This window comes from Nicotiana sylvestris, chromosome 11 (genome assembly GCF_000393655.2).
Source record: "Nicotiana sylvestris chromosome 11, ASM39365v2, whole genome shotgun sequence".
Lineage (NCBI taxonomy): Eukaryota > Viridiplantae > Streptophyta > Magnoliopsida > Solanales > Solanaceae > Nicotiana > Nicotiana sylvestris.
The window spans coordinates 110,213,768-110,285,856 of record NC_091067.1 but is presented as its reverse complement, the minus strand read 5'-3'; the positions used below and the strand labels follow the sequence as shown (position 1 = coordinate 110,285,856).

Genomic DNA, 72,089 nt, shown 5'->3' with positions numbered 1-72,089 from the left:
TGGTGACCATGCTGAATATGGGGATTTCGTGCCTCATATTTCTTCAAGACAAAAGGGTTAGGCCCTTACCCCCACCAGACTCGACTATTAAATCTCAGTAATTGGCATAAAACATTTAGTTCTCCAAATAAATGCACAAAACGTGGTAGTGTCCATTTGGGTTTTAGGGAAACACAGTGGACTTTGGACAAGGCTATCTTAAAGAGTTATTATACGGACAATATAACTGACTCGGCTAGGTTTGACCATGATGCATGCACAATTAAACAGAGTAAGATTTCTATAGGGTTTTAGACAGTACCCTTGAGCAGACAACTCAAGAGGGAAAGGCGCGGAACCATCGACTACACCCTTGATCGACTAGTTTTACCGCAAATATGCCTTTGCTGGATTTAGGGGGTGATAACATCGGAAGAGTGCAACCACTCATTATAAGCGTTGCTATGGTATTTTGTTTGGCATGAGTGGATTATGATGTTGAAAACATGTTTATGCAATAACTAAAGTAGGTTGTCATGTATTTGCACGTTGAGAAAGCAGTAAATACAATATTTCTTCATAATTTAAAGCAGTAATAAAGAAAAGCAGTAATAAAGAAAAGCAGTAAAAGAAATAAAGTAAAGAAACAAAAGACAAGTCAGTTTTGTAGTTAAAAAGGGGAATTGAATGCTTAAAGGTATTAAACAAATAAAGGCATATAAAGAAAATGCCAAGCCACAGTAATAGTCTGAAATAGTAAAAGCCTCAAAGATCCCCAGCAGAGTCACCATGTTGTCGCACCCTCTTTTTCTCGCGAACTCGGGTTTATGACATTTGGGAGGGAAACTCATTCCCTTTTGGGAATTTGGGTTTGAATTTAAGAGTCGCCACCTAATGATTAAGGTGCATTAGGACACCAAGAGGGTTTTGATTTGAGTAACCAGAGATGGGGTAAGGGCTTGAAATTATCCCAAGGGGAAGGTATTAGGCACCCCTCAAGATCCACTAGTGTGGTTCCCGACCAGACTATTGTTGTGACTTTAGGTGAAAATAATATGTAAGCAGATGAAACTTCAAATAAGAGGGGATTTTCACATAGTGGTTGGAAAATAAACAAAGTTGGAAAGAACTAAAAGAAAGCTGATTTTCCTTAAAGACATAGTTTGAAATCTTTAGAAGAAACAAAGGGAAAGAGGGTCCTAGGTTTATTAATAATATGGATCACCCCATATAATGCCCGGTAATCAATCCTCAATGAGGGGCTACACGTGACATTATCGCGTGGTCATCATATCCATATCTACCCTTCCCACTCCATTAAGGTATTAAAGCGCGGAATGGTCTCATTTTACTTATTGCATGCTATTACCCGTCCCAATCCTATCAGTCCCGGAGGCATTTAGGACTACTAATCCTAAAGGAGAGGGGTATTAGGCTTATTTGTAGTTTCAAAGGAAAACTTCTAAGGCGACACCCAAAACATGTATAGCAAATTGGGGGAAAGCACATAACAAGCAAAAAGGGCTCAGATACACCTCTTTTAAACAAAGAAGCACGTAATTAGCATGACTTACACATACTATTTAGGGCCTGATTAAATACTAACATGAGAGGACTTAAAGGTTGAGGCAGACTGATTTATTACATAATTCAGATAAGAAGCCTGAATCAGGCCTACCTGCTGGTTGTAGTTAATAGAACACATTCAGTTTATAACTTTACTCTAAGGCTTTCCTAAGTGTTGGATAAGGATCCTATATGCATGGCATCTACTGAATTCAGAAAGCAATGAAATAACAAGGTCTAAAAAAATAAACTGAATACGGTAGTCAAAAAGAAAAGGCAAGTTTTAACGAAGGTTATAAGTTCTGCAACTAATGGTGCTTATTATTACTGGTTTAGCTCTATACGTGAATGAAGCGATTCAGATTAGATTAGGAATTCCTATAGACATGCTTTCTACGCATAGCTGATTTTAAGCCTTTTGTAGACATGGTAAAAGTGCAGAAGCCTTATAGATATGATATCTAAATGCATAAGACTGGTTTTAACCTACAAACATGGTATCTAACTGGCAGAAAAACCTATGAGCATGATATGTAGATGCAGCATTAGTTTAAAACCTATGAGCATAATATCTATGTGAATATAGTAATCATATGATCATGATTTCTATGTGAAAATGGACATTCAGAATCCCCTATAGGCATGATTTTTATATGCATTTGAATGTGCAGAATTCAAAACACCTATAGATATGGTATCTATGTGAGAATGCAGAATTCAGAAATACCTATAGGCATAGTATCTACGTGAGAATGCAAAATTCAGAATGACCTATAGGCATGGTACCTACCCTTTGCATACATAGTTACCCACCCTTTTCACGAGCCATCCCCAAAAGTGTTTATTACAATTTATTATAGCCCGAAATAAAGTAAAAAAAATACATTAGAAAATATAAAAGAACAACCAAAGGAGAGCCTGATTCAGACTTCATGTCTGAAATATGAGGTAAACCAACTCCAAGAGATCATGATCCAAAGTCTTTCTCCCATTTGAATGTGTCAAAGTTCCCTAAGAGCCTCATTGGGACTTTGGGCAATGCTCACACCCAAATGTATTATTAGATTAGGAAAAGTGCAGTGTGGAAGGGCCACCCCTCAAGTGTCCAAGTTCAGATGGAGCTCAAAGGGTCCCAAGGCAAGGCTCACAAGAGGGGGGGGCAAAACTTAAGGACTAAGAGAGGGTGCAAGTGCAGAAATAGAATTCTGAAAAGGGAAAGGGAAATGGAAACAGCTACAAATAAGTACACATAATGTAATAAGGAATAGGGAGATTGTAAAAAGCCTATTGCTTAGGCAAGGGCAGGCTTCAAGCATGCTCAGCAATGGAGGATGCTAGCATACTCTCAAACCTTCCAGAACACACTATTTAGAGGCTAGGATCCCAAGGGATCGAGTTTGATTCATGGACAATAACTTGCAGTATTGCCATGCCTCAAACCATAGTTTAAACACATAGGGGGCAGGGGTTTGGGATTCATAATAGAGCAGGCAGAAAGAAATCAATATGCTAGAGCAAGTGTTGAACTATACAGAAGCAGTAAGCAGACAGGGATACAAAAAAGTAATAAATAAACACATTGTTGTGAAGTTGAAATCTTAAATCAGGACATACCAATTTCAAAGAAGTAAATAGAGAAAAGCAGGCAGTAGGTCTTGTAAATAGGCCACAGTTCATGCAACAAGAGAGAATACTTTGAGTGTAAGTATAAGTTCAGAAAGACTACGATTAGTGGATTGATGTCTTTGTGTCAATGAAAGCGTCGATATTTATAGTGTGAAGAATTGGCAGAAACAAGGTAAGAAAACAATTAAGGAACTGAATACCAATTAAAATCAATCAATACAAGACTTCCTTTAATCAAGAAATTCAGACTTAAACGGTAAAAGCTATTTAGGGAAAGGAATCAAATAAACATCTTGTGCAAAGTAGGCAACTAGGGGTAAATACATAGGGGTTTTAATTAAGGGAAGAATTTTGAAATACACGGTTAAAACAAATAATGTAAGGATCCCCAATATGCAGTAAATCAAGGGGTTAGAGATTATGTAAGTATTGGTACATAAATGAACCAGGTCAGAAAAGCTAAGGAAAACCTTTAACTTAAATTGAGTCACAGGGAAATTAGCAAACAAGGAAATTAATCAATCAAACCTATACAGAAGGAAGTCTGAAACTAATCAAAATTTGAAAGCCCTTTAGAAGGGAAGTTGCACATATAAAGAGTACACAAGTATTAGACATGCGAGGCTAAATTTAGGACAAATAAAGGTGTCATGCAATTGCAAAATCAGTGAACTATAGGAGCATGGTAGTCACATAGTAACTCAGCAAGAGAGAGAGTATCAAATAACATGCAGAGGGTCCAGTAGAAAGACCTTAGAAGAGTTTAGCAGGGAACCAGAATCATATAAAGAAACAAAGGTCGAAACAAAGATTTCGAAGCTCAATCGAGCAGTAGATGAAACAACTTCAGAAACTCGACTAGGTCCAAAGAAGTTTAGGGTTTTGAAATCGAAAAAGTTCAGAGATGAAGAACAAGCAAATCACACAGCAAATGGTCTCAAAACTCAAATGAATCCCTAAATTTTAGGGTTTTACCATCAATCGAGCGTAGAGATGAAAGGACGAGTAAATCAGGCAGCAATACTATTGAAATAAGTTCAGAAATCCCAAAAAGGGAACTAAGACTCTTTGTATGCATATTCCAGTAGAAGAACATAAGAAACACATTAGGGAAGCAACATAAGAAACATGGTAGAAGAATCAACATAAAAAATACAGTATAAGAAACACTGAAGAACATAAGAAACATAGTATAAGAAACATAGTAGGGAAGCAACATAAGAAACATGGTAGAAGAATCAACATAAGAAACATAGGAGAACATGCTAAAGATCAGAGAAACTTCTAAACAACTCAACAAAACCCTAGATCGGAAAAGATAAAAGTTTTGAAAGCAGAGTTTTTAAAGAAACTTTGAGAAAACGTTTGAAAGCTTAGGGTAAGCACATATCTACAACAAATCTAAAAGAATAAGAAAAAACTCAAAGGTTAGGGTCTCAGAAGAAACCCAGAGGGTGAGAGAGGCTTGGAAATCATCGATCTAAGTAGGAGAGGTCGAGATCAAACTCAAATAACCATAGCTGGCTGGAACAAGTTCGAAAATGGCCGGAGATAACCATAGCACTGAAAGCATCCGAGGTCTGAACCAAGCTTCTTCATGGTCAGGCCTTGAAATTATTGTGACCAGGCGTGTAGGAGTTATAGGAGGCCGGTATAGGGCTTCAATGGCTCTGGAAGCCATGGATTCCAGTGATTTTAGAGTGGAAGCGTAAGGAGGCGGCTAGGGTTTGAGAGAGGAGTTGAGAGAGGAGAGAGGAGGGAGTTTGAAGGCGGCTACAGGTTCAAATGACTAGGGTTTGGGGGGTAGGTCGAGATTATTTTAGGAAAGGTTAAATGGTGGCCATTGATCATTTTGATCAACGGCCTGGATTGAATAGGGATTCGGGCGGGTTATTCGAATGAGTTGTGGGTCGGGTAGATTTAGGATTTGGGCTGGGTAATTGGGTTTGAGATTGGGTCCAATTAGGGGTTCAAATCTGGCCAAAATTAAAATAAAAATGGGCTATCATTTAAATAGCCATTTTCCCTTATTTATTTTATAAAAAATAGTAAAATAATTTCCAGAAATAAATTAAAAGCACTAAAATGATTAATAATACATAATTATTATATTAAAAATACTGAAGTTAATTTTATAAATATAAATACAATTAAATCTTAAAAGAGGCCAATATTGCAATTATATACAATTTAGATTTAAAGATGACAAATAAATTTGTAAAAAATATGCAAAAAATTATGTTAGCTATATTTTAGTATAAATATGAGAATCCAATAAATGAATCACCAAAATGATAATTTTGGAAATAATTATCGGGTTTCTCTTGCTAAAATAGGGCAATAAATTGATTTAAAAAATCCTTAAAAATTAAGAGAAAAATATTAAAACCTTGGGACATACTTACATATGCATATGCATGCTATTTTGAAAGGTATTTTGTACATAAAAATACAATGGAAAATTGGGTATCAACAATTATCCAGGTGGGCGCCTGATGCTGAAACTTGAAATGTATTCCCTTGTTATCCAGGTGGGTGCCTGATGCCGAAACTTGAAATGTATTCCCTTGTTATCCAGGTGGGCGTCTAATGCCAAAACTTGAAATGTATTCCCTTGTTATCTAGGTGGGCACCTGATGCTGAAACTTGCAATGCATTCCCTTGTTATCCAGGTGGGTGCCTGATGCCGAAACTTGAAATGTATTCCCTTGTTATCCAAGAGGGCGCCTGATGCTAAAACTTGAAATGTATTCCCTTGTTATCCAGGTGGGCGCCTGATGTCAAACTTGAAATGTATTCCCTTGTTTTCCAGGTGGGTGCCTGATGCCAAAACTTAAAATGTATTCCCTTGTAATCTAGGTGGGAGCCTGATGCAGAAACTTGAAATGTATTCCTTTGTTATCCAAGTGGGCGCCTGATGCTGAACTTGAAATGCATTCCCTTGTTATCCAGGTGGGCGCCTGATGCAAAAACTTGAAATGTATTCCCTTTTTTTCTAGGTGGGCGCCTGATGCCAAAACTTGAAATGTATTCCCTTATTTTCCAGGTGGGCGCCTGATGCAAAAACTTAAAATGTATTCCCTTGTTATCCAGGCAGGCGCCTGATGCCAAAACTTGAAATGTATTCCCTTGCTATCCCGGTGGGCGCCTGCCATTACAATAAAATAGACAAAACAAAAGAAACTTTCTTCCCCAGTTTGGTACTGGGAGCATCTGTGAGTGTTAATCAAATCATGTTATCCAAAAGAGCTCTAAGAATTTGACAGCTAAATCCCATTATCCAGGAGGGCCCTGAAAATTTAAAATTAAGTCTCATCTTAAGAATGAAACTTCCAAGCTAAATTCTATTTCGTAAAGGTAAAACTTATGCTAAATCCTATTATCTACGAAGGTCTAAAAAAACTTAAAACTACATCCCATTATCCAGGAGGGTCCTGAGAACTTTATATTAAATCAGATTATTCAGGAGGGTCCTGACAACTTAAAACTATATCTCATTATCCAGGAGGGTCCTGAACACATAAAACTAAATCCCATTATCCAGGAGGGTCCTGAACACTTAAAACTACATCACTATCCAGGAGGGTCCTGAACACTTAAAACTAAATCCCATTGTCTTGGAGGGTCCTGAAAAGCCAAGAGTGAACTTACCTGTTCCATGCTCTCTTCCTGGAGGATCTCTGCAGAACGAACAAAATTCCTTGCTCCTGAACCATGCTTTCCTCATGAAAGGTTCCTGCAGATCGAACAAATTTTCTTTCCCCTTCTCAAACTGCCTTTGCGCTAACAAAATTTGGGCACGACACTTGAAAAATTCAAGTTTCCAATTTTTGATTTGGACATATAGTCTTTGTCCCTGTTCCAAACAAAGAAAACTTGTGAGTTTAAACATGGTTGTTTGTTTGTGGCATTGACTTTGAGGGCGATTGCTCCTTTACTTCCCATGATAACTTTGATTTCAACTCGAAAGACCTTGCTTGTTTATTGACTAACCACTTTCTTTGTCACCCTTATCACAGAAAATACCTCCGATCCGTTCAAATCGATACCCTTTATCTGTTGCATTGTGCTCATGAATTGACATATACCGAACCTTTGTATTTTATATGAATCCTAAAGCACATTGATTATTACCAACGCAATGCACATATTGTTCTTTCCTAACGTATGCCACTTTGATGCGCTAGCCAGATTTCGTTTTGTTCAATTGGAATGCTGGTGGAAAATTTTGAAGTCATTTCTCACTTATTCTAACCAAGCAAACTCGAGAAGAGGAAGTAAAAAAGACAAAAGGAACAGAGTAAAGGACAATGGAAAGAGATGATTCCTAACAAGATATCTACAAAGTAGAAACTTATAAGATGTGGATACCAACTCTAATGACCATGACATGCACCTTTGGATTAAGTGGCCCAATCTGTCAAGCAAGTTTAATGTTCAACTCTTGTTGTACCTATGAGTCATGAAACTGGGCTACCATGCTCCGATTATCCTATCTGATTCACTGTCCTTATTCGACTTGTAGTGCCCGAAGGGTTTTCACCATCAAGCCTCTCTCATTTTGTTCTTTCTCTCAACTTACTGTCGCCTTATGGTGCCTGTGAAGGTTTTCACCGATAAGACTCTCTCATTTTTTCTTTTCTTTTCTTTTCTTTTCTCTGATTCTGCAGATGACAAGGCATTAACCACAATATAAATATCATATGCTCCTGGCATGTCTGACTCGGCACTCTCAAAGATTATCTGGGAGGTCTTTTGGACTGTAATATGGCTTTTGGACAGGGTTAGAAAGAAAGGATATCATAAAGACTCAAAATAACTAAGACAACGGGGGTTGATTTATTTACAACTTTTGGAATCCATTTTAAAAACTTTGCCCCAATTTCTAAAACAAGGTAATTTGAATCTTTTTTTCTTGTTCTTTTTCTTTTTGAGATGGAATTTCTAAGCAAGACTGCTCCACTCTCGACTTCGTGGGATTATGAAATATTTTATTTGGTATGACTGAACCGTAAGGCTACCTACGTATCTTGTGATGACAAGAATCAGGCCGAACGTAGTTCAAAAGACTACTTTTTGTTACTATTTTCCTTTCTTTTTTCTTCTTTTTTCTTCTTTTTTTCTTTTTTTTCTTTATCTCTATTTTCTCTTCTTCTTCTTTTTTAAATTTTCCTTTTGAAATGAACTTTTTTAAAATAAACCTATGGGGACATGAACGTTTTTTTTTGTATGACTCTTACTTGATTCCAAAAGAGGGGAGGTCAAAGAAATCAGTACAGGCTCAAAAGGGGTATCGAATGGTATAAGTGTTTGGGTAGCTGAAAGAGGGCCTCGCAATCCCTGAAAATGCCAAGTACAACACGTTCAACTTGAGAATGAAAAAAGGATCATGCACAGCATTTCTTTTGCAGCTTCGGCATTGATATCACTGATATACCTTCCACTTTTCTTTAGCGCCTTGTCAAGTACAGAACTCTCGTTGGGTAATTTCTTCTTCACAATGGATACCCTCCTCCGTTAGTTCAGAGCAAACTCCCTTGGCATTATCTTGTTACTTGAGGTGCACGCAAAATTGCTCGCTTCAACTGGTTTGGGATGCACTCTCCTTTAACGAAGTCTTGTCATCCTATTAACTTCCCAAATTATCTGCCCCAATTTCACATAGTTCGGGCTTTAAATGATCTCAAAATGTATAAATCTGTACTTATTTCCCTCAAATGTCCCTATCAACTTCAAAATTATTTCATTGCTTTGTGATTAAACTAACCTTTAAGACCAGGCCTAGAATTATACATACATGTCATGTCACTAGAGCCCGCATGAAAATAACTATAAAAGGAGAAGAGAACTAAACAAAAAAAATGACTAGAAATAAAAGAAAATAAAAAATTGCATCAGACAGACAGTGAAAGGGTTTGAACAACAAAACAAGCAAAATAGACTGGGGTTACAAACCTAGAACAAACCTAGACAACACTAAACGAGTTACTACGACTAAACAAACTAGGTAAAATAAAAGGATAGAAGGGTTTGAGCCACAATACAATATCTGAATTACAACCCTAAAATAATCCGAACAATAGAAATGACAACAAAATAAACCACCAAAACTCCCCCTCGACTAACCAAGAAAGGAGCGTTTTTTCAATTACCAAGCTCAACATCTTAGCCACTGAGTTCCAGATCAATATTATCAAGACCGTTACCAACTTCAATATTATTAACTTTAGCCAGCAAATTCCCATAGTTTCGCTAGAGGATCGAGGAAGAGTAGCTAGTAGAGGAGCTACAAAAACATGAGTGGTCGAAGGAAACGGGGTATGAGGTAATTTTGGCGGGTGGAGTGTGAAAAGGTTGTGGGGAGATATTAGCAACAGTGGAAATCTGGATTTGTGACAGTGGCGAAATGGTGACAAGGCTTTCAGGGTAGTTAGTAGGAAATAATGGTCGAGGACGCCCACTAATCCAGGCTTGGTATATTTCGGTCATCTGTCCTTTCAACCTTAAGACCTCTTCTTTCAACTCAGATTTTGACTCAACAATCTCCTTAGACGGATCAATAACACTCGTGTCCAAGTCTTTGCCAGCCATGGCTACCTTGTCCTTTGACCTTGTGTTGTATGGATGAGTTACTTAAGAACCATAAACCAACCACCCTTCTGCTCAATGAAGATAACAAAATGGAACAAAATAGGGTCATCCTATTAGCATTAGGGCATTTAACAGCTAAAATATCACATTACGTACAATGCACCTAGCAACAATTAACGGTTCTAGAATGACTTCGAGGGTCACAAGGTCACTTGGCATCATCCCAATTTTGTTCATTTTAATCTTCTCTTTCTTTATTTTCTAGCACTTCTTGGCTTGCTCATTTTCTTCCCTTTTTTTTTCTAATTATCACTCTTTTCTTTCCTCTATTTCTCGCATCCCATAATTTCATCTCTTTTGTCTGTTTCCTTCTTTTTTTTCCTTTTCTTTTAATAAAATAAAAAAATGATTCGATCAAACCCTATGCAGGTTGCCTACATATCATGACGCTGCATGAATCAGATCTTTGCATAGTTCGGGAAGATCGGGATTAACGGAAACAAACTAACGTTCTCTTTTTCTTTTCTTTTTTTTTCTTTTCTTTTTTTACCTTAATAAATACTCTAATGAGAAAAAGGAAGGAAATCTCTTTTTTTTTATACTTAATGTTCTATAATCTATTCTAAACTCAATCTTATATATATTCTATGAGAAATTATTAAGGAAAAACCCTTAGAAGAGAAAAAATATATTTTGATTCTCTTTTTTTTAGGATGGAATTTTAAAGAATGAACCAAAGAAAAATATTTTGAATTTTCACTTGATATCTTGAAGAAAGATTTCGAAACAAGCAATGAAAAAAAAATGTTTTTGGATTTCAGTTTTTGATTACTTAAGGGAGAAACTCTAAAGATAAACAAAAGATAAAGTATGTTTTTTTTCCTTCTATATACAGTGCCCTAAAGTTCTAGTGAAAATAAAAAGAATATATTTTTTTATATATATATATTTCCCAAAGAAGAACCTCAAAAGAAAGTCTTGCATGTGTCTCGTAGGGAGTGTTGTTGTCTCACATAGTGTTGGTTTCAGTTTTCTCATACAGGTGTGGATCTACTTATCAGAGTTTGAGCATGACAGACACCCCGAGACCATCCATTTTGAAAAAATAGCCTCAATCAGGTTCGTGTAACAACAACAACAACCTAGTAAAATCCCACAAGTGGGGTCTAGGGAAGGTAGTATGTACGCAGACCTTACCCCTACCCTGAAGGAGTAGAGAGATTGTTTCCGGAAGACCCTCGACTCAAGATAATAAGATAAACAAAAAAGGAGAGAATATTAGTTTCACCACAGAGATCATAGGAAAAATAGGAACATAAAATGCAGAAGGAAAAATGCAAAATAAAAATGATGGCTAGTAAATAGGTCCTGCATCGAAAAGAGAAAATAGTAAGACACGACAATGCCCCTATCTATTTTAGACAAAAACCCTACTAGACTAGGCTCACAACAGTACAAGGTAACGCAAGACTCAGCTACCTTCTATCTTACAACCGTAATACTCGACCTCCATAACTTCCTATCAAGTGTCATGTCCTCGGAAATCTGAAGCCTCGCCATATCCTGCCTGATCACTTCTCCCCAATACTTCTTAGACCGCCCTCTACCTCTTCTCGTTCCCTCCACAACCAGTCGTTCACACCTCCTTACTAGAGCATCTGGACTTCTCTCTTCTCTTCTGTACATGTCCGAACCATCTGAGCCTCGTTTCCCGCATCTTGTCATCAATGGGAGCCACGTGCACCTTCTCCCAAATATCATAATTTCTAATCTTGTCCATCCTAGAGTGCCTGCACATCCACCTCAACATCCTTATTTCTGCTACTTTCATCTTTTGGATATGTGAGTTCTTAACAGGCCAACACTCAGCCCCATACATCATGGTCGGTCTAACCATTGCTTTATAGAATTTACCTTTGAGTATCGTTGGCACTCTCTTGTCACACAAAACTCCGGATGCTAACCTCCACTTCATCTATCCTACCCCAATACGGTGTGCGACATCCTCATTGATCTCTCCTCTCCCGTGGATAACCGAACCAATGTACTTGAAGTTATCTCTACTTGGGATAACCTATGATTCAAGCCTCACATCCATGCCCACTTCCCCCAGCTCAGTGTTGAACTTACACTCCAGGTATTCCATCTTCGTTCTGCTTAGCTTGAAACCTTTAGACTCAAGAGTCTGTCTCCAAACTTTTAGTCTCTCGTTAACACCGACTCGTGACTCATCAATCAAAACTATATCATCGGCAAATAGCATGCACCATGGCACCTCTCCTTGAATATGGTTTGTTAATGCATCCATCACCAGGGCGAATAAGAATGGACCAAGCGTAGATCCTTAGTGTAACCCCATTTCAATCGGAAAATGCTCAGAGTCGCCTCCTACTGTCCTAACCCGAGTCTTAGCCCCATCATACATGTCCCTAATCGCTATAATATAGGGAACTGACACACTTTTTGTCTCCAAGCATCTCCAGAGAACTTCTCTAGGAACCTTGTCATATGTTTTCTCTAGGTCAATAAATACCATGTGCAGATCCTTCTTTCTCTCTCTCTACAGTTCCACCAACCTCCTAACAAGGTGTATAGCTTCTGTGGTAGAACGAACCGGCATGAACCCGAACTAGTTGTCAGATATAGACACTGTCATCCTCACCCTCGCTTCCATGACATTCTCCCATACTTTCATGGTATGACTCAGTAATTTAAATACCCCTATAATTGTTACAATTTTGGATATAACCTTTGTTCTTATAAAATGGAACCACCGTACTTCACCTCCACTTATCCGGCATCCTCTTCACCTTAAAAATAACATTAAACAACCCAATCAACCACTCCAAACCTGCTCTCCCTACACACTTTCAAAATTCCACCGGAATCTTGTCTGGCCTGGTTGCTCTGCCCCTACTCATCTTATGCATAGCCCCACAACCTCCTCAACCTCGATACGCCTGTAGTGCCCGAAGTCACGGTGACTCTCAGAATGCTCCAATTCGCCTAGCACAATATCCCAATCCCTTTTTTCATTCAGAAGTTCATGGAAGTAAGTCTGTCATCTCCTCTTAATCTGGGCATCTTCCATCAGTATCCTACCATCTTTGTCCTTGATGCATCTCACTTGGTCCAAATCCCGAGCCTTCCTCTCTCTCTCAACTTGGCCAGCTGGAATAACTTCTTCTCCTCGCCCAAAAATCAGGTTCGCGTAGTTCGGAAAGACTGGATATGGGCAAGAATAAAAAACAACTAATTTAGAGAAAATATATTTTTTGTCTTTTTCTTGAAAAATGATGAAACATGTAAAATCTTTTTGGATTTTCTTTTTCACTTTTTTTGATTTTTTGTTTTGAAAAAAATGATGGGAAAGTGCAAAATCTTTTTAGATTTTTTCATTTTCATTTTTTTGGTCTTTTCTTGAAAAAAAGTGAAAGAAAAATATAACTGGACCCTACTTGCTTTATTTTTTTTACGTCGCCTCTTTTTTTCTTCTTTTTTTTCATTTAAACTCAACTATCATTGGCCCACCAAATGGTCCTTTTACCCTTAAAGATTGCAACACGTAGCACATAGGATGCATCGAGATGGTCTTTTATTTTTGGATACACCTGTCCTAGACGGACCCAACCCCTGTGTTGAGTCCCCTAAGTCAAATGCACGTGATGCAAACAAACGTTCCTACTAGGGATCCGACATGAGGTTATGTTATTCCAGGTTTAAACCTGGGGTTTTGTTCTAGACCTGACTTACCCAAGCGGACAGCTCGTGCCGAGATAGGGGCAACGTACCGGGAGCACAAAATCTACCCGGCCTTGTTGCTGGCCCGGCCTCGCTCTATTTGGTGTAACTTCTAACAAAAGAGTGTTTCACGCGAACGTGTGCACTATTTTTTGGAAGACTTAGATGGGAAGCGTAAGAAGACTGTTTAATAGAATTCAAATAATATCAAAGCAGTAAATAAGCAGCAGTTAGCACATTAGGTCCATAAATACAATAATATGTACACTAAATAAATCCAAATGAAGATCACAAAATAAGCTCGAATTTTTGAACCCTGAACCAGAAGTTCTGGATTCTTGTCCCAAGCAGAGTCGCTAGAGCTGTCACACCTTCTTTTTTCTACCCCGGGAAGGGTATAAGGGAGTTTTTTTCCAATTTAAGTGACAATTAAAAAGGGATTATTTATATTAAATTTAGAGTCGCTACTTGGGATAGTTTATGGTGCCCCAAATAACTTGTTTAAAATCCCAAATCGAGGAAGTTGACTCTTATTTAGGGTCTGCAAACACAAAAATCCGGGTAAGGAATTCTGTTAACCTAGAAGAAGGTGTTAGGCATTCCCCGGTTCTGTGGTTTTAGCATGGTCGCTTTGATCATACTTGGCTTTACTAAATTGCTTACTTACTTATTTTAGAACCTATATGCTTTGGCCTCTTTTAATTAAGAAATTATCTTAAAACAGGTCACGCGTACGTGTACCTATTGTTGGGCGCGTCAAAAATTATGTCACGCGAACGTGTCCACAATTAATAACGCTTTGTTATTATTAATAAAGTTTGGTCGAAGTTACACAAACTCATACTCCGATTTTTTTTTTAGAATAGTAATTATGTCACGCGAACGTGTCCACAATCACGACGATAGATTAAAAGCACGCCTAAAGCAAGCTACGAGCGTTCAAAGTGTTTTCTACACTAATTATGAATATTAACGGCCTAAAACATGCTGCTAGCGAATATAGGTAAGTAACATAGCAATACACAATTAAGAGCTCGATTTCATAAACTTTAGCACCCGAGCCCCTTTAATCTAATTTGACGTAGCTCAGTCGACGAATAGCAACCAATCTCTATATTGTGACAAAATCATGTTCAACTATAATCAATTCGAGCAAACATAAGAGCAGATAACTAAATGAGCAAATTCAAAACTATGAAAAACAACTACACAAACAACGGGATCATACCGCTGAACGAACATTTAACATTAAGCTTGAATAAAACGGATAGAGGATGATAGAATTGGACCTCAATATAGCCGGAAAATTGGTTGTTTCAATGTTTAGCACTCAAAAATGTGACGAACCGCAGACGGAACCCGAATTAGCACCGAAAACTCAACCAAACACGGATTCAAACCCACACTTTAATCACTATTCACACTGGAATCGAGCAACCGAAATAGTCTTTCATCCTTCTCAGTTCTCACGTTTTGAAATTGGAGTTCATTTCAATCTCAAGTACCCCATCACATCTACGAAATCTTTTGAAAGAGCATCAATTGACAGTGTTTTCATCTGTTGATAAATAACAATAACTATAAATGACCAAAGTTTAAAAAACGAATAGAGCTATTTTGTTGCTTGAAAATGATTGGTTTGAGCTACTGTTTTCGTGTACTTGGAGCTGGTTTTATAGCTGGTTGCAACGGAGGTTGGAGGAGAATCTGGCACTATTTTGGTGCTTGAAAATGACGTAACTTTGTGGTGATGTTACAGTCGTCGGATCTCGACGTTCGACAGAGGCATCACCGGCCTGTTCCCGTCCAGACCTGGTTGTTTTTGGGTGCTGCTTGCCACCAGTGATGGTTAGAGAAGGGAGGTATGGTCGTTTGAGGAGGTCGTTGGTTGTTGTGGTTGGAGATTCTAGGGTTTCGGTTCCTAGTTGACGAAGAAGAAGAAGAAGAAGAAAGGGTCGTTGGTTTTTGGTTAAGGAGCAGCCATGGAAGTTGACTCTTCTCCTCTCAAGAAGTAGAAGATCGATAGGGGGGCATGGGGTCTATCCTATGTTCAGCGGCTGTCAGCTCCTAAGGGTCTAGGTTTTTTTGGTTTTCACGGCTCCCAAGTTTTAGGCGTTAGGTCTCTGCAGCTGATGCTTGAGGCTAGCTCCTCTAGGTTAGTTCAACATGTGTATTATGATCAGGGGGAATAGGAATCATTGGATTAGACAATATAGATGGCTAGGATGAAAAGATGATCATGTGCGGGTTAATGGGTTGAAACCAGGTCGGCGGGTTGGGCCAATGGAATTGGACTGTTGTTGGTACATCCAAAATTGGGCCAAATTGAGTGGTTTTGGGCTGTTCTTATGGGCATTCACAAGACATGATATCAATTAGTCCAAAAAAATGCATTTCCCTTCTTTTAAATAAAACACAAACTACAAGAATAATTAATCCAAGTAAAATATAATATATAAAAAAACTACTTAATTGAAGCAAAATATACTATTAAAATTACAATTAAAGTAAAAAAAATAAACTAGATTTCAAGAAAAATTAAAGTTACTCAAATAAATATTTAAAATATGCAAAAATACTAATATAGCTTGAAAACATGGACTTGTACACAGCCTCAAAGCTCTCAGAAATACAGCTACTAAGCTGAAATGATAGAATATCCTCCCGTAAGGCGACGACAATAGCCCAAACAAATATGCAGGGAGAAACGTCCCGCACCACATCTATAGTACTATTACAATTCCTCGGTTCCCAATCGATAGCAAGCGCTTCACGTCGCATAAGATTGAATAGGAAAGAAATAAAGGTATAAGCCTCAGAGAAATCAAACTGTACGATGAGGAATCAAGAAGGGAAGTGCTCCTATAACCCTGAAGCCTCTCGAAGATAAGTACAGATGTCTTTGTACCGATCCTCAAGACTCTACTAGACTTGCACATGACTCGTGAGACCTAAGAAAACCTAGTGCTCTAATACCATGTTGTCACGCCCCAAAATCTATTAAAGGTCGTGATGGCGCCGGACACCACTATCAAGCAAGCCAACATTAAATAGTTAATTAAATCCTCATTTTAATATTTTTGAAATCATAAATTCCCTTCAATTTAACTAGTAACAGATGAGCTTTACAGGATAATAAAAATGTTTTCCAATTTTAATATCGAATATTCCATAATCATCCCAGTACTCGGTGTCACAAGTGCATGAGAAATTATTAGGATTTAAAATACAATACAATAATCGTCTGGAACACAAATTTGGATAGAAAAGAAAATACAAGTACATTAAAGGAGACTCTGCTAACTGAAGATTGTCTCATAAGATGTAGCTCACCTAAGTCCCCGTATCTCCCAGTCCGTTGCGCCCACGAGGCCACTAAACATACATATGCCTGTACAACAAAATGTACAGCAAGTGTAGTATGAGTATGAAAATAATGCGTACTCAGTACGTATCCCGTCTAATCTCGAAGAAGTAGTGATGAGATGTCGACTCCGACACTTACTAGTGGTTAAATAATAAAATAATAGGAAATTATAATTAGGCATGATATACGACTCAGAACAAGAAATAACTGAACAAATCTTCCTCATAATTAAGAGCTTAAATCACTTTCTCTCTTTAAAACATGTGATCACACAAACCATGAACTTATATCAATTACAAAAAAGGGGACATCCAGTTCTATTATCACACGCAAATACCACCAAGGACGTTCGGCCCGATCCAACATAAATGTAAATTGTGCACTGCCGAGGGTCGAACAACACGAACCATAGATGCATCTATTTACCCCGCTTGCGAATCATACATGCGACACGGTTATACATAGATTTCTTAAGTTATTATAGTATTTTTCAATTCATTTCAAAATACGAAGTTCAAATGAAACCTTTTAACTTCCTAATATTTCCTCAATTTCAACTCCTTTCAAAACATTTAATAAGCTAACTCAATCTCGCTTCTTCTCAAGGCAAACAATAAACACAATCAACAACAATATCAACAAGGCATAATGTAAGCCTAAAACTATGCGGACATAGGCATAACTAGTAGCTACGTACGGTCTCTCGTCACCTCGTGCGTACGTAGCCCTGACAAATAGAAGCACATAATAATTTAGTTCACCTATGGGGTTAATTCCCTCTTACAAGGTTGGAAAGGAGACTTACCTCGCTCTGAAGTTCCATAACCGGCTTCAATGCCACTCTAACGCCTCAAACCGATGCCCAACACTCCAAAATAGCCAAACAATGCACAAACCAATAAAAATATACTCTAATACTCATAACAGTTCAATTTACAACAATTTCCAACTCCGTTCGGAAAGTCGATAAAAATCACCCTCAGGACCACATGCCCGGATTCCGAAAATTTTTTAAGATAAACTTTACCTATAACCCCACGAACTCAAATATATAATTTATTTCCAATTCCATACTCAAATTCGCGGTTAAAATCCAAAAAAAGCCAATTTCTAGGTTTTCTTCTGAATCCCACAATTTCTACCAATTTTCATGGTTGAATCCATAATAAAACCATGTATTTAACTTACAAGAGGTGGGATTAACTTACCTTGACATATATTATGAAAGACCCCCACTTGAAGCTCTCCAAAATCGTCCAAATAAGAGAGAATGGAAGAAAATGGGCCAAATCCCCATTTTAAAAAAACCTCACTACCCAATGATCCTCGCGCATGCGGTCACTTGACCGCTTCTGCGGTTTCGCAGGTGCATCCAAGAATACCGCTTCTACGGTCCTCCATCAGGCCACTAAACCCCGCATCTGCTACCCTTAATGGCGTTTTTGCGCCTTTGCTTCTGCAATCCCACGTGCGCAGGTGCGGTCCCGCTTATGCGAAAGCTGCTTCTATGACCCTCATGGCCACTTCTACAGCTCCGCACCTCCGGCCCAGACCTCGCAGGTGCAGTTACACCAGAAAGCAGCTGCTCCAACCTTTCTTCCAAGTCCAAACTCGATCCGTTTACCATCCGAATTCGACTTGAGGCCCTTAGGACCTCAACCAATTATACCAACACATCCCAAAACACATTACAAACTTACTCGAGTCTTCAAATCACATCAAATAACGCTAAAACCATGAATCGTACTCCAATTCAAGCTTAATAAACTTTTGAACTTCAAACTTCTACATTTGATGCCGAAACATATCAAATCACGTTCGATTGACCTCAAATTTTGCACATAAGTCACACTCGACATTATGGACTTACTCCAACCTCCAGAATCAGATTCCGACTCTAATATCAAAAGTCCACTTCCGGTCAAACTTCTCAAACCTTCAAATTTCTAACTTTAGCCAAATGACTCCAAAATGACCTACGGATCTCCGAATCCATTTCCGAACGCGCTCCCAATTCTAGAATCATGATACGGAGCTATTCCTACACTCGAAATCCCAAACGAAGATCGATAACATTGAGATGAACTTCAACCTAAATTTATGAATTTCCTCCAAAATGCCCACTTCCACAATAGACGCAGAAACGCTCCCGGGTCATCCAAAGCCCGATCTGAACATACACTCAAGTCCGAAATCATCATACAAACCTGCTGGAACCTTCAAATCCTGATTTCGAGGTCGTTTACTCAAAATCCAAACTTAGTCATTTCTTCCAACTTAAAGCTTCCAAAAAGAGAATTCTCTTTCCAAATCAACTCCAAACTTCCCGAATTTCAATTCTGACCACGCGTATGAGTCATAATACCTGAAGTAAAATTGCTCATGGCCTCAAATCGCTGAACAATACACTAGAGCTCAAAACGACCGATCGGATTGTTACACCTTTATTAACACTAGTCCAAATCGGTTTCCTGTAGATTCATTTCAAGAAGTTCCTAACCTACAGCAGACTCAGAAGAAGTTGTTTCCACTACTCCTGTTGTTGTTGATCAACTTGCTAATGTTGGTCATGATATACCTATGCTTCCTCAACAAGTTGATGAGCCTCTTGTAGAACATAGAATATCATCTAGACCAAGCAAGACACCTTTGTGGCTGCAAGACTATGTTACTGCCTCCAAAGGTTCATCTACACATAATAGCTCTTTCAGCATATTCAGCCCTTTCAAAACCAACTTCCTTCAAAGAAGCTACAATTGATCCTAGGTGGGCGGCAACCATGAAGTTGGAGATTGAAGCCTTAGAGGATAATCACAATTGGAGTGTTGTAGATCTTCCACCTAGGAAGACTCTTATTGGTTACAGATGGGTTTATAAGATTAAGTACCAAGATATAAGGACGTAGATAGGTTTAAAGTCAGGTTAGTGGCTAAGAGTTACAGCCAAAAATATGGAGAAAATTTCTCTCTTGTGGCCAAGATAGTCACTGGTAGGTCTGTTATTGCCTTAGTAGCCTCAAGACAGTGGTTGATTCTTCAAATGGATGTCCATAATGCTTTCCTCAATGGAGATATCACTGAAGAAGTCTACATGCATTTACCTGAGGAGTTTGCTAGACAGGGGGAGACTCACAAGAAGGTTTGCAAACTACACAAGTCTCTTTATGGGCTTAAGCAAGCACCTAGATAGTGGAATATGAAGCTGATAGAGGCTCTACTCCGCATCTTTAAACATGATCATTATGATTACTCACTATTTACAAAGAAGGTTGGGGATGATATAGTTGTTATATTGGTATATGTAAATGATATTTTGATCACTGGAATAACCAACAGTTACTACGTGATACTAGATTAAACCTCAAGAAAAGATTCAAAATGAAGGATTTAAGGGAGCTGAAGTTCTTCTTAAGGATTGAGTTTGCAAGGTCCAAGAAAGGGATCTTTATGTGTCAAAGAAAATATGCACTAGAGTTGATATCTGAGTCAGGTCTAAGTGGTGCAAAACTAGCTGGAACACTATTAGAGTTGAATTAAAAGTTAACCTCAGTAGGTTGAAAACTTCGAAAGAGGCGGCCAAGGAAAAAGTTAGTACATAAAAAAAATAAAAAAAGTCACCAGTCTGAACTACGATATGACTTGATCCTCTTCACCGAGGTACATAGGCAGCTTAGAATTTCATTCTAAGTTCAGCCGCATAAGCTCAAAAGATACATATTGCCCCAATTGTTGTTCGAAGGAAGTACGAAGGAATGTAAGATCAAGCTGAAATGCCATCCTCTTGTTGAACTTGGATCCCATTTGATCTAAAGGGGGCAAGCTACTATGGTAAAATAGTGTCTTCACTGAAATGATGACAATATTTGCATCTAAGTCTGGGGATTCACTATGGCTTCATGTTCATATAACCTTCAAGTTTGTTGGTATTCATATCCACTTATTGTCCTAAAAAAAGGGAAAGAGTAACAATTGCAATCTTGAAAGAGAGCATGGATAAGTGAGAAATTTTTTTTTGCCTCAGGCGTAAAAAAAGGGGGGATGTCCGTGTCGGACTTTTTCTAAAAGTTTTCGTTGCAAACTTTTAAAGGTGTTTGTCTCGAACCTTTAAAGGCATTTGAAGTTTTAAAGGTTTTCATTGCGAACTTTTAAAGGTGTTCGTCTCGAGCTTTTAAAGGCATTCAGATTTTTAAAGGTTTTCGTTGCGGACTATTAAAGGTGTTCGTCTCGAATTTTTAATGGCATTCGGATTTTTAAAGGTTTTCATTGCGAACTTTTAAAGGTGTTCATCTCGAACTTTTAAAGGCATTCGGATTTTTAAAGGTTTTCGTTGCGAACTTTTAAAGGTGTTCGTCTTGAACTTTTAATGGCATTCAGATTTTTAAAGGTTTTCGTTGCGAACCTTTAACTTTTAAAGATGTTTGTCTCGAACTTTTAAAGATCTTCGAATTTTTAAAGGTTTTCGTTGCGAACTTTTAAAGGTGTTCGTCTCGAACTTTTAAAGGCATTAAGATTTTTAAATGTTTTCGTTGCGAACTTTTAAAAGGTGTTCGTCTCGAACTTTTAAAGGCATTCGGATTTTTAAAGGTTTTCGTTCCGAACTTTTAAAAGGCGTATGTTTCGAACTTTTGAAGGTGCTCGTCTTGAACTTTTAAAGGTGCTCGTGGAAAACTTTAAAGGGTCCCTATTGCCGACTTTTAAGGATTTCTACCATGAGCTTTTAAGGGTCTTTGCCACGAATCTTTAAATGTCTTCGTCGCGAGCTTCTAAGAGTCTTCGCCACGAACTTTTAAAGGTATTCATCGCGTGTTTTTAAAGGTCTTCACCGTGAACTTTTAAAGGTCTTTGCCGTGAACTTTTAAAGATCTTGACCACGAGCTGTTAAGGATCCTCGCATAAACTTTTATGGGTCTTCCCCGCAAATTTTAAAGGTATTCGCCGCGAACTTTTAAGATCATGACCGCGAGCTTTTAAGGTTCTCTGTGCGAGCTTTTAAGGGTCTTCGCCACGAATTTTTAAAAGGTTTCATCGCGTACTTTTAAAAGTCTTCACTGCGAACTTTTAAAGGTCTTCATTGTGAACTTTCAAAGCTCATGACCGCGAGCTTTTAAGGATCTTCGCCACAAATTTTAAAGGTATTCGTCGCGAACTTTTACAGGTCTTCATTGTGAGTTTTTAAAGGTCTTCACTGTGAACTTTTAAAGATCTTGACCACGAGTTTTTAAGGATCTTTGCACGAACTTTAAAAGGTATCCACCGCGAACTTTTAAAGGTCTTGACCACGAGCTTTTAAGGATCTTCGCGCGAACTTTTGTGAGTCTTCCCCGCAAATTTTAAAGATCTTCATCACAAACTTTTAAAGGCCTTCGTCTCGAACTTTTAAAGTACTTCGTAATTTGACGAAATTACTTCTAAAAAAGAAAAAAGAAAAAAGAGACAACAGAGTAAAATAAAGAAGAAAGCACAAAAAAAAAATTACCTTCGTGTTAATGCCTACGAGTACAAAAAATAAACTCAAATGACTTGCAAATACGGTGAATTAATGCTCAACAAATACAAGCACAAGGTTTATATAGATTTAGGAGAGGAGGCAATAATAATTCATGTCCGTTGTGGGATCATGTTAAAGGAGGCGGCTCTTTCCGATATGGACTCGGTAGTTTGATCCTTCCGTGTTTGAATAGAAGTCGACCAAAGCAATTTGGTTTAGAGTGGAAATACAAAATGTTCGTCATTAAACTATGTGATAAAGGAGTATCTGTGCATGTTCATTAAAGATAGAGCTTACGTGTGACTCCAACTCCAAAGGATTAATAAGTAAGAATTCCAAATGCAAAAAAAAAAAAAAAAAAAAAAAAAAAAAAGTTGAAATCACTGGCAAAGTTGAAGTTCAAATGCCAAAAGTTTCAAGCTTATGTGGCTTTCTATTGTCATCTTAAAAGATGAATCTCTATTATAAGCAAATTTCAAGCAACCGACAAGATTTTCGTTACAAAAATTGCCTAGACTAGTAAATTGGGGCTCCAAAATCATCCCAGTTGATGTTTCCATAATACTTCAATCCTTGTCTTAAGTTGGACATGTCTACGATCGGCAAGTCTTGAAGTAGGGGATATTTGTAGGCATTTAAAATTTATCGGAATTAAGTGCGTGACATAATTTGGACTATATTTTAAATTCAAGATATATTAGTCCAAACAAATATTATGGGCTAATATAATTGAATTAATTGTATAAGTTCAATATATATGGATTAAATAAGTAAGTCTTAATCCACTGGGCTAGCCCATTTAGTTAGGCTAAAGTGATGAGCACACTTCATTAAGCCCAAGATGTCATCTTCCTAGAGGCCCAGTTTGGTGCCACGTGTCAAATGACATGGCGCGCCAAGTCAAACGGAAGAGCCAATAGGATCATGCCACGTGTCAAAATGACAAGGCATGCCAAGTCACACTAAAAGGCCAACGAAATCGCGTCACGTGTGCAAGTGACATGTTCTGGCCAATCAAATGTGGTCATGTCACACTTCAATTTGATTGGTCGGAAAGAGTTTGTTCTTATCACAACTCCTCCCTTCCACAACTATAAATAGGGGTCTTCATAACCCAGAAAAGGGACCAGAAGTTATAACAAGAAGCAAGAGAGAGCTCGTGGATCAAACGCCGCAAATTTCTCTACAAGTTTCAGACTTCAAGCAACCAAGTTCAAGTTCAAGAAATCAAGTTCAAGTTCAAGAATGAAGAACAAATCAAATATTCAAGCTCAAGAACGAAGAACAATTCAAGTATTCAAGATCAAGAATGAAGTCAAATCAAATACAAGGCGCTCAAGATCAAGGCTACTTGTTCATGATACGATTCGTGGCAACAATCAAAGTGTTCGCGACAGTTAAATCAAATTCAAATTCAAGATCAAGCTCGAAAGCCCTTGAATTTATACTAGAAAAATAGAATCAGAGGAATCATAGAGATTGTAACACTCAAATATTCGAAATAAAATACTATGATCGTTGCAATATTTTTCGGTGTTGATCATATTTTCTCGACGCAATTTATTATCTACAGCTAGGCGTACGCTTCTTGAGACTTTCGCCCAACACCATCGCCTCGAAGCGTTTTTGGTGCACCTTACCCGAGCTCGCCTCGAAACTCGCCCCGAAAACGCCTTTTAAAACGCCGTTGATGATTTGCACTTAAAGGGGAAAACGACTTGTCAACTTGGATAATTAAGCAGTGTATGCCTTCATTAAGACCAGCACTGCAGGTTGAAGATATGATGGATCTTTAATTCTTTATATTATTCACGACCATTGTAATGATAAGTTGTACTTTGACATCTCTATAACAACATCATATATAACAACACTTCACTATATAAGTCAAGCTTTTCCAGAATCAATTTTTATGTTATGTTATAATATAAAGGGGCGGCTCAATTACAATAGTGGCCTAAAGCCAAAATTATTTATGAGACCTTAAACTTTTGTTTTTCTTATTTTTTGGGATTCAAAGTTATTAATTAATATTTTATAATCAAATTCTTTCTAATAATCATTTTTTCTAAAAAATACTCCCTCATATTATTAATTTAGTTTTTATTATTTGTTAAAAAATCAGTAAAGGAGCACCTTTATGAGATTATATCAAAGTTTCAGTTTATCTTATTTGCTTTTTTGAGTTTTGATCAATTCATATTTTCTAGCTGATACTCTATAAATTCTAGCTAGTGTATAACAAAAAATTAATATACTATATAGAAGATACCATGTTGAAAGATAATAAAATTTTATAACAATAGAATCTTATTCTAGAAGTTATAACTTAATATTCCTCGTGTCTCGATTTATGTGACACTTTTTGTTGTCGAGATTCAGACTTCTTAATTTTGACTGTGCATTTAGATATAGAATCTTTAAATTTTTTAAAATAAAACTTACATACTTGAAAACTATATAAAAGTACTATAAGTCACAAAAATTAATTATTTAAAATATTTAAAAGACATATAAATAAATACGATCAAAGTATAATTCATTTAACTCTCAAAATTCGAACACTGTCACGTATATTGGGATGAAGGGAGTAATTAATACCAAGATGAATCAGCTTTTTTGTTTCCTTCAATACTTTAAAACTTTCAAAAGAATGAAATAAAATGCGAAATTTAGCTATAAAATTAATTACTACATAAAAATTTTGGGGGCCTCATGAGCTTGGGGCCTAAAGCAAATGCTTTATTTGATTGGCCCTTCAGACGCCCCTAATAATATATGTTTTCTATAACAGCACTTCGCTAAACATTCAAAAATATTCTGAACAAACGAAACTGTTATAGAGAGGTTTGACTGTAATACATGGTATTCTATAATCATAGCTTATGTCTAGTTTTACTGTTCGCGCAGTTTTTGAGTCATTGCAGTAGTTCAGTTTTTGACAGTTTTAACATCTTCCTACATATGTATATAAACTATAACATGCTATTTTGCTAGCTTTTATTATATTCATGATATAAGGGAAAAGTTTGGTTTTCCCACTCTAGGATTGCTAGGGTAAGGTTTGGTCTCTCTTGTACTAATTTTTGGAGGTACTAATCCAAAAAAGGGGAGAAAAGGTCCAATTTTTCCTCCATACTATTCAAAATTGTTCAATTTGGCCATCCATTAAACTTTTGGTCCATTCATACCTTGTCGTTAGTAAATAATCTTTTATTTGTCCATACTATAACAAAGCTCCAACGTGAAATGAGTGGACTCCGACATGCCGAGAAAAAAGATCCATAGTTACCCTTTAACTTTTGGCTAAGGTTTAAAATTACCCTTAGGTTAGAGCTCCTTAGAGGTCAAGTGCAAAAATGAGACATTTTCCTAATGACGGGGTAAGATAGGGCTAAAGTTTAACGGATGATAAATTTGCTCAATGTGTGGATAATAGAGGGGCTAATTTGACCTTTTTCCTTAATAAAATAACCACATAAAATCCGAGTTCGGGACCTGGGAATTCTCCTTCTTCCAACTTCTCTTTTTTCGAAGTTGTAGAGGTGACCGTATGTTGGCCACCTTGGGTGGTATCCTACATTTGTGTATGAAGTTTAATGTATTCAAAAGTTCTCTGCTTCAATGTTATGCTTGCATAATCCAGTTTAAAAAACTTCAAAAAAAACATATTGCACTTCTTTCAATAATCTTCACCACATTCAATGTTTGGACGAATGTTACTTCAAGTAAAAAAGTCTGATAAACAAATTAAAGAAACAATATGTTCATCAACAATGTAGTACGTACATTCAGACAATGCTATGACATAGTAAAAAGAAAGCTCCTCTGTACCGACATGCTCTGGTTGAAACTCAAGAAAGATCAGACTCGGATGAGATACACTTGTTAATAAATCATCGAAGGTATTTCATTTGTTAGGCATCATCTAATATGTAAGGACCTACTTTTACAATACTTGTCATATCGACCAAATGAACTAACTTTCTAATCAAAAAGTAATTGACAGAACACCATTTGAATCAGGATTGCCACCTCTCTAACAAAACAGCTGTGTGATGTCTTTGGAGCATCTCTCCATCTACAAACTTCTAAGTATCTCCAATCATCATTATAGAAAGCATGAATCAACTATCATAGGGCATCTCATGATGAATCAAGGAACAAGGATGGCTGTTAGTATGAACCATATCATTTTTTTCATACTTTGATGATGATGGTCAAACTTACATAATCAGAGTTTCTCATTATTTTTTCCTTTTTCTTGATATGGACAATGTTTTCCTGATCTATTTTCTTTTATATCTAAAATCACATCATTTGCAAAATGTCGTGTTTTAGGCCATTAAAACCAGCATATCTATTCAAACATTGGACAGAGCTACATGTTAGCAGGGCAAGGCACGGTTTAACTGTACTGAAGTAGCACTTCAGAACCTACTCCTTGGTTTAAACCAACAAATCGAACCAAAAAATTTACATCCTTCAGAGACCGAATCATTTAAGCTGCCAAATGCACATGGCCTATTTTACCAGAGTTCAACTTTGCACAGTGAACTGCCCTAATCTTCTGCCATAAACCAAAAAAAAAAAGGAACAAGAGATGATAAGTGGTACAGAAAATTGGAACCTACACGATTTACAGGCACACTTTTGCCCACTGAAGATTGACATTGCCACATATACAGACAAAAAAAAAGACAGTTCACGATCCTCTAGTCACAGGAGTCCAAAACATTTTGGAAGCCAACTTATCCAGTTAACTAAACATGTGACTTTAGGAAAGAAATATATTTATCCACGTTTACACACCAGAAAACTCGCTAATCTTACCTTTAATGGTAGTCACTCACCTCAGCGATCATCATCCTGAGACCAGCTTTATAACAATAAATAAGGTGTTAAGGAGTATGAGAAGAACTCTCAGATACTGTGCCGCATAAATAAGTCCAAGAATCTGCCCTTTGAAGGAATTTCTCTTGACCCCTGAATATTCCTCAAAGCTCCACCCTCTAGGAGTAAGAAACAGGTCTTCATTTAATATAGCAAGAGCGTTTGCAATAAGTAGGAAACCCTCGAGAAGTGTCCACAAACCCATATGCTGAATCATGTACCAATATCAGTATATCTTTTCATAAGATTCTAACCAATCAAAGTTCACTCCACTTTTCTTGTTTCCTACTTATTAGCAAAATTATAATAAAAGATGAGCATGTTCAAATATAGAGAGTACAGACATCCCATCAGTAAATGAAGCCAGTTAAGACTTAGGAGGAGAGCTAAAAGCTCATATACTTCTTGCTAAAATCTTCAGAAAGATTTTAAGAGGTAATTGAGTACCCTTTAAAAGAAAAAGTACAGACTCTTTAACAGCTTCCCATGTTTGATGTAATATATGAACAAGAGATGCTAGCAAAACAAGTAACAAAATAGTCATTTTCCTTACCTCTAGCAGCTTTTATAAGGTTAAACTTTAACACCTTATTTATAAGAACAATGCAGCTAGAAGCCAATTTCAAACGTTCTTGTCATTGGTATACAGCTAACAGCTGTTGCTACAGAGGAAAACTGAAACAAATAGGATTCCGGACTGGTGGTATAGAAACTTAGCTATTTTAACCAGTATCATGCAAACAGAGTCCCTATTTCAAAAGCTTATTCAAAGAGAATCAATTCAACTAGTTTATCCATATAGTCTTTCTTCCCTTCTTACAAAAATAGTTTGCAATGCAAAATGAAAAAATGAGAGACACAAGAAAAAGGCTAAATTATGCTGCAATATGTTTAATTCTGGTCAAACTAGGAGTCCTGAGGGCTTTTTCCCCTGTTAGGCCAGTAAGTAAAAGAGGAGGGGTAAAATGTTAGCATTTTCAAGCCATCCCACTAAGCAATGTAATCCACATATCCCTCAAGCAATGTAATCCAATGTAATCCACGAAGAAAGAAATGTTAGAGAAGGAAGGTCGACTTGATACTCAACGAAATCAAGATGACACCTCAATTGAGTAAACTCGACATTTCTTTCTCTGATGTTCTTTATATGTGAAAAATGTTACTTATGTGAACCTTTTGCCTGCATTATTTCTATCATACATGATTGCAATTTATAAAGATATAATTGGACTTCGCTGTTCAAAAAAGGAAAATATCACAACAACACTAATAAACTCATAAATAGTTTTAGATACATCCTTATATTTTAAAGATTGTACAGTTCTAAAAACCCTAAGGTCTAAAACATTCAAATTCAGAAAATTTGGAGGTTGACATATCAAAAAGAATATCAACCCATATTGTATTGCCACTTGGCGAATTTCTTCATCATCATGACTAATGTGTGTTGCATTATCTTACTGAACGAATATTGGATAGTTTGTCTCCTCGTAGCTATTTTTGTTTTAATAGAAGGAATGACATGTTTGATCAAGTATGCCTTACAACGTGTATATTTATCGAGGTAAATGTTTTTGTCTCTGTTGTGCCTGCGGGTCCATTGACACGAGTTCTTTCGGTTGGCTCTCATGTGGCAAAAAAGAATAAACTAATTTTTCCAGACAACATTTCATTTTCTTGTGCATCAAACCTTGGCCGAGCTAAAGCAACTAAAAACGTGATTTTTTCAATGAAAATTTTGATTTTGCAATTTTAAAATGACTCATCTTTAGACAGCAAATACTAACACTCATATTGTTTTGTCATGTAAAACCAATTCTCATCAATTTAAAAATATTATACATGTCAATGAAAATTGGATCATGTGGTATACCACCACCTTCAAGCATTGATATGCAAAATTGCGAAGGAAAACTTTTTAGTTTCTTTTCTTAAAATGAGGCCTTATAGCGTTTGACTGCTTTCCTATATCTCCATGATTTAAGTGCCCAACCAAATCTCGACATATACACTAAACAAGCTAGAGTGTGAAGATTTGTCCGTTTATGAAAAAGGACCTCTGCAAAACGATCAAAGTCAAGATTAGTTATCTTACGACCACAATTTCTTGTCTTTTAGTTAAATGCATCATTAGGTATACCATATTTAATTGTTTCCAAATGCGTCAACTGTCCATATTGAAACTAAAAACAGAGGTGCCACCACTCTCGTCCTCCTTTCCCAATTTTCTGTCAACGTTTTTTCAGTAGCATTACAACCACTTTTCTAAGTTCATCATTATTTAAGTTTTCTAATTTCTTTGATGGTGGTGATAATACTTCATTTACATTGCTATTTTCTAGATTTTCATTTGCTTAAACAGTATTTTTTTTGAAGGACAAGCACACAAGAAAATGACCCCATAGATACAAAAACATTACATGAATATTATAGCAAAATTAAAATGGGATGCATTGTTAGAAATAGAGTACAATACACAATATTAAAAGGCATATTATATATATAACGACATGCTAAGAAATGGATTAAGAAGTAAAGGAATTTTGGAGGATAAGATTTTTTAAGAATATGTATGAAAGAGTTACAGAAAGGTTTTGCGAGCACAAAAAAAAGATTTTCTCCTAAAATATAAGTTGCAAAACGCCAAGTTCTATCTTAAATTTTAAACCAAATGAGCAACGCCAAGTTACAAATAGAAATTTAGTTGTACCAATATTTATGCTTGATTTTTCTTGTGATTCTTACCGTCCTATTTTCATTTGTGTATCATCTTCGGTAGTTGGCTCAACATTTAAATCAAACAAAAAGTGATTTACTATAAATATATCAACTATGGAATGGCGAATGGGTATTAAGATTGAGGTCAGATTCAACAGGCATGTTTATATCTACTTAAATTAATGGAATTTGGTAACTTGTCTTGTTGCCATGTTAGTTCAACATCTAAAGAAGTTGAGCCTTCTTTTATATGATATTTTTTGTGGGAAATGTTAAAAAACTTGTGTAAGATGAATAACGTTTTCTAATTAAATTTTGAAGAGACAATGAAATTTTGGCACCAATAAAATTTCAAGTTGAAAAGTAAATACAATTTTTGGTAGAGAAAAATTTCTGCTTCAACAAATTCGCCAATGTTAAAACGAACATGGAAAAGGCACAACAATTTGGGTGTTCCAAACGGATTAACTTTAGTATTTAAGTGGAGACGGGTATCGGGGTGGCCCCGTCATAGGTTGCGGTTGGCCCAAAAAATCAACCCAAGACAGATTTCTCAATCATAAAAAAATTGGGAGTCATTAAGGTTAGTTAGAATTGATGAAGAATGCCCATTACTTGCGTGAGTAACAATATGAGAAAGGTTGATGTGATTTAAGAGATAACCAATTGAGTATTAATAGGAGTAATAAATCGAGAAAAAATAAGAAATAAATATAGGCAATTTAGTAACTTACACCTTGGACTTCATGTTTTTTTAATGGATCTGCTAAAACCTTTAACAAAAATTAAAATGGGACGGAGGAAGTAGTACTAGTAGTAGTCAAATGTAATAAATGTGCTTTGACTATTAAATGCTACTATTGGAATGTGAGGCACTGTTAATCACATTTGACCTCTTCAACAGAAAGGGTAAAATTGAAAAAAGAATTAATTCTAACTTCGTATTCTAAAGAGACAGATATGTTGAAGCATTTTTTGTGCTAAAAAGACACTTAATTTGAAATAGAGAGAACATTATTCAGTAAGAGTAAATAAATTTTAAATTAAAAGAACTTTAAACAAAAACTTTTACAAGTATTACAGTAAAGCTAATTCTATATTTTGATAGTTTAATCCTTGTATAAGAATCCCAATGTTATTATTCACCAGATAACAATCCGTATTTTATTCATCGCAATTCGCATTACAATTTCCATATCTGATTATTGCATAACTAGCATGTGAAAAAAATTGCACCATAGTCATAGACAACATTCTTTTCGCAGCATCCTTTAATAAGTTTTGATTCAGAGAAGTAGCACAAAAAGCCCATTATCGGGTATAAGTACAATGAACCTCAACTCTCGTTGATTGACCATCAGGCCTTCCTTTAAAAAGTCTCATGGACTTTACTTCCATGAAGTGGACAATCATTGCTAACTGAATGTAAGAAGAACTGGCTTGTGACGTTGAGCAAAGCAACTTGAAGGTATGTGTTAGTTAGATGTTTGAAACTAGTAGTTGACTATAATTAATCAGACTCATTGTTTTGCAGTACCATCTTGGTATCTGCCTTAATAGTATTTATTTATCTTATCAAAAAAAAAAAATAATCAGAGTCATTGTGTGCTTTGGGATTCATAAAAGCTATTGTAGCAGGACTTACTTATCAAAAGAAGCTATGGAAGGTGGTCTTATGAAACCTTCAAATAGCGGATCTATCAAAGCTTAATCAGTTCAGTTGGTGCCTGGTGGTTCATCCTTATGCAAACTTTTTTCAACTTAGCTGTTGGTTCATCCTTTAAACCATGTTGTGGTTGTTTACTTCCCAACCTAACGATTTTATCTTTCATATTCTATCTATAAACTGTCCACTTCGTCAATCTATGTTATCCAGACTCCAAACCTTTTTCAATTGACTCATAGTCGCTCCTTGCTTGTTTTGGACGAGTAAATAGTCTTTTTGGTATTTCAAATTCACATCTTTCACATTGTTTCTGAATCACCTCACTCTAGAATTACAACCCAAGATATTGACTAGTTTGCTTGAATGACCAAATGGTTCAAGCTTCCTATCGAGCTTAACCATCTTTGTGAATATCCAAGGTTTTCTCATGTTAACGTATCACAATGGTATCAGAGCAGTTAGTTAGTGGCAACACTGCAATATCGTTGGTCATCGCCGAAGATAGTTGAGACGCACTCTTGAAGCCCTAACCATCCAACTCATAAATCAGAATACTATCAAACTTCGGAAATGATGTCTAATGTAGGAATTAAGGGCGACATTTCACTTTTTTACCCAGATTCTTATTGGATCACAATATTAAACCTAGAGTGAAACGTCCCACCATTAATTATTAGAATTTGATCCAATTCAACTAAGCAACACACCAATCCATTCATTTAGAAATTCAATTGAACATATACAACAAGGTTGATCTGAAAAACAGGGTTTTGCCATCTTTTACATATGATAATAAATCAAAAATAGCAGCAAAAAACAATATCAGAAACAATTTGCACTAAATCATTCAAAATTTAGCTACTGAAATTCTGCAAATTTTGTATAGATCAACGTACATAATTGAAAATTATCAGTCTTGACAACATTTAGATACCACACGTATCAGCAAATAAAAAACTAAATCTCTGAAACTAATAATATGACGTAAAATATAACTAACGAAGAAAGCGGGGAAAAGAAAAGCTTACAGCAGTAGAAATGACCAAGGAAAACTTCTACGAAATCCGGCGTGTAATTCAAATTGGCAGCGACGGCAGCGAAGGAGAGGGATGCGATTAAAGGAGCGATTGGTATAAGTAAAGTCAAGCTTAAAACCCAAATATGGCAGTGTACTTTCAGTCCCTCAAGTTTCTGGGATAGTCAGTTCAAAAGCATAAACAAATTTAGCAGTTACTTTTTGTAGAAAAAGGCTAAAAATACCTTTATTGTAGCTGGTTTAAATTTACCTTGTACCTTTGGTCCAAAAATACCTATGAAAGGAAAATATTTTTCTGGAAAATAGGTGATTTTATCACTTATTTTTCTTAAGTATAAAATATTTTATTATGCTACTCTTCTCCATCCATCTTTCTTAAAATCCCCATGTTTTCTGTATTCCCCCCCCCCCCCCGAGTTTTATTTTTCTTCAAGAATTTAATTATTTTTTTTAAAATTCATACAAACCTAAAAGAAATAATGTGCTACTTTGCTTTTTCACACAAGAACAACATTAAAATTTGAGCTCGATAACTAAAAAAATACTTTATTTTGTTGAAAAAGAAAGTATTCTTTCTACAACATGAAAATAATTACTCAGTTTATTGAAATGAAAAAAAATACTTTTTCTACATTATGAAAAAGAAAATACTTGTTTTGTTAAAATGAAAGAAAATATTTTTTCTACGTCAAGAAAAGAAAATACTTAGTTTGTTGAAATAAACGAAAATATTTTTTCTACATCACGAAAAGAAAGTACTTATTTTGTTGAAATGGAAGACAATCCTTTTTTTCTACATCATGAAATGAAAATACTCATTTTGTTGAAAAAAAATACTTTTTCTATTTCAAGAAAAGAAAATACTTAGTTTGTTGAAATGAAGAAAATATTTTTTTCCACATCATGAAATGGTATTTATTTTTTTGAAATAAAAGAAAATATCTCATTTAGTTGAAATAAAAAAAATGTATTCAATTTAAAACATGAAAAGAAAGTACTCTTAATAAGAATTCTATTTAAGGTGGGTGGTGGGGGAGGTTGGGGTGGGTGGGTGGTGCGGGTAGGGATGGATTGGTGGGGTTGGTGAATAGGACGGAGAATGTTGAAAAAGAGTTTTGGAAAATGTATTCCCTTCTTTTGAGTCCAAAACTTTTTTGATGTTTTTTTGGACAAAAAAACACTTTTATACTGCTTAAAAAAAAGTTACATAAATGAGTAAAACGCAGTACTATACTGCGAACTACGTTAACAGAAATTAGTCCGTTAAAGTAAAACGCAGTACTATACTGCGTTTTACTTTAATCTTTTTTTTTTGTAATTCGCAGTACCGTATTGCGTTTTACATCAATTTTTTTTTTGTAATTCGCAGTATAATACTGCGTTTTATGAAGCTGTTCGCAGTATTATACTGCGTTTAAACTAAAACGCAGTATAATACTGCGAACAGCTTTATAAAACGCAGCCCCTTCTTCTTCCTTGGACCACTGAACGCAACCCATTCTTGTTTAAAAATTTCGATTGTTTTGGTCCCCCCCCCTCCGCCACCCCGCGACAAACTTAAAAAAAAAAAAAAATCGGCCCCACCCGTCACCTAAAGAGCAAGGAGTGTAGGTCCCACATACAAGACAAGCTTTGGATTCCTTCTTTCGGGTGCAAAAATTCAATTTCAATCAAATTCAAAAAACTTAAATCAAGGTATTTCGATTTTGTTTATGTCGAAACTCGTATAGTACATGCATATTTGTATTGTTTAATGTGTTTCCATGTTAATTTGTGTTATGTTTGTGTTTAAATTTGTATCTTATTTATACCCGGATTGATTTATTAGCTTTGGTACAAAAAATTGTTAAAATTTGATAAATTATTTGTATTGTTAAAAAATTAATATTATTTATTTTGTTTGTTGTTCATATTTGTATTTTATGTTAGTTGTTTTTATATGTAATATTGACCTTTTAGCTTAGTAAAATATAGAGCCTTTTAGTGTAGTAAAATATGGAGCCTATTAGTGTAGTAAAATATAGAGCCTTTTAGTGTTGTAAAATATAGAGCCTTTTAGCGTAGTAAAATGTAGAGCCTTTTAGCGTAGAGTCTATGTAGTTTAAGTATGTAGTAACTCCAATTACACTTTACAAAATTAATTATTTAATTTATAACAATAAACTTACAAAAGTAACAAATTAATATATGTTGTAAAATTAACTCAAATATCGAGCCTGGAACCCATACATAATTATTCAGTCCAATTTTAAACATAATTAATTATTTAATTTATTAAGCTAACAGGCACAATTCTAAAAATGTTGAAATTAACACGCATAATAATTAAGGATAACTCGGTGCTACCGGGCCTCAAATATCGAGCCTGGAACCCATACATAATTATTCAGTCCAATTTTAAACATAATTAATTATTTAATTTATTAAGCTAACAGGCACAATTCTAAAAATGTTGAAATTAACACGCATAATAATTAAGGATAACTCGGTGCTACCGGGCCTCAAATATCGAGCCTGAAACCCATACATAATTATTCAGTCCAATTTTAAACATAATTAATTATTTAATTTATTAAGCTAACAGGCACAATTCTAAAAATGTTAAAATTAACACGCATAATAATTAAGGATAATTCGGTGCTACCGGGCCTCAAATATCGAGCCTGGAACCCGTACATAATTATTCAGTCCAATTTTAAACATAATTAATTATTTAATTTATTAAGCTAACAGGCACAATTCTAAAAATGTTGAAATTAACACGCATAATAATTAAGGATAACTCGGTGCTACCGGGCCTCAAATATCGAGCCTGGAACCCGTACATAATTATTCAGTCCAATTTTAAACATAATTAATTATTTAATTTATTAAGCTAACAAGCACAATTCTAAAAATGTTGAAATTAACATGCAATAATTAAGGATAACTCGGTGCTACCGGGCCTCAAATATCGAGTCTGGAACACATACATAATTATTCAGTCCAATTTTAAACATAATTAATTATATAATTTATTAAGCTAACAGGAACAATTCTAAAAATGTTGAAATTAACACGCATAATAATTAAAAATAACTTGGTGCTATCGAGCCTGGAACCCATACATAATTATTCAGTCCAATTTTAAACATAATTAATTATTTAATTTATTAAGCTAAAAGGCACAATTCTAAAAATGTTAAAATTAACACGCATAATAATTAAGGATAACTCGGTTCTGCCAGGCCTCAAATATCGAGTCTGGAACCCGTACATAATTATTCAGTCCAATTTCAAACATAATTAATTATTTAATTTATTAAGCTAACAGGCACAATTCTAAAAATATTGAAATTAACACACATAATAATTAAGGATAACTCGGTGCTACCGAGCCTCAAATATCGAGCCTGGAACCCGTACATAATTATTCAGTCCAATTTTAAACATAATTAATTATTTAATTTATTAAGCTAACAGGCACAATTCTAAAAATGTTGAAATTAACACGCATAATAATTAAGGATAACTCGGTGCTACCGGGCCTCAAATATCGAGCCTGGAACCCGTACATAATTATTCAGTCCAATTTTAAACATAATTAATTATTTAATTTATTAAGCTAACAGGCACAATTCTAAAAATGTTGAAATTAACACGCATAATAATTAAGGATAACTCGGTGCTACCGGGCCTCAAATATCGAGCCTGGAACCCGTACATAATTATTCAGTCCAATTTTAAACATAATTAATTATTTAATTTATTAAGCTAACAGGCACAATTCTAAAAATGTTGAAATTAACACGCATAATAATTAAGGATAACTCGGTGCTACCGGGCCTCAAATATCGAGCCTGGAACCCGTACATAATTATTCAGTCCAATTTTAAACATAATTAATTATTTAATTTATTAAGCTAACAAGCACAATTCTAAAAATGTTGAAATTAACACGCATAATAATTAAGGATAACTCGGTGCTACCGGGCCTCAAATATCGAGCCTGGAACCCGTACATAATTATTCAGTCTAATTTTAAACATTATTAATTATTTAATTTATTAAGCTAACAGGCACAATTTTAAAAATGTTGAAATTAACACGCATAATAATTAAGGATAACTCGGTGCTACCGGGCCTCAAATATCGAGCCTGGAACCCGTACATAATTATTCAGTCCAATTTTAAACATAATTAATTATTTAATTTATTAAGCTAACATGCACAATTCTAAAAATGATGAAATTAACACGCATAATAATTAAGGATAACTCGGTACTACCGGGCCTCAAATATCGAGTTTGGAACCCGTACATAATTATTCAGTCCAATTTTAAATATAATTAATTATTTAATTTATTAAGCTAACACACACAATTAATTTTGTTTAAATTATAGTAGACGACATGGACTTTCCTCCGCCTGCGCATCCCGGACCTGCCGAGGATCAGCTACTAGTGTTGCAGGGCGACCGTAGGTACTCATTTGTATGGGAGGGACAGCTATCGATGCAGCCTCTCCGCCCCAGGAGACCTGACGATTTGTGGGAGTTCATCGGGGAGCATCCTTTTCATGCCCGCGTAGTCGCGCGTCTACAGGCTACGGGCTTCTATACGATTTTTGAGCTTGGACGGATGCAGCTTGATTGGTCTCTCATCACGGCCTTGGTAGAGCGGTGGCGACCGGAGACGCATACTTTTCACTTGCCCACTGGAGAGGCCACCATCACGCTGGTGGATGTTCAGGTTTTGTACGGACTGCGCGTAGATGGACGGGTCGTAGCACTGCCCCAGTACATTAGATCCATGACGCGTGCACAATTTTTGGATATGATGATGCATTTTACTGGTTATAGACCTCTGGGTGACGCTGGGGGCAGTCGCGTTGCTTTGTTAGCCATTAGAGATCATATGGCGTTTTTGCACCCAGACATTACCGGCGAGACGGAGGATCTCCATATTGAGAGGTACACGCGGTTGGTGCTGCTCCTGCTTTTCGGGTGTGTCTTGTTCCCGAACACTTCGGGGAGTAAAGTGAGTATGCGCTTTCTCCATTATCTTCAGGAGTTGGATGGTTTACCCCAGTACAGTTGGGGTGTTGATGTTCTCGCATACCTGTATAGGAGCATGTGCCGGGCGAGCATGGGCCCAGCGGTGGACATATGTGGTTTTCTGCCCCTCCTACAGGTTACAACATTTTCGAATACTCTGTTCATTTCTCCGAATTCTATATGGTCGAAATGACTCATAAATTTTACATCAACCTTTTATCTTAGGTTTGGGCCTGGCAGCGGATCATGCCGTTGCAGCCACCTCTACCAGCACTTGCGCCTGGTGAGGCTTATCCGTTTCTCCCTCTAGCTTCTAGGTGGATTCTCCGGCGTGGGAACTGTCGAGGGACCGATGCTCATCATAATCTCCCCCTTATCAGGGATGTGCTAGATATGCTGGTGGACGGACAGGTAGATATGTACCTACACTTACTTGTTTAAATTGAGTTGTGTTGCGTATACTCACTTTTATGTTATTATTTGGCAGTTCATCTGGACGCCATACAGTGACGAATTGGTAGTTCAGCTGCCCTTTTATTGCTCAGTCGATCGAATGCTTTGGAGCACCTCCGTCCCGATGATCTTCTTCGATATGGTTGAGTATCATGCCACAGAGTGTGTGCTTCGCCAGTTTCACCATCCCCAGCCTATACCGAGGGATCCTGGATGGGTGGCTATACACTATCAGAGGGATGACCGTGCCAGGCTGGACGATATATATATGGGATGGCTAGAGCAGCAGGTCCTTATTTGGGAGGAGCACCGAGCTGACCGTATTCCGCCAGCACCTACATTTACCCAGGAGGCCACTATTCATATGTATGCATCATGGTACCGCTGTCACACCCGACTGATTATCGGGAACCCCATTCATGTACTTGGCGAGCGCTACAGACCATACGCCGGGAGACACGAGGCACTGGTATGTTTTTTGGCTTATTAATATCGTATAATTGTGATATAGCATTATTTAATTAATATTTTAAATATTTCACAGGCTATTGGCCATCATCACCTCTACCAGTTGGGACAGGAGATGCAGCAGCATACCGACATCCTTGCAGTCGTTGACTATGGTCGGCGGGGGGCACAGTTGGCTCGTCGGACCCTGTTTCAGGCGAGAGATGCCGCGAGGTTGGACCACGAGGCTCAGTATGCGGCGCCAGAGGACTACCATCGGGGTAGGGGTGTCCCACGAGGCAGGGGTAGGGCACGAGGGAGGGGTGCCCCACGAGGTAGGGGTGCCCCACGGGGTCGCGGGGGTCGCGGGGGACGGCGAGGAGGTGGTCCCCAGCAAGGGGGCGTTGAGGCACCTGTCGACCCACATGTTGAGGGACATGATGAGGACTTTGGAGTTTTGGCGCTTGGAGATGATATGCCGGGTTATATACCTCGGGAAGATGAGCCTTCCAGCAGCATGCCTTCGTACAACCTTCAGCTATCTCTGCCAGCATCGCAGGTCACCCCGTCAGGAGCATTGTCGATCACGGGTACATTCGACGGGGATGTATACCAGTACTTTGCATGCCCATCTACCGCAGCTGAGGATCGGCCCACCCGGGACGTGGATAGCGGGTGCAGGTTGAGTTATGCCTCATCCCCGGCGGTTGATGCAGATCTACTACAGGTGCAGGTATGTTTGTATTACTTTAAAATTTCAATTTGTTTTCTTTTCCTTAATGAGCTGCCATTAATTAATTTTTAAGGTTTTTATGAAGGCTTCGTCCCAGCCCATCTTTGAGGCCACTACATGCTTTGATGAGGACACCACGGATGCATATATTCAGGAAGCCGACGAGACCACGGTGGGAATATATTTTTTGACATAACACGTACAATACAAATATACTTTGTCACCTGCTAAGTTTAGTACTTGTTTTGTAGGTTGCTGACGGCCCGACGGCATCCTGCCAGTTGTTGTGTCGATGATGCTGCACATCCTCACATAAAGAGGCGGCTTGATGATGATGATCCAAATAGTGCACCCGGGCGACAGGGGATGCGTCTCAGGCCAGCAGCAGCACTGAAGCACACAGGCTGCGGGACTCACTGATATACTTAGGTTTTTAGTTTGTGTAAATAGTGCATTATGTAAATAATGATAACAATTATCTTTTAACAACATTTTTATTTTAATTGCGTTTGAACAGCAGTTTACTTAAACAGTACACAAGAAACACAAACATTGCAAACGTAACACAAAAACAAACAGTAGAACTAAAACCATCACTGCACAAAGGATAACTAAAACCAGCTTTTTTCACATGGTTTTCATCTTTTTCAGAACGACAAGACAACTCCATAAAACGCAATACTATACCACGCTTTATGTATTAAATTTTTCTGCAATAAACCAGCTTTTTTCACATGGTTTTCATCTTTTTCAGAACGACAAGACAACTCCATAAAACGCAGTACTATACCACGTTTTACGTATTAAATTTTTCTGCAATAAACCAGCTTTTTTCACATGGTTTTCATCTTTTTCAGAACGACAAGACAACTCCATAAAACGTGGTACTATACCACGCTTTATGTATTAAATTTTTTGCCTATAAATAACGGCATCATTGTAGTTATTTTGTGTGCTAAAAAATTAGTAAAAGCAAATATTTCATTAAAAGTAAGGTTTTTTTTTACTAAAAGCAAATATTTCATTAAATGGCTCAACCTCTTCATCCACCAAAGTGCAACTGTGGAAAAGAATGCTCGATGCAAAATTGTTGGGACGGTGGTGAAGTTGGACGCCGCTACTGGTGTTGTATGAACCAGTTATACAAGGTTCCCGACGAACCTATTTGTGATTTTGAGGAATGGGTTGATGAACCATGTTATCAGGAATGCTACAGAGAACAACTGCAGTTTCTTCATAATATGTGTTTATGCCAACAGGAACACAAAGAGAAAGCGATAGAATTATTGTAGAAATGAGGGCGAAACTGAAGGAGGTGGGAGAAGAAAAATGGAAAGCACAATGGAATTGTGAAACACAAAAGGAACGAAAAGAAAAATATAAACGGGAACTTGCGGAGGTGAAGGCAAAACTGAAAGAGGTAGAGAAGAAAAAGAACGAATGGAAGAACGATTTAAGTGGTTGGAGCGGAGAATAAATGGCAACCAGGACTAAACATTGGCATGTATGTGTTTAGTGTATTTTTCATATTTCATGTATTTTTATTATGTTGTCCTGTTATGTTTGTGTTTGTTCTGTAGTAATGTTTTATTTACATTTTCCTACAATTAAACAGCTTTTTCTTCACTTATTCCAAATTGTGGAACATAATTTTATTTGAAGTTTACTAGTCGTCTTGTTGATTATATAAAGTCGAAAAATTATTTTGCAGCTGCTCATTCGCTGGTGGTGACAAGTTTAAATCAAGGCAAGCTCTTTCATCAGCAATCTGTCCGGCAAAAACTGCTCCAGAATAACCACCCGATGACTGGGGGTTATCCCTACTATGCACGCCCTCATTATTGGGAACGTCTTCCACCTTGACGTACATTTCCAATAATTTTATTACAATAAATTCCCTATATTCATCCGGAATCCGCAAAAAATCTCTAAGAGTTTCATCATCCTCGATGTTAAACTCAGAATAATAAGCAAACCTCTGCGGAGTCAGTGAATACGAAAATCTACCGGTTATTTTAAGGTTAACCGAACGCCACCTCTCATTCATTTTTTTACGTAACAACGATACCAATTTATCGTACTCCATAGTAAGCGGCAATTTAACATGACATTGTTGAGGTGAGCTATACCTCACAGAGTTATTCTCCAACACAACCTCACCCCCCCCCCCCCTCAATATAGTGAAACCCTTATTTTTGTCACTTCAAACATTGTAAAAAAATGATTGATAAGAAGAAGAGAGAAGTATGAACGTAAGTTTGAAGATTGAATGAATTTTCATAAAATTGAAACGCCTTTAAATAAGGCAAGTCCGAATGTAAAACGCAGTACAATACTACGTTTTATGTATTGAATTATTGTTATGTCAGTTCATTATTGGTGGGCCAAAAACCAGAGTAAAGCGCAGTATAATACTGCGAACAGCTTTATAAAACGCAGTATTATACTGCGAATTACAAAAAAAAATTGATGTAAAACGCAGTACGGTACTGCGAATTACAAAAAAAATAAAAAAAATAAAGCAAAACGCAGTATGGTATTGCGTTTTACTTTAACGGACTAATTTCCGTTAATGTAGTTTGCAGTATAGTACTGCGTTTTACTCATTTATGTAACTTTTTTTTAACCAGTATAAAAGTGATTTTTGTCCAAAAAAACATCAAAAGCGTTTTGGACTCCCCTTCTTTTGACAGGAAAAATATTTTTCTCCAATTAGAAGAAAATGAGTTCATGGGAAAAATATTTTTCAAAATACTTAAGTCAATCAAATATGAGAAAATTGAAAAATATTTTCCTTCGTACCAAGCACATCCTATCTTATTGACATATTCATAACAGAGAGTGAAATAATACATTTCTTGTTTGAAATATTGTTAACTTAAATTTTCATTTTATCTTTGTTGACATATTCTTATGACCATAAAAATGTTATTTCAAGATCGTGAGTAGTAAATTAACACTTTTAGCATGTATGAAAAGACTTTTTCTTAAACACCATGCCTAATCAAAAATTATTTTGAATAAAAAGAAAGGGTAATCAACACTATTCTCCAGATATGTTGTTGTTAAACATCATATTCACATTTATTCTCAATCTCACAGTATGGTATTTACAAAATTATTAAACGATGTACTAGTATTAGTGGAAAGAGATATTTTATTCGGAAAATAACAACTTGGTAATCGGTAGAATTCTCATCCACATTTTTGTTAATTCGTAGTACTAAAACAGAAAAAAAATATACAGCAGTACTAAAACTCCATGTCTTGTTGACCAAAATATAATTATTTGGCTGTCCAACGGGACGGGACCAAATTAACGGGACGGGACGGGACGGGACGACATTTAAGCGGGATGGTGGCGGGACAAGACGAAACGGGACAGGACAAACGGGACGAAACGTTCGTCCCATCCCGTCCCGCTAACAAACGGGATGGGAAGGGATGGAACGGGACGGGTTCGCGGGCCTTAAGTGTATTTTTTTTTTAAAAAAACGTCTAGGTTTTTGAAAATTACTATATTTTTAAAGTTTGCAACGGCTAGATTTTTGACTTATTTAATAAACTTAAATGTTACTATGTTAAAATAAAAATTAGAAAACTAAGTAAAGAATTATAAAATATTAAAACAAAAGACTTGTAATGAAATATTCTAGTAATTGTAAATTTATAATAGAGTTATAATTTATTTAATATAATTTCAAAGTATTAACTATTAAGTAACTAAGACAATTCATAAATAAAATTCAACGCTTAGAGCCTTTTATTTTATTAATAGAACTTTCAAATCTCAAATACAAATATAATTCTTTTGAAGAGCACCTAATCTACGCAGCCACCTTCTAGGAAGCGTTCTGTTTGAATTAGGCCTCTTAGTAGCCAATTACAAATTATCATACTAATATTTGTAAGCTCCTATATAGCTTCTTTGTAACTTATCAATAATATCTCTCGGACATTCTGCTGGAATTGGCAATGTTGATTGATGTTCCATGAGCTCCATGCCATTATCGCTCCCAGTGGTTAGTATCTCATTATATTCTTCTTCTTCCCTAGTGGTTAATTTTTCAAAACCAAGATTTCTTCTTTCTGCATCAATCCAATCTCTGAATAATACGGAAATCTCTAGACTGTCCTCCGCTAATGAATGTCTATGATCTCCAATTTGAAATCTTACGCGCTAAAAGCACTCTCCGATGCTACTGATAATGCTTGAATAGCCAGAATATCTCGGGCCATAATTGAAAGTGTTGGAAAAGCCTTGTCACGCTCCCTCCACCATGACAAAAGTTGTTCTTTGCCTTCTTCGTCTTTAATATTTTTCAATCCTTGATTAAGATAAGAATCAAGTTCATCATCAATAGAGGAATCAAAACCTGTTATATCATCTATATCTTCCCATAAAACTTCTTCTCTAGACTTAGAAGTAGAAAGAGCAGTTTCACAACCAGTTGTATCCATAGATTTATATTTATCAAACATTGATCTAGCATAAGAATATATGCTAGCTTGGCAGTTTTCGAGAGATGGTTGTTCATTTTCTTGAATTTCTAAATTCTCATAAATTTTACGAACAAGTTCCTTTGCACCTCTTAGTTTTAAAGATGGGTTAAGTAGAGTAGAAATTAAATAAACTTTGGGAATAGGGAAAAAAATACTTTTTAAATTTTAAAATCATTTCTTTAATGGCCGGTGCATAAGTTGGATTTGTTTTATACATACCAAATACAACAGAAATTCCACAAATATACCATAATATTTGTGTAACAGTAGGATAATATATACCAGAAAATTGTTTTGTAGCATAATAAAATTTTTCTAAAAATTTAGTAAGCTCTCTGATCTCATCCCAATCAGAATCAATAATTTGATCAACATGATGAGCATTATGCATATTAAATACTTTTTGGATAGGCATCCGATAATCATAAGCAACTTTAAGCATTTCATAAGTAGAATTCCACCTAGTACAAACATCTTTTGGAACTTTTCTAAATAGAAGGTTAGCACTAGCACATTGTTGAGCAAATTCACGAATTCTACTTTGTTTATGAGCACGAAAAATATAGCCACAAGCATGTTGTATTTTACTACAAGCATCAGAAAATAAATTAAGACCATCTTTTACAACCAAGTTAAAAATATGACATGCACATCTAACATGAAAAATTGTTGGATTAATTGGATAAAGTCTAGATTTTAAGCTATTTGTTGCGGTTGTGTTAGAAGAAGCATTATCTAAGGTGATAGTTAAAACTTTATTAATGAGTCCATAAAAATCAAGTATTTGTAGAACAGTAGTTGCAATATATGCTCCAGTGTGTTTTGAATCAACAAATTTATAACCAATAATACGTTTTTGCAAGTTCCAGTGATGATCAACCCAATGACATGTAACAGTTAAATAATCACAACCATTAGGACTACGACCTATATCAGATGTGATAGACACTTTACAATCTAAGTGAAAAAATACACAACGAATATACTGAAGATATTCGGTTTGAAATTTAAAAACATCATTTCTAACCGTGGTCTTAGGAAAACCTTGAAAAGCAGGGTTATAAGTTTCTTGTATATAATGCACAAAAGTAGGGTGAGAAGGGAAAGTAAAAGGTAAGCCACAGACAACCACCATTTTTGCTAAGTTCTCACGATCTCTATCTTTGTTATATTTGCGTAAAACATGATCAGAAGCAGGGTCAAGTTGTTGTTGAATTTGATCAGAACCAGATCCACTAGGAGTTTCAGTACTAATGGTAGGATCTATAATTTTTCCGGCTTCTATGTTAGCTTGTATCCATAAAGATTTGTGATCCCTTATTAAGTGTCTAATTAAACCCCCTCGTCCCACCACTTGTTGTGTGTGCAAATACTTGCTTACATTTTTCACATATAGCACGATGATTGACTTTATCATGTTTAAAAATTTCCATACAAGTGATGTTTTGGGACGTTCAGCCTTAGGCTTACCCCTTACGGGGGTACAGCTCCAGACTGAGATTGACTCTGAGTTGGAGCTTGTATTGCGGGACTAGTGGGTGTTTCATCTAGTTCTTCTTCCTCATTTTCTTCATCCTCAAAAAAATATCATTGCCAAATTGTCTTTGTAAAGTTTCATGTTCTAATTGTTCTCCGACATGAACATCATAAAATGTGGGGGGTTGGGAAAATGGAGTTTCATCAACATGAGTCATTTTATCAATATGCTTTCTAATTCTAGATCTAGGAGAAGGGTTAGGATTAGGATTAGTACTACGTTCACCTTTACTATTTTTTTACTGCTTTTTTTAAAAATACCAAATACATTTTTAGGTGCCATAATTTAAATACGAAATTAAATTAAAAAATCTAACACAAATATTAAACACACAAATGAAATACGAAAATATTACACGTAAAGTAAACACAAAAATTAAGCACTAAAATGATACCCAAAAATTATATATTAAAATTAGGAGATGGAATGAGTGCACCGTGATTAAATATTGAAACTTGAAGAAATTGCCCAAAATATTGCTCCAAATACTTGACGAATTAATTTGAAGCTTGAAAGTTGCTCCAAAAATTTGCCCAAATACTTGAAAGTTATCACTTGATACTTGATAGTTGATACTTGATACTTGATACTTGATAGTAACAAAATTGAGAGAATAATATAGAATATAGATAGAATATTAGAGTGTAAGAGATTTGAGAGAGAAGATTGATTTTTTGTGGGAAAATGAAGAAGAATGGGGGGTATTTATAGTAGAAATTAGGGCCAAAGTGTAATTTAATAAAGTTTGGGGGGTTAGGGGGTGTTTCGGGGGGAGAGGGATAGGGGATGTTTGGACCGTTGGATACGGCTATTTTTGCAATTTAAGTTGTTGCCCAACAGCTAGTTTTAAAAAAAAAAAAAAACTGACGGGACGGGACAGGATGGGACGGGATGAAACGGGATGAAATGGGACGGGACAAACGGGACGAAATGGCCGTCCCGTCCCATCCCGTGTCCCGTTTAACATTGGCCCATCCCATTTAACTTGAAGCGGGACGGGACGGGACGGGACCGGGACGTCCTGTCCCGTTGGACAACTATAGCTGCCGTGGATATGAAAATCGAAGCTAAGAAGAACTATCTAGTAGAAGAGAAAATCAGAGAAGAACAACTTCCATTTCTGAAAAAGTGAGTCTCTGTATAGTGAAAGCAGCCAGTTACGGATTTAGGATTTTAAGGTCGTGGGAGCTTACTTCCTTTAACATAAAGTTGTTATCAATCGCATAGTAAAAGTGCGCAACTATTCGAATGCAAGAGTAAAAAGAGTTAATGTGAAAACTACTAATAATATTATCATTACTAACAAATACTTTTAGTCACAAGTCATAATGAACTATTAATAGTATTATCATAACCAAGAAGAACTTCGGTCACAATTTACTACTGTGATCGACGACTTTTCATATGTTGAAAATGATGAATAATGCCATCGTTATTCACAGTTGAGAATATCTTACACTCTATATAGCAAACTAAATAACTATTTAAAAATTCATCATCTATGCTATTATGAAGCTCATTTTTTATGTAGTTCATGGATGAGAAAGCCCGTTCCACAGAAGCAGTAGCAACAGAAAGAATGAGAGTCAACTTGATAAGCAAATACACAAGTGGCCAAGTTTGATGTAGGTCTGACTTAACCAACACTTTAGAAAGGTCACTAATTCCCTTCAGGTTGAAGAACCTCTTGTCAGGACCACGATCATAAACTATAAAACTGTCAAACTGGAAACTAAGATCCCGGAGCTTGTTGCTATCAAACTCATTCGGATAATATTCAGCCAACTTCGTTATCCTGTTCTTCGCAAAATTACCAAATGAATTAAGTGGATTTAAACTAGCCATACCGAGAAGTAAGTCGGTACTCATAGCATCAAAATGACTTCTTAGCTCTTGAAGATGCAAATCGATAACATCATTAAATATCTCAACATGCAAAGGATGAGAGTATGTAACATCAAGAGCTCTACGCTTTGACTTCCCAGGAAAATAGAGAGCGTCCATCTTCGGGATCATTATCTCATGTTTACCACAGAATGACGAGACATCATCCCTTAATGATTCAAATTTACTATTCCTCATCATTTTTAATCTTTGCTTTGTATGAGTGAGGAGTTCCATAGCATTGACAATATCTTGATCCATCCTTTGTAATGAGGAACTCAAATCATTTGTTATCATTAGAACTTTCCACATCAAGTGCAACATAAAATCAAATTCAAATTCCGTAATCTTAGTCATAAGACTTTCAGCAACAAGCCTATCGGCATAATTTGGACCTTCACGAGCAACAAATTCAAGAATATGAATAATTGATGAAAATAGGACAATGAGGTTACCTAACGTTCTATAATGAGAACCCCAACGATTACCACCTGGTCGTTGAAGCCCATGTTCTTGATTTAATCCTCGTCTAGTATGCACTTCACCCGATATGAGCAATTCCTCTAATTTTTCAGCTTGATGTTGTCGAAGAGAATCCCTGCGCTTAATCTAATAATATTTAACACATTAGTAACTATACAGAAAAAGCCATCTACATCTGAATGCTTCTTTTCAAGTGCCACAAATGTTAACTGCAATTGGTGAGCAAAACAATAAATACAATTGCTGATGGAGTTTCATTCAGAATCAAAGTCTGAAGACTACGTAGCTCTCCTTGCATGTTACTAGCTCCATCATAACCTTTTCCCACGTATTTGGGATGGACTTAATGAGTGATTCGAAAGAAAAAAGTCGATTTCCTTCTTCAATGATTGAGTAGTTGTATCATTGACATGAATAATAACAACAAATCTCTCAATTATTTCGCCTTCTTTGTTAACATATCTCAAAACAAGTGTCATTTGCTCCTTGTGTGATATATCCTTTGATTCATCAACTAGTATCCCGAAAAAATTCCCATCCAAGTCTTCAATGATAGCTTTGATTGTTTCTTTGGAATAAGCATCAACAATATATTTCTGAATAATTGGGGAACATATCATTTCATTTCTTGGAACATTTTCTAATATAATGCTTCCAATATCCCGATCAATATCTCCATATCATTGCAAGAGTTCAAGAAAGATACCTCTATTTGTAGAAGATTGACTCTCATTGTACCCACGAAATGGCAATCCTAGTCTCAAAAGAAACCTTGCCACATCGATTGAAGCACTCAAGCGATGCCGAAGCTCACCTTTTTATTTCTCGGATTGCTTTTCAAAATAAGTGCGAATTGATTGTGATTGATTCATTAAATTAATCTTCCTATTGAAACACTTGTTGTGGATGCTATTTACCTCTCCAACGTGAGCTTTAAATCTTTCCATAGTTTTGTTCCAACCTTTAAAGCCATTTTTTGTAAAAACATCCCCCATATTTTCATGACTTTTATGTTCATTTTTGAACAAATAACAACACAAACAATATGCAGCATCTTTTGATATATTGTAGTCCAACCACTTTGAATGTTGACCCTTAAACCAACCAAGATAAAACTGACGCATTGTCTTTCCAAACTTAGTTTTAGGAAAATCATGACTCGTAGGCTGACAAGGTCCCATTTGAATATAATATCTTCTAATTTCATCTCGTATATTAGGGCTATATTCTGCAATGGACTTCCTATCCCCCAGGTCAGTATTGGGAGATCCTAAATTATGATCTGAAAGAGATACCAACTTGTCACAACCCTGGTTCACCCTCCGTGAACCATCGTGACGGCACCTAGTCTCTACGACTAGGTAAGCCTAACAATGCGGAAGAAATAATTAAAAACTGAAATAATGAAATAAAACAGTGTTTAAAATGCCGCTCGTCATACACAATAACAACCCTCGAAACTAATAACATTTCCCAAAACCCGGAATCTCATGATCACAAGCCTTTGAATGTCTACAAGCATCACTCTAGAATATCTAACAAAGAAACGAAAGTACAGAAGGGCTAATACAAAAAGGGAGAGTAGAAAGGGACTCTTCGGTCTGCGAATGCGGCAGATATACCTCGGAGTCTCTACAAGCGCCTCGTCTCACGCGTGATAAGTCTGAGTAGAGGTACCTGGATCTGCATATGAAAAACATGCGCAGAACGGGCATGAGTACACCACAGCGGTACTCAGTAAGTGCCAAGCCTAACCTCGGTCGGGTAGTGACGAGGAAGGTCAGGGGCCTACTGAGATTAAATGAGATATAAGGTATAACAGTATAAGATAAAACAGTACAGTTGAAAGATAACAGTAAGAATTAATACAGGATAATAAGGATAACAACAACTGAAATAGAGACAAAAGCAATCACAAAAAATACCACTCTTCACAAAGATAATAACCGGGGATCTCTCAGTACCCCGAGGATCTCTTAGTACCCTCAATATATGTCAGGGATCTCTTGGTATCCTCAATATATACTAGGGATCTCTTGGTATCCTCAATATATGCTAGGGATCTCTTGGTATCCTCAATATACGTGTTGGGGATCTCTCGGTATCCTGCACTTCAGTTCAAACCATAAATACGTACAAGGGATCTCCCGGGATGCCGTCCCATAGTCCCAAAGTAAAACACACAACAATAGCACAAAGAATACTCAGTTAAACTCAACTTCATACCAAGGTAAAACAGGTAAATCTAACCTAGCATGCTTCACGTAATACAAATAAGGCAGTTTAAGCAAATAAAATAATTAAGTCAATTAGACATGCTTCCCTAAGCTAACAGTAGGCTTAAATTCCAAGTAGTATAAGCAGGAAAGGAAAAACACATTTAAAGCTACTTTAGTGAAAATAGAATTTCCAATAATTAGCACAAGTACGCACTCGTCACCTCACGTACAAGGAATTTCAATTATCACAATACCAAATCCTAAGGGGAAAGTCTCCCACACAAGGTTAGGCAAGCCACTTACCTCAAACCAGCTCAAAATCAACCCGAAACCACGCTCTTGCCGCGAGTACTCGACTTCAAATGGCCCGAATCTATTCAATTCAATTGCATAATGTAAATAACACTTCAAGTAAATGATTCTACAAATAAATTCTGAGCTAATACGTGAAATTAGGTAAAATGACTAAAACGCCCCTCGGACCCACATCTCGGAATCGGATAAAATTTATATTTTCAGAATCCTTATACTCTCACGAGTTCATGCATACCAAAATTATCCAAATCCAAGGTAAAATTCCCAATAAAAATTCAAATGCTAGGTCTAAGAACTTTCTTCCAATTTTTTTCCAATTTTCATCTCCAATCCGAAATTAAATGACAAAACTAACAATAGATTAATGGAATACTACTATAAAGGGTTAAAGAATTGTTACCCACTGATTTCCTCTTCAAATTCCTCCCAAAATCGCCCTCTCCCGAGTTCCAAATCAATTTCTAACTTTTTGAAACTAAACCCTTGAATTATGATTTTTTTGCCCAGCAAAGTCGCATTTGCAACTCAATTTTCGCATCTGCGATACCGCTTCTACGGTCAAGGGAACCGCTTCTGCGGTTCTCAATTAAAATTCCCTCTCTGCACCTGCAACCCATATGCCACATCTACGGTCACGCAGGTGCGGTAACACATCTACTTCTGCGGTTCCTGCTCACTCTCCTTTTGGCTGATTCTGCGATTTTACTCCGCATCTGCGGGAGTCGCATCTGCGGCCTCTCAACTGCAGATGCGATTATGACAGCAACCCAAAGACTTCAGCTGCAAACTCTAACTTTCCAACTTCCCGTTAACCACCCAAAATCATCCCGAGGCCCCCAGGACCTCAACCAAAAACATAGACAAGTCATATACCACTGTCCAAAATTATACAAATCTCCACAACACCTCAAATAACATCGGATCAACCAATTCGCATCGGTTTCAAGCCTAAGAACTTCAAAAACTCACAAATACGCTTTCGATCAAAAAGTCTATCAAACCTCGTCGGAATGACTTGAATTTCACACACACATCACATTTAACACTACGGAGCTACTCCAACTTCCGGAATTTCATTCCGACCCTCGGATCAAAATCTCACTATCGAACCGGAAACTTCAAAAATTCAACTTTCAGTATTTCAAGCCTAAATTAGCTACGGACCTCAAAAACACAATCCGAACACGCTCCTAAACCCGAAATCATCCAACGGAGCTAAAGGAACCATCGGAATTCCATTCCGAGGCCGTCTTCATACTGTTTCAACTACAGTCAAATTTCCAAAATTTAAGCTCTCATTTAGGGACTAAGTGTCCCAAAACTCTCCGAAACTCCAAATAATTCCTCCCGGCAACTCACAATAGAAGAAACAAACACGGGGAAAACAGTTTATAGGGGATCGGGGCGTAAATTCTTAAAATGACCCGCCGGGTCGTTACAATATCCCTTTGAATTTCTGGAGCTATGGATGAAGCAACAGATGGATGAGTAGAACTGGAATTTGGTTGCCCAACTTTTGATCTTGTGACAAACTTATCCATCTCAACACAAAATATTGATGAAGAATTCCTACAAACAAGATTTAGTTCAATTTAATATCATCCGAAATTTACTACACATAATTTGATTAATTTCTATTGGAAAAACCATGCCCCTCAATCAACAGCACAAACAACACGGCAATAACGATATAACTATTTAATTTTTCGAAAGATAAGATGAAAACTTACAAATTTCTGAAGCAATGAGCTGATGGGCACAATTTCATCAATCTCACAACCCACCAATATTAATAACATGCATCTATTCTCAAAATTAAGTTTTGGAATCAAGCAAGTTGGTAACAAAGATAAGATTTTTCATTGAATCTGCTTTCAAAGAATAAATAATAAGCATGAAAAAAATTCAAAATCCTTCTACAGAATATTTTTAATCTCTTACTTTAATAAAAATACCAAATCTTATTATCTTGTGCTATGTTCTGATTTTGAGATTGTTGTGAATGACCGAAGAGTTTGCTAATTGTTCTGCCTACTTTGTTCGTCGTTTTTCCCTACTCTACGTTCCTAATGAGCAAAAACTCAAGAAGGGTTTAGTTTTGTAGTTTCCTAGAAAGATGGCATTTCTTATTCCTAAATATAATTAATATAATAAAGCCTAAAGGTGAAAGGAAATAGGAAAAGGAGAAAAAAAAACCAAAAATGGAAAATTTAGTTCAAAAGCGGGGAAAAGTTAAAAAAGTCGCTAACAACCTAAAGGGAATAGGAAAAGTGAAAAAAATTTCCACAAAAGACAAAAAACTGAAATTCAAAAATATAGAGGTGTTGTGACAGAATTCGAACCTGGGTCTTTTGCACTCAGGAAAGGCTTTAGCTCCCGCATCAGAACCAGAACACCCATAAGTCATTTTGTTTATTGGGTGCTCGCTAAAATATTATATCCTATTTCTTATATTTTTATTATAGCTGTACATAATTTATATCAAGGTCAATGGGTGCTTGAGCACCTAAAATTAGCATGTACATCCGCCCCTGAAGGCCGCTATTTAAACTAATAACCTGTTTGGCCAAGCTTCTCCCTGTCCCAAAAGTGCTTTTTTCTCAAAAATCACTTTTTTTCTAAACTTAACCAGTGTTTGGCCAAGTTTTTTTGGGGGAAAAAGTACTTTTGGGATGAAGAGAAGTAGTTTTAGAAGCAGAAGAAGAAGTAGAAGTAGTTTTGACTTAGTAAAATATGGTCGCAGTTGGGCCGATCAAGGCCCGTAGGCTAAGTGGGCTGGGACCGATAAGACCACTAGAGGTGGGCTTGGGCCGGTCTCGTGGGCCGGTTCTTGCCTAGGAACCGTAAGGACTGGGCCCGCACGCTAAGGGACCGGACCAGGACCGGTTCGGTCCCTTGGCGGGCCCAACGGTAATTTTTTTTTTAAAAAAAATTAGTCGTTTGGCTACTTAAAAAAAGAGCTGTTGGGCTTTAAAAAATAGCCATTTAATCCCCCTTTGCCCCAACTTTGCTTTAACCCCAAACTTTTTATAATTATACTTTTTCTCTATTTTCAACTATAAATACCCCCTCATTCTTTCATTTTTCTTACAAAAAATCTATATCAATCTATCACAATCTCTCTATAATTTTCTTCTATACTTGCTACTATTGCTTACTTTATTCCAAAAATAGTAAAAAAAATATTGAGGTTGTTACAATTTGTGAAAAAAATTGTGAAGTTGGTGAATTGAAGTCTTCAAGTCTTTAACGATAATCAATTTTTAACAAGTTGTTCGTCAATTCGGTAAACTCGTCAACTCTTAAGTCTTAATATTATAGTTTTGTTTGTTTTATTTATTTGTTATTTCTTGATTAATTAAGATGTCTTCCTTGAGAAATATTTTTGGTAAAAATAAGAATAAGGGAAAATTCAACACTGGCGAATATAGTGGTACTGTTATTCCTCCTCCCCTGCCCCCGGATCCCCGAACCAAACCCTATATCCGTCCTACACTTGCTATTCTTGATACCAATAATAGTTTATTATAAATTTGCCGAGAGTTAATTTTACCATAATATTGCACCCAGTGAACATTTAGACCATGAATTAATGAATGCTCTCTATTCTAATAATTATAATACTATTGATGAAAATGATGATGAGGAGATTGATCTTGATGAAACTCAACCAGATGATGATACACCCACTAGTCCTGCTCCTGATGTTAACCCAACCTGCTAATTCAAATGATGACCCATCCGATACTCCTGTTACTGCCCCTACTTTTTCTAGACAACCTACCAAACGGTCTGTTTGGCTATTTTTTACTCAACTAGTTTCACAAAATAAGGCTAAGTGTAAAACTTGTGGTATAGAGGTAGCTTTTAAATATTTGGATCACGGGAGTTTGGGGGGAGGGGGACTTTGACTAGACACATAAAAAAATACCCTAAAGATAGAGTCAGATATGAACGTCTGAAAGCTTTGGCTGAGGGGAAAAGTGTACCTAGTCCTAGTCAGGTTGACCCTAGTCGGTTCAAATCAATTTCAACCGTAAATTAACACCGTTAACAATGGTATTTTATATTATGATCCAAAAAAAATCGGAAAGAATTGACAAAAATGGTAACTGTTATGTACTTACCCTATAGTTTTCCTTCTGACCCTTCGTTTGTGCATTATATTAGAAATTTTTTTAATCCTATTTATACAGGTTTTTCTCGCACAACCGTAAAGAGCGATATTTATAAATATAAGCATGCATATGAACAATATTTGCGCTATTTATTTACTCATATAAATTATCGTGTTGCTATTACAATTGATATTGGTAAAAGTGGCAATGACTGTGATTACCTTACTGTTATCAGTCATTGAATTGATGATGATTGGATAATGCAAAAGCGCTTAATTGCTTATAGAATAATTATTTCACGTCACACAGAGCAATTTATTACTAGCACAGTTACTGATATTTGCAGATATTTTTGCATTCGTAATAAAATAATGTCAGTTTCAATGAATAATTCTACTAATAATACAAATGCTATAGACTTGCTTAGCACTACGCTAAATTCTGCATTTAGTAATATTTTTCATGTTAGATGTATTTGTCATATTTACCATTTAATTGTGGGTGATGATATGAGAATTTTAAATATTCAAATTGAAAAGGTTAAAATAGCTCTTAACTGGCTTTTTCATTCAAACCGTAGAAGTAGACTTAGAGAATATTTTAAAAGATGTGATGAATGTGGCTTAAGAGAAAGAAATGTTCCTAAACCTTGTCCAACTAGATGAAATTACATGTATGAAAGTTTGGTTGTTGCATATGAATATAGAAACCTCATAAACTCAATGTTTAATGCACATGTAAGTGATGATGGCGATTACCTTTCGAATGGGGATTGGGCTAATGTTAAAATACTTGTTGATTTTTTTAGAAAAATTTCATATTGTTACAAATGAATTTTCTGGGCAATATTATCCGACTATTTCTAACTGTTTAGTTTATGTTAAAGAACTTGCAAATTTGTTTGCTCATTTTTTAGAAGGTGGGGAAATTTATCAACTTGCTTTTGATTCTATGAGAAAAAAGTTTAAAAAATAATTTTTTCCCTATTCCCCTTATTTATGGTGTTGCTGCTTTGTTAAATCCTTGTATGAAATTAGGAGGTCCTCAATTTTGGTATGAAACTGTTTATATTGGTTTAACACTTGAAGATATTGAGTTGCCTAAACTTCCGGAAGCAATAACCTCAATTAGAATAAATGCTCAAACTATTTATAATGCTTATCTAGTTGCATTAAATCATGCTAGACCAAATGTTCCAACTCCTTCTTCTTCTGATTCTCAATCTTCTAAATGAACTGCGGGAGTAAGAGGACTTAGTGCTTGGGCGGCATTTAGGGGTTCTTTTGGTTCTAGTAGTAATGATTTTTCACAACAAAATGAGCTTGAACTTTATTTATCGCAGCAACTTGAGGCAGTGAATCCCGATAGCTCCTTTAATATTTTAAAATGGTGGAAGGACAAAAAAAATATGTTTCGGTTCTTTCAAGGATGACCCGAGATATTTTAACTATTCAAGCTTCAACAGTGGCATCAGAGAGCTCGTTCAGTCAAGCAAGACTTCAAATCGGTGATTATAGAGCATCTATGAGGGAGAGCTTTGAAAAATCAGTACTTTTCAGAGATTAGATCTGTTCGGAAAGAAGAAATTTTGGACTTGCTGAATCACAATCAGAGAAAGATGAAGCTTACGAAGAAATGCTAGCTAGACTTGCAGAGGATGCTGCTTCGCTCGATAATGGAAGCGGAAACGACCAAGCTACTTTTCCGCCACCACCAACGGAAATTTCTCCAAACCTTGAAGGATTTATGAAGTTTGTAAGTGATAACATGTAACTTATATGAACAAAAATTAGTATGTATTATGTAACTTGTATTTTGGCACATCTTGATTAGTTCCTTTTTCTTCTCAATAGTGATATTAGCACCTTATTGTGCTCATTCCATAGGGGGGAGGAAGACTAAAAAGGATATTGCCATATTTTTTATCACTATAATAAAATTATAAGGGGCTGCTTTGAATATATTTTTACAATATTTTTGTCCTTAAATTTGAATTAAAAAATTAGGTCATAATTCTATAATAAATTTACAAGGAATTGCTTTAGATATTTTTTTAATATCTTTTTATCTCTAATTTCTATTTTTTGTAAAAATTATTATTTAGCCGTTGGGACCACTTAGCACGCGGGCCGGTCCGTTTAGCCGAATCATGAGTTCGTGGGCCCGGTCCCGGGCCGGTTCCAATAAAAAGACCGTTTATCCCGGGACCGCACCCCATGAGACAAACTCACATGGCCTGTTTAGGGCCCGGACCGACCCACTTGCCACCCCCATATCAAAATAACCTTACTTATTTTAACCTAATACTTAGAATAAGAGATTCTATTATTGAACTCTCCTAATGTATAAACATTTTTTATTTATTTTTAGGATAACTTTCTAATATATTGTGACTTTTGAGATGAATGCTTTTATATTTGTCAAATAATTTTTTGATATATTTAAATCATCTTGAAAGGATTAAAGTATTTTTAAATTTAATTTTTATTTTTCACTTAAATAAAATGAAAAAACTTAATTCTTATCTTTAATAATAAATATTTGAGATTATTTATTTATTCATATAATATTACCTATTAAGTATTAAGTAGATCTCTTCATGTCCTTATTCGTAATTTGATACTTAAAAGCACTTTTTGAAAAGCTTGGCCAAACACAAATTATTTCTCAAAAGTTCTTTTTAGATTGATTAGCCAAACACAAACTACTTCTCTTCAAAAGTACTTTTCGAAAAGCACTTCTCAAAATAAGCAGATTTTTCCAGCTTGGCCAAACATACTATAACTAACTTGTCTAACTAACTAACAGACTTAACTAACTGCTAACTAACTAGCTTTCGAACTCTAGTTAATATTACATTAAATTTAACTACAGTTAACTATCAACTGGTTGCTTAGCTGCTGATTAACATTCCCCCTCAAGCTGATAATCAATACAGGTAGAACTACCCTAAACTGTGAACTGGTCATCGAAGTTCAGCCTCAATGAAAGATGTACTTTGATGGTGCTGCACATCGCGGAGGAGCTGGTGCTGGTGTAGTATTTGTCACTTCTCAAGGTGAAGTTCTGCCCTACTCTTTTATGTTGATGCAACTTTGCTGTAACAACGTTGCTGAGTATCAAGCACTAATACTTGGGCTCGAAATGGCTATCGAAATGAAGCGGTTGCAATTGCAAGTCTTTGGTGACTCTCAGTTAGTGGTCAATCAGCTTTTAGGTAGTTACGAGGTCAAGAAGCCTGAACTACGCCCATATCATGATTACGCTAAAAAGTTAACGGGGTGGCTCGGTGATGTGACTATTCAGCATATGCCAAGGAAAGAAAATAAGAAGGCGGATGCTTTAGCTGCCCTAGCTTCATCTTTAACCCTGCCCGATCAAGCACAAGTTGCTGTCTGCAAAATATGGTTAGTACCGCTGCCAAATGAGGCTGAAGGTGAAGAAAATGAACTCAAGCATCTTGTCGCTGTTTCTGAAGTCGAGAAAGAAGAATGGAGACACCCCATTATCGACTACTTGTGCTATGGGATACTTCCAAAAAATCCGCGGAGAAGAACTAAAATCCGTCGTCGTGCACCTCGCTTCCTTTACTACAAAGATACCCTATATAGAAGATCATTCGAGGGAGTACTCTTGTGATGCTTAGGGGAAGATGAAGCACTCCAAGCTTTGCAAGAGGCGCATTCTGGGGTATATGGGTCACACCAGTCTTGACCAAAGCTCCACTTTCATATAAAAAGGATGAGATACTATTGGCCAACGATTATAGGATTGCTTGGACTATGCTCGAAGATGCAAGGCTTGTCAATTTCATGCGAATTTTATTCATCAACCTCCTGAAGTGTTGCACCCAACTGTTGCATCCTGGACGTTTGACGCTTGGGGATTGGATGTTGTTGGACCACTGCCAAAGTCCTCTGGTGGTCACCTATACATCTTGGTTGCAACTGACTACTTCTCAAAATGGGCTGAAGCTGTTGCTCTTAAGGAAGTAAAGAAGGAAAATGTTGTAAGTTTCATCCGAGTAAACATTATTTTTCGCTTTGGCATTCCTCGTTACATAATAATGGATAATGGAAAGCCATTCGATAATAGGCTGATGAACAAGATTTGTGATCTCTTTGTCTTCAAGCAACATAACTCTTCGATATATAATGTTGCCGCCAATGGTCTAGTTGAGGCATTCAACAAAACTGTATGCAACTTGTTAAAGAAAGTCGAACAAGATTGGAATGACCATATGGAAGAAGCTTTATGGCATATAGGGAGACTTACTGCACGTCAACATAGGCGACTCCTTATGCACTCGTTTATGGAGTCGAAGCCGTCTTGACACATGACTGTCAAATACCTTCGTTACGACTGGCTATCCAAGAAGGGATCACTGAGGAAGAAAATGCTCGACTTCGATTAACAGAGTTGGAGGCTCTTGATGAGAAGAGGTTGGAATCTCAATAGAGTCTTGAATGTTATCAAGCTCGATTGTCTCGCGCCTTCAATAAAACAGTTCGCCCGAGATCCTTTCAAGTAGGAGATCAAGTCCTTGCCGTACGAAGACCCATAATTACTTCCCATAAATCTGTGGGAAAGTTCACTTCAAAATAGGATGGGCCATATGTTGTATAAGAAGCTTACTCAGGTGGGGCTTACAAGCTGGTTGATGCAGATGGCATGAGAATCGGCCCTATCAATGGCAAGTTCTTAAAGAAGTATTATCCTTGAAGTTTCAATGCTCCTTGACGCACGAGCCTAAACTGCATGTTGCTACACTCCTGGACCGCATAAGTCTAAACTGTATACGGAACCTACAAGAAAAATGGAGGTATCAACTTAATAGTCGATCACTAAGGACATGCTTTGACATCACGAACTTGATAAGATTTGCTCTAGAAACCAAACGAACGACATGAGCTTGGAAGTAGTGCTTCAACTTTTGGATTGAAGACTAGCGCCAAACATAACTTTTCAATTGTCGAATAATTCAGCTCATTTGGTGTCATCATCCTGCTCAAGTAGTAAAGAGAGTTTTCTTTCTCTTCAATATTTTCTTGGGCTAGTAGCACTCTAACAGACCTTTTTTGTGTTGAAATGTATAGTATCAACGGCTTTCCAAGTATAGGGGCTGCCAAAACTGGAGGCTTTATCAAGTAGGATTTAATGCTCTCAAATGCATTGCTACAATCTTGGTCCCATTTGAAAGGGATACCTTTCTTCATCCCTTTCTTCATAAGGCGACAGAATGGTTGGCACCTCTCAGCTAGGTTTGAGATGAATCTTCTAAGGTATGCTAGCTTTCCTTACAGACTTTTCAATTCATGAATATTGCGGGGCTCGGGCATTTTCAAAATGGCATTCACTTTGGCTTGAACAATTTCGATCCCACGATGTCGAACAATGAAACCAAGGAACTTTTCAGAAGTAACTGCAAAGGCGCATTTCAATGGGTTCATCCTAAGTTGGTACCTCCGGAGCAACTCAAACACCATTCTCAAGTCTTTTAAATGGTCGCCCTTCTCTCTTGATTTTACCACCAAGTCGTCAACATAGCATTTGACATTCTTATGGAGAAGATCGTCAAAAATATTTTGCATAGCCCTTTGGTAAGTAGCACCAGCATTTTTCAAGCCAAAAGGCATTACCTTGTAGCAATAAATACCCTTGGGGGTACGGAATGCAGCTCTTCATCTTTTGGTGCCATGCGAATTTGGTTATAGCCCGATGAACCGTCCATAAATGACATTGCCTCGTACCCAGTAGTAGCATCGATCATCAGTTCTGGAATGGGAAATAGGAACTCATCTTTCGGACATGCACTGTTAAGATCCCTAAAGTCAACACACACTCGAATCTGGCCATTTTTCTTCCTTACAGGGACAATACTTGAAACCCATGTTGGGTATTTAACTTCACGAATAAAGCCAGCTTCGATGAGTTTGTTAACTTTGATTTCAATCAAGGGAACCAAGTCTGGCCTAAAACGTATTTGAGCTTGTTTAACAGGGTGAGCACCATTTTTGACTGCAAGGTGATGGACTGCTACTTTAGGGTCCAAGCCAGGCATCTCTTTGTAACTCCAAGCGAAGATATCCCTGAACTCCTTGAGTAACTCAATATAAGTGCTCTCTTCATTAGCTTCTAGTAAAGCACTTAGGTAAGTGGGTCTTGGTTCCTCATCGGTGCCAAGGTTAACTTCTTTTAAGGTATCAACTGTTGTCTTCACCCCTTCTTCAAGTTCGGGTGGAGCGTCTTTCGCATCTTAATATTCTTGAGGTCCCCATCGTTGAAGGATATGTGATAACATGGTGAAACATCCTCCAATTTTGCATTATCCTCCATTGAAGATGGAAAACCATTCTCGCCTTGTACAATAACATGATATGAAGAACCCACACCTTCTTCGTCTTTGTCACGCTCCTTAGTGTAGACCATAGTATATGGATTTACCTTCAGTACTTCTTTACCTGAAACCACAAGTTTGGTTTGTCGCCTTATTCTAGAAGGAACCAAACTTTGGAAATCCTTAGAGATCTTCTGGATTTTAGGCGAAACAGGTGTTCTTATGCTTTGAAAATTTCTCTGGAACTTGTTCCCCTTCTTTAATGGACCCAATATTTCAAATACGGAGGTCTTCACAGGTGATTTTCCAAGTCGATCAAATATAGAAGGTTTGTTGGAAGTGGAAGATTCGTCTTCAACAATGATATAATTGCTACTCGACCTTCTTATGGAGATGAGCACTAGTGACAGTTGCTTGTATTCCAAACCTTCACGTGGTTGCCTCGTTGCAGCTTCTAATGGGAGCTTCCCTAACTTTGACGGCTCATTGGGATTGCATCCAGCTTTTGCAAATAGCTTGTAAGCGTTAGGGTCAAAACCTTCATTTGTTCGCTTTGTAGGGAGTGCCCCATTCTGTAAACTATTTTGGGCTACAAACCCTGCAAGCAGCTTCGAGGACAACTTTACTGTCTCAATTCGTTTTACCGGAAGAATTAGCTCTTTTAGCGTGTTAGATTGGAGATTAGATGATTTTCCCTCGTCTTTCTTCCTTTTAGGGATATATTGGAGCGTAGGACTTACTTTTTTTCCATAAGATGAAATACCCCATTTATGAGATTTATTCACGTTAGCGTGTACCTCCTCGGTAACAGCTTTGGCTTTACCAATAGTCACCTCAGCTCTATTAGTTATGGGCTCGTCATTCTTGATTTTCATGCTATCATCAACTTTTATCTCCTTCACAATGCAGTTCTTCAAGTAGAACTTTGCATTGGCGAAGTGTGACTCTACCTCGATGAATGGCTCATCATCAGCAACTATCTTCTTCTCGACTTCACCCTCATAGTATTTTAAACATTGATAGTAGGTAGATGGAACCACTTTATTCTCATGTATCCAAGGTCTTCCAAGCAAGACATTGTATGTAGTTTTCACGTCGATTACATGCAACCGTGCACTTAATTGCATATCTTCAATGGTGATTTCCAACCTGATCGAGCCTATGGCTCTTTGCCCCCCTTGGTTGAATCCTTGGATCATCACAGGATTGTTTGAGAGTTCGTTCATGGGAATACCAAGTTCTTTCACAGTGCGAATTGGCAAAATGTTCAGTGAGGATCCTCCATCAACCAAAATTCGATTTACCCTTTCATCACGCATATAGCTGACCAGGTACAATGGGCGGTTATGAAGAGTGTCACCTAGCAGAAGATCGTCATTTGTGAATGTGACGTTTTCCTCACAAGCATTAACTTCTTGAGGAGTGGGCTCGATGAGCTTTTCCAGAGATGGTTCCAACGGTAGGTCATCACTCTTTTCTTCCCATTTGTCATAATGGCAACAAGACGCATCGATACCCTCATTGGAAATCTTCGTGCGGAACCAACTTGGTAAACACTCCTCCAAGGTCACTGGATTTCGTGGCTTTTGAGAATGGTGCATCTCCACTTTTGCTTTCTTCAAATGCCTAACTGGATTCTTTTTTATTGGTCTTTTTACCATCATCTTCCTTGTTGGTTGTTCTATTGATTCTTTTCGTGGGCTCTTTTTGTGGCGCCTACGACGAGTCACCAACGTCCAACCTTTATCATCATCAGGTTGATCGTCTTCAACTTTGTTGTTCACCAATAATTCTTCATTTTTGATTCCTTTTAAACTGCATAACTCATCTAGATTGAATGAGCCAAAGGTGATAAAGACTTGGTTCGCACTTGCTTTCTCATCTTCAAGAACGATCTTCTTTTCACGGGCCAAGTCCATAACTTTGTCCTTGAAGACAAAACACTTCTCTAGAGGGTGGCTTACAACTCGGTGATATTTGCAGTAATTTGGGTCATTTATTTTCCCAGCTTCATTTGGTCTCTTCATCTCCGGAAGCTCAATGAGATTTAACTCGAGGAGTTCTTCGAAAATGGCTGGCACATCAGAATCCAGGAATGGGTACTCTTTCTCCTGCATTTCTTTTAAAGTCAACTTTTCACTTGGTTTATCTTGAAAAGAAGTGGATTTCAGACTCTGCTTCTTGCTCACATTCGTCGTGAACTTCATAGGTGACGTGTTGACATTCATAGCTTCTTTGCTTTCAGACTTGGGTATAAACTTACCCCACTTCCTGACTTCTTGCTTCTCATTCCCTTTGCGAGGTTCATAGATGGGCAGCCTTTCATTTCCAACGGAGGCCATGCTTAATTCCATGGCATGGGCATGAGTTGCAAGTTCTTCAAATGTGCCAGGCTTGATACCTTGCAAGATGTAGCGCAATCCCCAATGCATGCCTTGGATCCACATCTCTATGGCTGAAGCTTCACTGAGTCTGTCTTTGCAGTTGAGGCTTGCATTCCTCCAATGATTGATAAAGTCGATAACTGGTTCCCCCTTTCGTTGACGAGTATTTTTAAGTTCTATCATACTCACAGTACGTCTCGTACTATAAAAGTGATTGAGTAACTCTTGCTCTAATTGATCCCAGCTATCGATAGATCTAGTCTCGAGGTCCGTGTACCAGTCAAAAACATTTCCTTTTAGCGAGCAGACAAACTGCTTGATGAGGTAATCTCCATAAGTCCCAGCATTGTTGCACGTCTTCACGAAGTGCGCCACATGTTGCTTTGGGTTACCTTTACCATCAAACTGTTGAAACTTTGGAGGTTGATAGCTAGCAGACATATTAAACATATCGACCCTTGCAGTGTACGCCTTTGCATATGTAAGGGATGATTTGGCAGCAACTTCATATTTGTTCTTAAAGGTTCCTTCAATGAACTCCTTCAGTTGATCGATTGGAATCATCCCTTCAGATGAGACAGGGATAGCCTTAGTGGATGCTACTTGTCTTGGGGGAGCGTCACTCTCTAGAATTTTTGGGAGCTTGCCGGGTGCATGGGTGGATTCTTCTTCCATCAAGATTCCCACCCTGTCTGTTAGCTTGTCAATTCTAGCCTCTTATTTTGCATGCATTTGGTCAAGCCAGCGATTGCTTCCGTCAAGTTTGCCAACTGCTCCTCCATAGATGAAGTGTTTGTCACCATGGCTTGCATGATTGTCGTGGACGACGGAGATTAGCATGGATTTTCACACAGGTTGATCCTTGATTGGCTCACACTATGTGGTGTAAGTGGGGAGGATCTATCACCTGAAGCATCATCATCTTCCTTCACAGCAGAGTGCTTGGATCCGGAGAGGTCAAGTAGAGCAAGAGTTTTCTTGATCTTTTCAGCAACATCGCCTCCTCCTTCAGATGCGTTTGTGGAAGATCTTGCTCCTTTTGAGGATAAAGATCCGAAAATAGGGGTTGATGTGGACGACACTTGGGGTGCTTGTTATCCTAAAGAGCTTGCTTTGCTCCTCGTAACTGGTCCAATGCTTCCAAAGGTAACACCGAGGATGCTTTCCACATCAGCGTAGAACCTGGAGTTAGCAGCCTTGGTGGAAGTTGAACCGGAGTTGATTTTCTTTGAAGCCATTTCAATGTTCTCAGACTTTGGTGATTGAAAAGTTGAAATGAGAGGTAAAGATTGTCCTACTGGGCGTGCCAGAATTTGTAGACAATAAATTGTGTCAAGAAAATATGATCAAGACCGAAAAATATTGTAACGATCATAGTATTATATTTCGAAATATTTGAGTGTTACAATCTCTATGATTCCTCTGATTCTACTTTTCTAGTATAAATTCAAGGGCCTTCGAGCTTGACTTTGAATTTGAATTTGATTTAACCGTCGCGAACACTTTGATTGTTGCCACAAATCGTATCACGAACAAGTAACCTTGATCTTGAGCGCCTTGTATTTGATTTGACTTCGTTTTTGATCTTGAATACTTGAATTGTTCTTCGTTCTTGAGCTTGAACACTTGATTTGTTCTTCGTTCTTGAACTTGAACTTGATTTCTTGAACTTGAACTTGGTTGCTTGAAGTCTGAAACTTGTAGAGAAATTTGCGGCGTTTGATCCACAAGCTCTCTCTTGCTTCTTGTTATAACTTCCGGTACCTTTTCTGGGTTATGAAGACCCCTATTTATAGTTGTGGAAGAGAGGAGTTGTGATAAGAACAAACTCTTTCTGACTAATCAAATTGAAGTGTGACATGACCGCATTTGATTGGCCAGAACATGTCACTTGCACACGTGGCGCGACTTCGTTGGCCTTTTAGTGTGACTTGGCATGCCTTGTCATTTTGACACGTGGCATGATCCTATAGGCTCTTCCGTTTGACTTGGCGGGCCATGTCATTTGACACGTGGCACCAAACTGGGCCTCTAGAAAGATGACATCTTGGGCTTAATGAAAATGGGCTCATCACTTTAGCCAAATTAAATGGGCTAGCCTAGTGGATTAAGACTTACTTAATTCATTTATATTGGACTTATACAATTAATTCAATTATACTAGCCCATAATATTTGTTTGGACTAATATATCTTGAATTTAAAATATAGTCCAAATTATTTCACGCACTTAATTCCAATAAATTTTAAATGCCTACACCAGCAATTCCGGGCGTATGCTCGGGCGTTTGAGGCGCATTTTTTTTAGTGAGACGTAAGCCCCATAGACTTTTTTAAATTAAAATAAAATTTGTTGAATAGGTCTTTCATATAATACCCAAATTCTCAAAATTCAGCTTGGTAATTACTCAAAAATTTTAAAAAGGAGCTTAAATGTATTAAATTTAAAAGTCACGAACTTTTTTATTGATTGAAGCCCTAATTTATGGTCTTTCCCAATTATTTATCTTGTCCGTTAGTCTGCTAATATCTCCCAAAAGAAACGAATATTCTTTTATATATATATATATATACAAATACAACGATAACTTCATTCTCCTTCATAGCAGCAAGTTCAAAGTTCAAATTGCAAGGTAGTCATCCTTTTTGCTCCTCCATGTGGAAAATTTTATTCTTTTCGACTCAAGTTACTTGTGCTTCTAAGTAGCGTATACTAAATTGTTTTGACTAGTTTTTTGTAGGGATGTAGCATATCTATATACATATTTTTCACATATTTATAGTTTTCTTCAAATTTTACTCAATTTTACCATGACTTGAAAAAAGTGGAAATGTACCCCATATTTGAATTTACAAGATTAGTCAAAATTGGCTATTGCAGAAAAATAACAGAACCAATATTCGAGCCTGCAGACAACTTCAACATACATTCGGGTGAAAACTTCAGACGTTTGGGTGAAGCTTCAGACAAAAACTTCAGGCTAAAAGTAAAACTTGCAAACGTCAGACCCATATGTCTAAAGTTCTTAGAAAGTCTAAGTTGATTTTGAAATGGCTAGACTTACAAAAATTTAAAAATTTCGGCTATGACTTAAATAGGGTCCTCAAAGTGGCTATCTCTGCACTTCCCCCAAAAAAGGTTCCAGCCTTGTGCACCTCTATGGATATTCTGCCATGTTAATGGAGTAGTTTTTTTCCATACACTTGCTGAAAATTGGCATTTAAAAAACAAGTGATGATGACATTCTTCTTCATCTTCAAATAGCGGGCATTCTGGGCCATTTGATTAGCCTGCCCTTAGTGTAAAGTCTGTCGTGTATAACCAGGTATAAAATGAAAAGCCATTTTGGACATCCTATGTTATTGCATATCAACCTTTTCCAAGATACTTTTGGAAAAACTCCTCCCAGTTTGTTGTAGACATCCTATGAAGGGCTTTTTAAAGTTGCTATCGATATTTCTCATTCTTGGTTCTTGTTCAAATTGAACCCGTAGTACACATCCTCCCAACTAGTTGCAGTGTTGATTTTTTCAAATTGTATTTTTGTACTTCAGAATGGAGAAAATGACTTGCTCCATTTATGCGTATAAATCATCTTCTATCTTAATTTTTACTCTATATAACTTATCTCAACCAACATATAGATATTATTGTTTTTAATTATTACTTACTACTCAAAATATATACCACCAAAACACTGTCCGCATACCGTGTTCACTACATTGTAAGATTGATACATGACACGTAACTTTATATCGCTAATCAAGCATCAAAAATATTTTGCTTTGTACCACATTTTAGATAATATATATAAGAGTATGTTTGGATGTAAAATTAATCGTTTTAATAAAATGTAAACCCCATGACCCCAAACCCCCCTCCCCCAAAAAAAATAAATAGAAACGCCCTTGAATTTCACAACTACAGAACACATACACCATCCTACTTGTGCCAAACAACATAGAAAAGATCAAAAGCTAAATAGAGGTCAAATGTTCAGTCAAAAGTAATTAATGATTAAAAGTCACATAATGTGTGGTCATTGCTTCTTAAATTTTTGATCCAAATTAGTCTTACCTTATCTTTGATTAATAATTGTCAGACTGAATCTGGTCTTATCCCTATTAGACATATCTGAAAGTCTTCCCAAGGTCTAGCCTACTCATTTGGTTCATGGTAACCTACCTTAGGTGCATTTGACGGGTTTTCAACTTAAGAATGAAAATCATTCTAACCGACTTGGAGGCGGGAGGGGTAAAAGTTTGTCTACACGCAATGTTTAAGACGTGTTTTTTTTTATAAATATATTTATTCCTTAATAATAAAAGTTTATTTGACCAAACTTCTAGAAAGTCAAAGTGCTTATTTTAAAGAGTTAAAGTATTATATGTTATGGATAGTTTGTACATTGGATACTACATTGGATACTACATTGGATGCTATATTGGATGTCCATGTTGTGAATAACTTAAAGATTAAATTTCCTATTTTATGTCCATCATCTTTACTTTTTATGCCTATAAAAGGCCATGTAATTGCAATGAAAAATTACACCAAAGTGAAAGAAGAAAACACTTCTCCATTCTCTCTATCTCTTCTTGTTTACATTTTACTGCATTGCTTTTATTTTATAACACGTTATCAGCACGAAGCTCTAATTTTATTCTTAACTCCCGCTAAGTTGAGCCATATTTTATTAAGGTATGTATCATTATAATCATTTTATTTATGACAGTACATATCATATGCTCATTGTTTGCAGATTACTTGTGCGCTTGGGCATCTTAAATAGTTTAAGTACATTGCAGTGATAAAATAACTATTTCCTTCCGTGCTCAACTCTTAGAGGACCTCAAAGTCATCAAACTAGCTATGCACTAATGTCATACTTATAATATTCATGGACTCCCTAGATCAAAACATATCTTTAAGGCATTTTGAAGAACTGTGAGAAATAAATTGACAAGCAATAATTTTATAGTTTAATTACTTTATATTTATTGGAACATATAAATAATGTTAGTCACGTTCAGTTCTATTAACACATATATATCAATAATATAAAGTGAAATGAAACAAGTATGTAATTTCTACTTTATGGCAAGAATAAAATGAAATAGTAGATTGTTAACATGATATAGCTCTATTTTCATTTCTTTTACCTTAATCGTTTTGTTTTCATTAATTGTTTATTATTATAATTATTTCTCTAACTTATTCATCTTTTATGATAGTTTTCACTATGTCAAATTTATCAAAACTTGAATTTGTGGCACTTGACATCACCGGGAGGAACTATTTATCATGGGTTCTTGATGCTGAAATTCACCTTGACGCTAAAGGTCTTGGAAATACTATTATACAAGGAAATGAAGCATCAAATCAGGATAAAGCGAAGGCCATGATTTTCCTTCGTCATCATCTACATGAAGGGTTAAAAACTGAATATTTAACCGTAAAAGATCCACTTGAATTATGGATTAATTTGAAGGATCGATATGACCACCTAAAACTTACGGTATTACCGAAAGCTCGGTATGAGTGGATACATTTAAGGTTGCAAGACTTTAAAACCGTAAGTGAGTATAATTCTGCTATCTTTAAAGTAAGTTCTCTATTAAAATTATGTGGAGACACTATCACAGATGAGGACTTATTGGAAAAAATATTTTCTACTTTTCACGCTTCAAATGTGGTGCTACAACAACAATACCGTGAAAAAGGTTTTAAGAAATATTCTGAGTTAATCACATGCCTACTTGTGGCTGAGCAGAATAATACTCTATTAATGAAAAATCATGAAGCCCGTCCCACTGGGTCAGCTCCATTTCCGGAAGTGAATGTTGTAGCAACATATGATAAGTTTGAAAGAAAACAAAATAATTACCGTGGTCGTGGACATGGTCGTAAACGTGGACGTGGCAGGGGGCGAAACAATTATCGTCATTATGGTGGAAATAAATTGGAGAACAATAAGGGTTCTCAAATTAATCATTCAAAAGGTAAAGCTAGTATGTGTCACCGATGTGGTATGAGAGGTCATTGGGCACGCATTTGTCGTACGCCAGAACATTTTGTCAAACTTTATCAAGCCTCCCTCAAGAAAAAAGAAAATAATGTGGAGGCACACTTGACCTTTCAAAATAATGATGATGAAGCAGGTCCCTCAAATAAATATGATTCTAAGGCACATCTTGCATATAAAGATGATGATTTTGAAGGCCTAACAAATATTACTCATTTAGAAGTTGGGGACTTCTTTGAGGATATTGACTGAAGAACTAATCATCTTACTGGGGAATGAAGCTATAAAAGTTGTTATGTTTATGTTTGCAACTAGTTTATTTTTCTTGAGTGTATTTTCCTAATGCATCATGTGTTGCTAGTTTCTACATTTCTAATGTATTTCTTAATGTTTTTTTTCCTTCTTGTCTTTCATATTTCTTATGATGTATTATTTTTTTTTATGAATAATATGAAAATTCCCTAGTCTTCAGTTGGACTCAAGATTAATAAAGATGATATATGTCTTCTGGATAGTGCTACAACACACACTATTTTAAAAGATAAGAGATATTTCTCTTATTTGGTAATGAAAGAAGCGAATGTTAATACAATATCCGGTAGTACAAGATTAATTGAAGGTTCTGGAAGAGCCAATTTATTACTACCAGGAGGAACAAATTTGGCTATTGATGAAGCACTATATTGTAGTAAATCTCAAAGAAACTTATTAAGTTTCAAAGATATTCGCCAAAATGGCTATCATATTGAGACTACAAATGATGAAAAGATTGAATATCTTTATATTACTACAATAATGTACGGTAAGAAATATGTGCTTGAAATGTTACCTGCTCTTTCCTTCGGCTTATACTACACAAGTATTAGCAAGATTGAAACACATGCCGTAGTAAACGAGAAGTTTACTAATCAAGATAATTTTATTATTTGGCATGACCGGTTGGGCCATCCTGGTTCTAATATGATGCGTAAAATAATTGAGAATTCACATGGACATGCAATGAAGAATCAGAAGATTCTTCAATTTAAGGAATTCTCTTGTGCTGCGTGTTCTCAAGGAAAATTAATTATTAGACCATCAACTATTAAAGTTAGGATGGAATCCCCTGCATTTCTGGAACGTATACAGGGTGATATATGTGGGCCCATTCACCCTCCATGTGGACCATTCAAATATTATATGGTTTTGGTAGATGCATCTACAAGATGGTCACATGTGTGCTTACTATCAACTCGCAATATGGCATTTGCGAGATTGTTAGCTCAAATAATAAAGCTAAGAGCACAATTTCCAGATTATGCAATTAAGACAATTCGTCTTGATAATGCCGGTGAGTTTACATCCCAAGCCTTTAATGATTATTGTATTTCAACTGGGATAACAATTGAGCATCCGGTTGCTCATGTTCATACACAAAATGGTCTAGCAGAATCATTGATCAAACGCCTCCAATTAATTGCTAGACCAATGCTTATGAGAACAAAACTTCCCATTTCAGTATGGGGTCATGCTATTTTGCACGCAGCAGCACTTGTGCGGATAAGGCCCACAAGTTATCATAAAGTCTCCCCATTGCAATTGGCTTTTGGTCAGGAGCCAAATATTTCCCATCTTAGGATCTTTGGTTGTGCGATATATGTTCCAATTGCTCCACCACAACGCACAAAGATGGGTCCTCAAAGAAGGTTGGGGATATATGTTGGATATGAATCTCCTTCTATTATAAAATATCTAGAGCCGATGACTGGAGATTTATTTACGGCAAGATTTTCTGATTGCCATTTTAATGAATCAGTATATCCAACATTAGGGGGAGAAAATAAGCACCTGAAAAAGAAGATAGATTGCAATGCATTATCACTGTCTCATTTAGATCCTCGAACAAATCAATGTGAACAAGAGGTTCAAAAGATTATTCATTTACAAAATATTGTAAATCAATTGCCAGATGCATTCACTAACCTACCAAGGGTGACTAAGTCACATATTCCAGCTGCTAATGCTCCAATTCGAGTTGATATCCCCACAGAACAATTAATTAAAGCAAATGAGTCTAAGCCATGCTTGAAACGTGTAGACCAATTAGTTTTAAAGATAAAAATCCTCGAAGAAGAAAAGGAGCAAGTGATCAAATGAACATAACACAGATGTAGTGGCTCAAGAAGAACCCCAAGATGTAACAAATGATAAGACCTTAGGGGAGGTCCAGATACCTAAAAATAATGAAAATGAAGAGATATCAATAAGTTACGTCTGAACTGGGAAAAGATGGAACCGAAATAATATTGTTATCGATAACATTTTTGCTTATAATGTTGCTGTTGAAATAATGCAACAAGATGAGGATCTTGAACTAAAATCTGTCAATGAATGTAGACAGAGAAATAATTGGCCAAATGAAAAGACGCTATCCAGGCAGAGTTAACTTCACTTGGAAAACATGAAGTCTTCGGACCCATAGTTCGAACACCTGAAGGCATAAAGCCAGTAGGGCATAAATGGGTTTTTGTACAAAAACGAAATGATAAAAATGAAGTCATTAGATATAAAGCACGACTTGTGGCACAAGGGTTTCCCAAAGGCCTGGAATTGATTATATGGAGACATATTCTCCTATAGTGGATGCTATCACCTTCAGGTATCTCATAAATATGGCAGTACAAGAAAAACTTGATATGCATCTAATGGATGTTGTTACAGCCTATTTATATGGATCATTAGACAACGAAATTTTTATGAAAGTACCTGAGGGATTTAAAGTGCCAGGAGAATATAAAATTTTTTGAGAAACTTGTTCAATAAAGCTTCAGAAATCTTTATACGGATTGAAACAATCAGGACGTATGTGGTACAATCGCCTGAGTGAATACCTGTTGAAAGAAGGGTACAAGAATGATCCAATTTGTCCCTGTGTCTTTATAAAAAGGTCTGGATCTGAATTTGTTA

At 36.6% G+C, this 72,089-nt stretch overlaps 2 protein-coding genes and 1 long non-coding RNA gene across 3 annotated transcripts; 1 reads left to right on the top strand and 2 right to left on the bottom strand.

Annotated features, from left to right (window-relative positions):
• Positions 1-26,080: 26,080 nt before the first annotated feature.
• Positions 26,081-32,823, bottom strand: LOC104249838 (uncharacterized). The gene is made up of 2 exons (XR_011403719.1): positions 32,663-32,823; positions 26,081-27,458 (listed from the first exon to the last, which is right to left on the bottom strand). It is a non-coding gene; the product is annotated as an uncharacterized lncRNA (long non-coding RNA).
• Positions 32,824-46,758: 13,935 nt separating this feature from the next.
• LOC104222898 (uncharacterized) lies at positions 46,759-52,686 on the bottom strand. Its single transcript, XM_070161704.1, has 5 exons — positions 52,622-52,686; positions 51,719-51,848; positions 48,156-48,341; positions 47,919-47,954; positions 46,759-47,871 (listed from the first exon to the last, which is right to left on the bottom strand). The coding sequence occupies exons 1-5, from the start codon at positions 52,684-52,686 to the stop codon at positions 46,759-46,761; spliced, it is 1,530 nt and encodes a 509-aa protein (XP_070017805.1).
• Positions 52,687-57,388: 4,702 nt separating this feature from the next.
• Positions 57,389-58,036, top strand: LOC138881475 (uncharacterized). The gene has a single exon (XM_070161703.1). It carries the CDS (start codon positions 57,389-57,391, stop codon positions 58,034-58,036), a length of 648 nt encoding a protein of 215 aa, XP_070017804.1.
• Positions 58,037-72,089: the final 14,053 nt, after the last annotated feature.

Bases quoted from the DNA above. Each gene is read 5' to 3' on its own strand.
- LOC104222898 (XM_070161704.1), bottom strand. From the start codon at position 52,686: ATGACTTATGGGTGTTCTGGTTCTGATGCGGGAGCTAAAGCCTTTCCT. The intron at 48,342-51,718 runs GTAACGACCCGG...CCAATTATTCAG, and splicing joins CAGAAATTCAAAGGGATATT to AAATATATTGTTGATGCTTA. The intron at 47,955-48,155 runs GTCAATGATACA...CACCAATTGCAG, and splicing joins GATTTGTTGTTATTATTCAT to TTAACATTTGTGGCACTTGA.
- LOC138881475 (XM_070161703.1), top strand. From the start codon at position 57,389: ATGTACTTTGATGGTGCTGCACATCGCGGAGGAGCTGGTGCTGGTGTA.